Raw genomic sequence first — 72,089 nt, forward strand, 5'->3', positions numbered from 1 at the left:
CTGGTCCGTACCAGACAAGATCGCTTTTTGGGGAGACAGGATCAGAGGCGCTGATTGGAGGGTCGTGCGCCCTCAACCGCTAGAGCGCTCTCATTGGCTCTGACGGTAATGCTCTGATCCCACTGTTTGTCTCCAGACCGTACCTTTTGTCTTGGAGCAAGGAGCGTCACTTGGCGGGCACGAGCCTTCTGCCTGGGCGTTCCGCTCCTAGGGGCGCCAGCGGGCACTGAGCCTGCTGGGCTGGGCCTGGCTGGTGTGCCCGGCTCTAGGGCTTGGACGCGGCTATGTTGTGCTGCCATAGGCACACCATCAGTTACATTACCAATCTTACTTCCTTATTCCGAAGAACCTTGGTCTTCCTATCCAGAATCGCAACGGGATTCTCAATGTAGTTCTGGCTCTCATCCACCTGGATGTCACCTAGCGAGACGACTGTGGCCTCATTAGTGACACACTTTCGAAGTTGAGACACATGGAAGGTGTTGTGAATCTAGCTAAGCTCTTCCGGTAATTCCAGACGGTAGGCTACTTTACCTACTCGGGCCGAAATCCTGAATGGCCCAATATATCAGGGTCCTAGCTTACCCCTCTTTCGAAATCTGATGATTCGCTTCCAAGGTGACACCTTCAATAGTACAAAATCCCCCACCTAAAATTCCAGGTCTGAACGCCGTCAGTCAGTGTAACTCTTCTGACGACTCTATGCAACTCGCATTCGGGCGCGCACTTGCCGAATTAATTCGGTAGTCTTGAGCACTACCTCAGTGCTCCCTATGACCTGGTGTACAACCTCATCCCAACAAACTGGGGTCCTGCACCTTCAACCGTATAACATTTCGAACGGGGCTCGATTGATACTGACATGATAACTGTTATTGTACGAAAACTCTGCCAGTGGGAGATACATATCCCAACTCCCTCCAAAATCCAATACGCATGCCTGCAACATATCCTCCAGTGTCGGTATCGTCCTCTCGCTTTGACCATTGGTCTGGGGGTGATATGTCGTGCTAAAATGTAGTTGAGTGCCTAGCTCATCGTGGAATTTCTTCAAAAATCTGGATGTAAACCGAACATCACGATTAGAGACTACCGACACAGGCGCCCCGTGTCTAGCCACCACCTCACGCACATAAATATCCGCCAACTTCTTTGCGGATATACTTTCGGAAATCGGAATAAAATGGGCACTCTTCGTTAGTTTATCCACAATCACCCATATGGCATCCACACCCCTCGTCGTTCTTCGCAACTTCGTAATGAAGTCCATTGTGATCTCCTCCCACTTCCACATGGGAACAGGTAGTGGCTGGACCTTACCATGAGGCCCCTGATGCTCGGCCATGAACTTCCTGCAGGTCAAGCATCGCTCTACAAACCAAGCAATTTCCCACTTCATGCAGGGCCACCAATAACTCAGCCTCAAGTCCCTATACTTTTTTGTAGCTCTTGGATGTATAGAGAACTTGGAATTATGCGCTTCCTCCAATATCTTTTGTCTCACTCCCCCAGTCACTGGTACCCACACCCGGCCACACTGTGTCAAGAGGCCACGACTATCCTTAATAAACAAAGGATATTGTCCTCGGATTCTCTCTATCTTCCAATTCTCTTTCCTCACTCCCTCAACTTGAGCCTCTTTGATCATCTCCAACAATGGACAAATCACCGTCATTCTCAAACACACACTCCCAATTGGGGAACCTGCCATCTTACGGCTCAAAGCGTCGGCCACTACGTTGGCCTTCCTTGGATGGTATAGAATCTCGCAGTTATAGTCCTTTAGAACGTCCAACCACCTCCTATGTCGAATGTTGAGGTTCTGCTAATCCATCAAATACTTCAAACGCTTGTGGTCAGTGTAAATGGTACACTGCACTCCATACAAGTAATGCCTCCAAATCTTGAGGGAAAGCACCACTGCCCCCAGTTCCAGATCGTGAGTGGGGTAATTTGTCTCATGTGGCTTCAACTGTCACGAGGCGTATGCTATCACGTGCCCCCTCTGCATTAGTACCACACCTAACCTTGAAATCGATGCGTCACAGTACACCACCAGATCGTCTAATCCCTCAGGTAGTACTATGATCGGAGCCTCACATAATCTCCGTATCAAGGTCTCGAAGGCCAACTGTTGATTTGTACCCCATCGAAATGTCACATTCTTCTTGGTCAGACGGGTCAATGGCACAACAATCTTGGAGAAATCCTGGATAAATCTTCGATAATAACCCGCTAAACCCAAGAAGCTACGAATTGCTGATGCATTGTTCGGTACTTCCCACCGCATCACAGCCTCAACCTTGGCTGGATCAACCAAAATACCCTCCTGATTGATGATATGCCCCAAAAATTGTACCTCTCGCATCCAGAAATCACACTTGGAGAACTTGGCGTACAACTTTTCCGCCCTTAGGGTCTCCAGCACCTCCCTCAAATGTTGATCATGCTGCTCGCTGGTCTTAGAATAGACCATGATATCATCAATAAAAACGATAACCGACCGATCCAGCATCGTTCTGCTCACCCTGTTCATGAGATCCATGAACGTTGTTGGGGCATTGGTGAACCCAAACGGCATCACCACAAACTCGTAGAGCCCATATCGAGTCCTGTAAGTTGTCTTCGGTATGTCCTCGTCCCTAATCCTCATCCGATGATACCCCGACCGAAGATCAATCTTGGAAAACCAAGACGCACCCTGTAGCTGATCGAACAAATCATCAATCCTAGGCAACGGATAACGGTTCTTCACTATTAGCTTGTTCAGTTCCCTATAATCAATGCACATCCTGTGGGATCCATCCTTCTTTTTCACGAAAAGCATCGGTACTCCCCACTGGGAACTGCTCGGATAATGAACCCTCAGTCTAACAGCTCCTGAAGCTGTGTAGATAACTCATGCATCTTAGGTGGTGCCAACTGGTATCGTGCCTTCGCAATCGGTGCGACACCCGGCACCAAGTCGATGCGAAACTCCACCTGCCTCTCCGGAGGCACTCCCACTAACTCCTTGGGAAAAACGTCCCGAAAATCCTGTACAACCGGCACACTACCCACTTCCTTCGTGGTCTCTACCCTCATATCTGAGATATAAGCCAGAAATCCTGAACAACCCTGCTGCAGGAACCTCCTTGCCCTCACAGCCAAACAAAGGGTTGGACCCTGTGATGCCCTATCAGCATGTATCACCAGTTCTCCCCGACTTGGGGTTTGAATGCTCACCATCTGATGCTCACAGTCAATCATGGCCCCGTTGTCCCCCAACCAATCCATTCTCATAATCATTTTCATCCCTCGTAACGGTATCAGGACTAGGTCGACACAAAATCTCTTACCAAGCACATTTAGGACATAGTCCCGATACACCCTTGTAGCACTAACGATGCGGTCGTCCGCAAACTCTACCTCAAGCGGGGAACCCAAAGCCCCCGACATGTCCTGGAACTTCTTGCTAAGCGCAAGTGACACAAACGATCGGGTAGCACCCGAATCAAACAAGACATGATCAGGCATACCATTGAGGCATTGACCATAAAGGTCCCTATGCAAGAATATATTACACATAAGTCATACAAGAGTAATAGAAATAGAGAATAATAGAAACGTACCAGCTACAACATTCGACGCAACCCGAGCCTCCTCGGTAGTCAGCTGAAACGCGCGGCTCTTCACCATCGGGGCTTCCACATTAGCTGGGCGAGCATCAGTAATTCTCATTGTGGCAGGTGCAGGTGCTTCCACCACTCCTCCCCCTCCCTGCAACTTCGGAAAGTTGACCTGCTTATGGGAGGTCTGGTTGCCGTGAAAACATATCAAGCCCTTTGTGGGGCAGTCCCTGCTCATATGGCCATGCTGGCCACATGCATAACATCCCGAGCCTGCCAGACGACAAGCTCCACTATGCACCCTACTACACTTGGCACACCGGCCCCAACCCTACTGACCCTTGCTGGAAGTGTCTGAGGTCTTAGGCTTCTTAGCCTGTCCCACTACTGTCTGTACCTGCTCCGGCTTCCGCTTGGTGCGGAAGTCCAACTCTATCTCCCGTTCTCGGGCCTTCTCTACCATTTCATTCAGGGTTTTGCACTCTGTAAAGCTTACAAACTCCCGGATATCATCCCTTAGCATGGAATGATATCTCCTCCTCCCCATATCCTCATCAGTAGCATATTGTGGGATCAACAATGCTCGCTCCCGAAACTTGGCGGTGATCTCCGCCACAGTCTCGGTGGTCTGTTGGAGTTCCTGGAACTCCCTCACCATCCTCTGTAGCTCAATGGCTGGTGCAAACTCCAAATCAAATCACTGCACGAATTTGGCCCATGACATCTCAGCCACACCAGCTGCTCCCACCTAGCTAGTAACTTCACCTCACCAATCTCGGGCTCTATCTCTCAGCATACAGGAACCAAATCCCACCTTTGACGCATCTGGATAAGAACTCGTGCGTTGGGCATTCTTGATATCCGCGATCCAATGTCGGATAACAATGGGGTCCCTAACCCCGAAAAACTCTGGCGCTCCGCACACCTTGAACTCCCGAAACAAGGGAGTTCGGGACCCAACCTGGCCCGCATCAATCTCAACTCTTAATGTCCAGAGCCTCTCCTCCATAATATCCATCATGCCCTCCTTGACCGTCCCAAAGATGACTGGGGTAGTGTCAAGGATGCCCTTCATAACCTCAGCCGCAATCAGCTCGTGCAACCTCTCGTCAATGCCATTTTTAGTGTCACCTGATCCCGCCTTGGATCCAAATCCCGATCCTGATTCCCCTGCTCCAAATTGTGTCATCACCATGCTAAACTGAAATACCATAATTCATAATGATCAAGATTACCATATAAGGGATCTTTCCACACCGGTCCTCCTTGAAGTTACCAGATCTAGCATTGGTTCGGGTACATGTCCTGTGCTTTCAATAGTACGGGCCCAATACTACCTTCCACACCTACCTATACCTTTCCCAAGGCTATATCCGATGACCCCAATTTGTCCCAAACTCAATAATGTCTTCCAGACTACCCATAACTCAAATCCTAGGCGACCCTAAGATTTGCTCTACCTGTACCAATGAGACCAATCATAACCGGTTGCCTTTATGCATGCAAATTATACACATAAAAGGATCAAATAGACTTTCGAATAAAAGATTCTACCCTAGGACCACAACCAAACAAGGAACTGGAAATAAGGCCAAATCAATCATTCTAAGGCTATAAGCTCCTAACCGTATATAATTTTAAAAGCATACACATAGCATGTTCCATATAATCAACAAAGTTCAAATATCAGTATAACATGACTTAACATATTAGGGAACTACTTACTTGGCTCGGCTGATCACACGTGCTGCACTCTCCTCTTTTCATTTCTTTTAAAACCTTTTATGTTACTTTTGAAAACAATTTACCTTTTCCTTAGTTTGAGTCCCGATACACCCGAGAGCATGCCCGAATCCCTCAAACCAAGGCTCTGATACTAACTTGTAACGACCCAAATTTTTCAAAGAAATTTTTTGCTTTTAATTAATCAATCATAATTCATAAAACATGAAAATCCAAATAATTGTTTTCAAATCCACCATCATTACACATTATTTTTTTAAAACATTAGAGTGTCCCCAAATCATATCAGAAAAGAGAGATAGAGTGCACACCGCATCATCACGCCTTGCCTTCGCCCTTGGGCTACGATGTACCTAAAACAAATCCACAAACGGTAAGATGAAAGATTAGTGAGTCCCCCAAGGCATACCCCACACAACTTCCATATGTCATATTAGCTATATAAGCTACCTCTACCACATACCACATATCAATTAGCTATAATAGCTATCTCTACCATCAGCCATAAAGGCTATCTCTACCATTATCCATAAACGCTATCTCTACCATTAGCTACGAAGGCTATATCTACTGCATATCGTTACAATTAAATATATGACACACCTCTCAACACAGCAAGTATACCAAATATCAAAAAATGGGCGGCCTTGGTGCCTTAGACCCATTGGTATGGTGAGAAGACTCACCTCTCAAAGACAGAACTGGCAAACTGTAGTCAGATATATCCCACATTGCTCCTCCCAAACTGCCTATAATCAATAAGTAAATAACTCAGCATAATCCCATACATACCCCAAGGTCAAACCTGGTCAAAATCAAGGTCTATAATCCATGCTGACCCTGACTCGTCGAGTGTGACCTGACACTCGTCGAGTTCCTTGTTTAACTCACTAACTCGTCGAGTCACCCCATTGACTCGTCGAGTTCCTTGATGTTCACGGCCGTGAACTCCCAACCGGAAACCCATGTCTGTGAACCCTTTCCCGTGAACCCTTGACCGTGAACCCTTGACCGTGAATGAGAAAACCCTTCCCGACTCGTCGAGTCACTTTCACGACTCGTTGAGTTCCCCTAGTCCAACATGTTTATGGTCCTTTCTAGTGGGACTTAAGGTCCCAAACTTCATATCTATCTTCTTCTAGGGCAGATGTCACGTAAAGTTGCAAACTTTACGTGCATGCATGGCCTCACATGGCCATGCACTAAAACTAATCCTTTAAATAAGGCTTTCTTGCATGGAGAGAGGATAAGCTTATAAAAAGATGCAACTTTATACTATTTGGGGCTTAAGAAGGTCCAGATCTGGAACCATATCACTATGATAGGTCCAGATCCAAGCTTGATTCCATTTTCCCCCAATAATGACCATAATCATCCAAATGGAGATCTAAGACTTCAAGGCTTAAGATGACAAATTAATACCTCAGTAAAGTGTCCGAAACAAAGTAGATGTTGTATCTGATGTTTCTCCATTGATCCTTCTTCCTTCAACTATGAATACCAAAGCAATAACTCTATGAACTAGCATACACAATTCAAAACTCACATATGATTAAGGTTAGAATCTTTACCTCTCTTGTTATGTAGCAATAACAAGTTTAATCCTTCTTGATCTTGACTTCTGAAAGCCTAGTGCCCTAAGTGTTGCACCAATAATGGAGTCACGGTTGGGTTTTGAGCACTATAACACTCCTGTGATGCACATGCAACCCTAAATGCTTTGGATCTTTGTTTTCTCTAATTATACATGCATTTTCAATTTTCCAAAGCATTCTCCCTATCTAGCATACAATTGAAGCTATAAAATATAAACTTAGTTTGGATGCTTACCTCGTGAGTAAGGTAGAGTTCTTGAACTTTGAAAGCTTGAGCACCTCAAGTGTGATGCCTCTATTGGTTCACAAACACCAAAATGCAAGAAGAGGCTTGAGAGAATAAGTTACTAGCACAAAATCAACTTCACTCTCTTGGAAAGTAAGTGGCAACCGATTTTGGCTCTAGGAGGGGCTTATTTATAGTGTTGCACATGCTAGGATTGCACTTTGTAAACCCTAATGACCCATGACTTTCCACATTCTCATGCTCCATGGATTTAACCTCCATAGACTTGATGGGTTTTAGTATACTAGAACATCCTATGGTGCACATACAACCCTAAATACCTTGGATCTATGTTTTCACTAATTATACATGCAAATGGTTTCCAAGGCATTAACCTATAACTAGCATGCAATTTGTCATAAACAATACAAGATACTAGATATAGTAACATACCTTTTATGTGGCTTGAAGTCTTGATGTATTTGGTGTTTCTAGAATGACTTTGGCCTTTAAGAACTTAGTACCCTAAGTGTTGCACCTCAAATGGAATCACAACTCACCTAGAACAAAGGTGACTCTTGAGAGAGAATTCTATGCACCAAAACAACTCCATATTTCTCTAAGAAAAGAAACACACGTTTTTGGTCATGAAGAATCATATTTATATGGTGGATTCCAAGGGTCATGGGTTTAACCCAAATCCATACCCATGGGTTTTATAATCCATGGTTCATGTGGCCCAACTCTTTATGTGTCCATACATAAACTTGGTCCAACATGAATCATAACCCCAACACATATAAATATAACTAATCAACATAATTAGTCCCCATAGATCTAATTAGTTTCTTTTGATCACTAAATTAATTCCAAATTAATTCTTGATCTATACTAATTAAAACATATGATTTCATATTAATATATTCGAACTTATAGTATATTAATAAATCATATATAACCTTCTCTCAAGAGTCCATCCTAACAAATTGTCCTGGTGTTATGCAACCCAAATGGATCATGCTACTCTCGGATCGAATACATACCAATAATAGTTATGGGCTTAAACATCTATTCCAACAGGACTATCCATGGATTATTTTAGCCCATCTACATAATCATGGTTCATTGGCCCATACTACAAGAATCATTGATTTACATAATCAATCCCCATATTTAATTAGTCTCTTTTGACCACAAAATTAATTCCAAATTAATTCTTGAACAATACTAATTAAATAATATGATTTCATATTAATATATTATACTTGTAATATATTAATAAACCATAAATAACCTTATTCTCAAAATCCATGATATCAAATTGCACTGTTGAAGGCAACCCAAAAAGGACCATGCTACAATCGGGTCAAGTACATCCCAGTTATAGTTATGGGCATAGACACCAAATCCAATAGTCTCCCACTTGGATAAGTCTAATAACTATAGCTGTCAATGTAACTTCAGGATCCGACTTAACAATCGTAAGCTTTCAAAAGCCGTTGTCAACTCTGACCCAGTCATTGACGCATTCTTTAGACAAGGGATCATATAATCCTTTATCCTCAAGATATCAGCTGGACTAAATACATGTAACAATGTCATACTTATTTTCCAACAGTTTGTTTCCCGATTTCCGATTCGTTTAACATAAAACATAATTGAACACATCAATTTAGTTCTGACTGGGCCCGGTACATAAGTCAAAACAGAATCATTGAGGGGCCCAAGATATCACTTTTAATGCTCTTAGGATAAAAGGGAATAGATAAACTTCGACATTATATGCTTGTACTAACTACTCATTAAATCATGCTAAACGATATATTTTATAACATCAAGTTACTGATGCATTTTCGTATCATCAATGCACAACTAATTCATAGTCAACAACTCATATATCTAGGTTTGAAGACTTATATGATATTATCGTCTCACGATCACTCGTGATAAATTCCATGAAGTGATTCAAGTGAGTGCGGGTTGATCCAATACTCAAATCTTATTTCAGAAGTACTCATGAATGGTATAACAAACTGTTGCTATGCCTAACACCTTAGACAATCTACAAGCCAACTCATGACATTCTTCTTTCATACTTACTTCCACCGTATGATCGACTATGGATAATTTGAATAAATCTTATTATTCTGAAAGTCAAAACATGCAAAGTGAAACAATAGTAAATGATTGACACAAGATAGTAAATTTACTTATAAATAAAACTCCTTTTATTTAATCATCAAATGTCAATTACAGTTTAGCTATTACAAGTTTCTATTTATCTAACCACTAAAACTAATATTTTCCATTAGCCCAATGCCCCTTTCATGCTGCAAGTGCTTAACCCAAGTTAGTCCCTTTGTAAGAGGATCTACTAGGTTCTTCTCTGACGATATCCCCTTCACCACGAGGTGTCCTTCTTCTACTTGATGTCTTATGAAGTTGTATTTTCTGCTGATATGTCTAGATCTACTATGATCTCTCGGTTCCTTGGTTAAGGCAACAACCCCTTCATTATCGCAAAAAATCTCCATAGGCTCCTTTATGGATGGAATGACTCCAAGGTCTCTGATAAAGTTTTTCAACCATATCTCCTCATTCGATGCTTCGCTTGCTGCTATGTACTCTGATTCGCACGTTGAATCAGCTACAGTCTCCTGCTTGGAACTTTTCCATGTCACCACTCCTCCATTTAGGGTAAATATCCAGCCCGACTGAGAGCGGAAATTATCTTGGTCGGGTTGAAAGTTGGCATCGCTATACACTGCCACTTGCAAGTCATCACTCCCACCAAGGGCAAGGACCCAGTCCTTAGTCCTCCGCAGGTACTTGAGAATGTTCTTAACCACAATCCAATGAGCTTTACCATGATTCCCTTAATATCTGGTGACCATGCTCAAAGCAAAGGCCACATCAGGGCAAGTACAAGTCATAGCATACATGATCAAGCCAACTACAGAAACATATGGAATACGACTCATCTCTTCTATCTCAGCCTCTATACTCGAACTTTGAGTCTTACTCAGTTTGGTATTGCTTAGGATAGGTAGGTTACCTTTCTTGGATTTCTCCATGCTGAAACGCTTCAAAACCTTATCCAAGTAGGTACTTTGACTAAGTCCTATTAATCTTTTACTCCTGTCTCTCAATATCCTTATCCCTAGGATATAGGCAGCTTCTCCGAGGTCCTTCATAGGGAAACACTTCCCAAGCCAGGACTTAACCTCCTGCAAGGTTGGGATGTCGTTTCCTATGAGTAGTATGTCATCTACATAAAATACCAGAAAGCTCACTATACTCCCACTAGCTTTGACACATATACAGGACTCATCCTCGCTTCTAAAAAATCCAAACTCTTTGCCTTTCTCATCAATACAAAGATTTCATCTACGAGATGCTTGTTTTAATCCATAAAGTGGTTTTGACATCCATTTTCCATATTTCATAGTCATGAAATGCAGCTATGGCTAGCATAACCCTTATAGATTTAATCTTCGCAACTGGTGAGAAGGTCTCATCATAGTCAACTCCTAGAGTTTGAGTGAATCCCTTCACAACCAGTCGCACCTTATATGTGTGTACTTTCCCATCCATGTCGGTCTTCTTCTTGAAGATCCATTTGCACTCGACTATCTTACGACCCGGTACATTGTTTCTGAGGTTCAAGGTCCATAAAGTTAGCACATTTAGAGTTTAAGACCATCTATGTTAGATTTTGAGCCATTTACATGAAAGTAGAATGTCGTCTGGTCTTATTCGGAGCATGCAAAGTCACCAAGTCAGTGACTTTATGGGTTTAGACATTATGTGGGACTCAAATCTGTGGTTTGGACTTATGACTTAAAGCATTAAGTGCTTAATGGCATAAGTGAGGATAGATGGTAGTACGTTGTGCGTACAAGCCAGTACACACAGCGTACAAGCCATTAAGCGTGTACGCGCAATGTACTCAGCCAACTTGGGTTTCAGAATTTGGGCTTCGAGTTTGGGCCATCTGTTTGGGTCTTAGATTCTTGGGCCCTAATGGACCATCAGAGTGATAATGTTCTGGACTAAAAGAAGGATTGGATCTTAGGTTAAGGCCAAATAAGGAGCGTGGGCCCAATTTGGAAAATTAGGCCATTCATGGGCCTTTATGGATCTTATGGTTTTGGACTTTGTGTTTTGGGTCCTGTTGGGCCATCACGTTTTGGGGTTGATATTTATTTATGGAGGCCCATTATGGTTTTGAGCCCAAATTGGAAAATTGGGCCATGGATTGGGTCTTAAGGAATTTTTGGTAATTAGGCCTTGTGGACTATTGGGTTTGGGCCCAATTTGGAAATTGGGCCATTAAAGTACTTATAGACATTATAGTGTCGGCTTTTGTTTTGGGATTGGGCCTTAGTTTTGGATCATACTGGGCCAGGGGTAGAATGACCATTTTACCCCTTGCATGGATTAAGGATTATAGTATGGAACCCAATTTGCTAATTGAGTGTACGGATTGGTATTGATAGCTCGGGAAGTCGGCAGGGCAGCAGCTAAGGATGACATTTGGGAAGCTTCTGCTTTCGAGGTGAGTCTTCTTACCATACCAATGGGTCTAAGGCACCAGGGTTGGCCCATTTTATGATATGTGGTGCACTAGCTATAGTAGAGATATGCGGTATGATAGTTAACTTTATGCTAATTCGTATGCTAGTGAGTATGTTATATTTTCATGGAAGACCCCAGGGGAGCCTGTGGCAGTTGGATATAAGACCATGTGGGGGAGCCTATGGCATTCCTAGGTAAAGACCATGTGGGGGAGCCCATGGCATGATGGTATAAGACCCTGGGGGGAGCCCACAACATCCTTATATGGTTATGTATGTGTTATGTAGTATGATAGATACTTATGTGATATATGATATGTTAGTGATTATGTATGTTATTGCATGGAAGACCCTGGGGGCAGCCCGTGGCAGTTAGATATAAGACCATATGGGGGAGTCCATGGAATTCCTAGGTAAAGACCATGGGGGGATCCCATGGCATGAAGGTATAAGACCCTGGGGGAGCCCACGACATCCTTATATGTTAGTATGCATGGCTTATGTGATATATGTAGCTTTTATAGCTAATATGGTATGTGTTATGTGGATTGTGTGTGGGGTATGATTTGGGGGACTCACTAAGCTTTGTGCTTACAGTTTACAGTTTTGGTTTCAGTTATTATCGGTTTGGAAAAGAAGGACTCGGATTGATCACAGTGCACACACCTATGATTTCCGCAATGAGTGATTTTGGGATGAACTCTGATAAATGCTTTACTTAATGATGATTTGAGATGTTTGAAATAAATGGTATCAATGTTTTAGCTATATTAAAAATGAAATTTTTACCATTGATTTTTGGGTCGTTACATGAAACCCGAAAACGTGACAGGTGAAGCCCTAAGAGGAACGTAAAAGAACTTGGAAGTCAAGGGTGATGGAGTTCGTTATCTCATGAATCAGATCTGGACATCGAAGTTTGGTGGCTACAGGGATGTTGTCATGAATGAAGCCCATAAAACTCAATACTCCGTTCATCTAGGTTTAGACAAGATGTATTTGGACCTTAAGAAACTCTATTGGTGGCTGAACATGAAAGCTGAAATTGCTACCTATGTGGGCAAGTGTCTGACTTGTGCCAAAGTCAAGGTAGATTATCAAAAGCCCTCAGGTCTACTACAATAACCAGAAATACCTTAGTGGAAGTGGTAGCGAATTACAATGGACTTCATAACCAAACTACCCAGGACAACGGGAGGTCATGGCACCATTTGGGTAATTATCGATAGATTAACCAAATCCGCACACTTCCTGCCAATAAAAGAAACTGAAAAAATGGAGAAGCTAACAAGGATGTAGATTAAAGACATAGTACGATTACATGGGGTGCCAATATCTATTATATCTGACCGAGATAGTATATTTACCTCGCGGTTTTGGCAATCACTGCAAAAGTCCTTGGGAACAAATCTTGACATGAGTACAACGTACCATCCTCATACTGATGGGAAAAGTGAGAGAACCATACAAACGTTGGAAGACATGTTAAGGGCTTGTGTGACAGATTTTGGTAAAGATTGGGATACCCATTTACCACTAGTTGAATTCTCATACAACAATAGCTATCACACTAGCATCAAAGTTGCACCCTTTGAAACCCTCTATGGCCGTAAGTGCAGATCTCCTCTGTGTTGAGCTGAAGTGGGTGATACACAACTAGCCAAGAACCAAGTAATCGACAGTACTCTAACCGGTCCCGAGATCATTCGAGAAACCATAGAAAAGATTGTACAAATCCAGGAACGATTGAAAGCTTCTAGAGACAGACAAAAGAGTTATGCGGACAAACGATGAAAACCCTTAGATTTCAGGTTGGTGACCACGTCTTGTTAAAGGTCTCACCCGGGAAAGGAAAGATACGTTTCGGAAAAAGTGGAAAACTAAATCCAAGGTATATCGGGTCATTCGAGATTCTTGCTAGAATTGGTCTGGTTGCTTATGAACTCAGTAACATTCATCCTACTTTTCATGTCTCAAATCTCAAGAAATGTTTATCTGACGAGACTCTTATAATCTCACTCAATGAAATCGAGTTAAACGAGAGTCTACACTTTATAAAAGAACCAGTGGAAGTCATGGACAGGGAAATCAAAAGAACAAAACAAAGCCATATCCCAATAGTGAAGGTTCGCTGGCATGCCAAGAGGGGACCTGAATTCACTTGGGAACGGAAAGATCAGATGAAACAAAAGTATCCACATCTTTTCCCTAGTTCATGAGTACCACTTTAGAAACAATTTCGGGACGAAATTCCCTCTAGCAGGGGGATAATGTAACAACCCGATATTTCAAGTCAATGTAATAGTGTAGGTCAACCATTGTAACTAGTTTTAAAGTAATAAAGAGAAATTATTTGAATATTATGTGCATTTAATTATTTATAAAGATGTAATAAATTAAGATAAAAATGATCGTCAAAAACAAAATGTTAGATAAACTCGATATCTATGAAGAAACTTGTAGTACTCATGACAAGGATTCCAGAGATATAAAGAATGTGGAAATCCGAGTTATAACGAAGAAGTTATGACCCATCGTAGTTTCGCGATAGCATCGACACAACGCTATGTGACGTAAAAAAGTGAACTTACAATAAAATGCTTTTTAGCCTTAGGTGTCTAAATGAAAGCTGATGTATACGATAAACCGAGAGTGTGCAAAAAAAGAACGCCCAAATCTGACTTCGTATGAGGAAGTTATGATTTTTCTAAGATTCGGCACAACTGTATACAACCTGAAATTCGAATTAAAGATTGAGCAATTTTTAGCCGACACAACCTAAACGAGAATTGAATATCTTGTCAATAGTAGTTCAACGGTAAAAATACAGACGGAAACAGACATCGGATGAAGAAGTTATGAATTTTTAATGGACTTTTCCTGTCCCGGCTTCTTAAAAATATAATATTAAAAATAAAGTCAAAATTAGCCAACAGAGTCAAAACGAAAGTTATAAAGTACAGTCTCACCTACACGTGGATATAAAGAACGTCAAAAACGGAGCTCGTATGCGGAAGTTATGAATTTTTGAAGTTCAAGGCCCAAATTCTGAGACTGGTCCGAAGCCGTACGCCCAACGTTCACATGCACTAGGTCTGGAGTCAGCCACGTCGCCCTACACCTTCGCATGATGGACGCGTGTTACTAGCCATGGCATGTTCAAAGCTCAAATACCGATTAGAGACACGTTCCTTCATTACGCCTCGCGTACGAGGGTACGCCCTGCGTACTGAAGTATGCCCAACATACTGAAGTACGCCCATCGTAATGCGAGGCTTCGTTCAGGTATAAAAGGGGTGCAAGATCTCTCGATTTATGTTACAAAATTTGATCTTTCTTTCCCTTTAAACACTCTTTTAAGACACTTTAAACCCCCCTCCCCCCCCCCCCCCCCCCCCCCCAAAGTTTAGGGAACCTCTCTAACACCCGAAGAAAACCCGAAGCAATTGAAATCCTTGAGAAAAGAATCTTTTTCGGTTGAAACTCTACCCGCGCAGAACTCGATTTTCACCAGAAACTCGTGATTTCAAATAGCGAAGCGCTGCCCAAATCACCACATATCAAGTGATTTCATACCCTACATTTTCACTACATATAAGTAAAACACAAGGAAATCTTGTGTTATTAACAAAACTATTCAAATAATTTTCAACTATCGTTTTTACTAGAATAAACATACTACTTTACTAAGTCTGGGATTTCATATAAAAACAACATATAAACTATAATAGGTATAGTTTATGAAACAAATGCACTATTTTACAAGTTCAGGTTACAATACAGAAACAAACATATAAGCTATGATAGGTATAGTTTATGAGACACATATACAATTTTTATTCATTTCAAAATGAGTTTTCATTATTCTACCCATAACCGTCGATATAGCTTTGTGAGACATACTTCAAGCAACAAACAAGTCCTAAAATTATAACCAGAGTCTCCTGGAGGGAGAGCATGACACTTGTATATAGATCTATATGGGATTGACAATCTCGCACCTGAGCTATTTGCAACAGCTAGGCCGGCAGGCCTGAGGTGACAAATGTTGTACCAATTACGACGCCTGAAGAACGTCGCGTTCAGACATTCTGATGTCATCAAGCATGGTTATGATAACTCACAAGTTGGTATTGAATAATACGATTAGTGTATGAATAAGTAATCAGCTTCACTTAGTTTTATTTTAAATAAAACTATAATATAGTATTTCACAGTTGATATGAGCATATTTAGTTATAAAATTCATGCATTATCTTAATACTTTATGTTGATTTTATCTCATTTAATGAACAAAAGGTGCTTAATTAGTTTATAATTTCATTTTTCAGCAACAATTACAGGCTTGGATGGAAAAGGAAGCGGAATTGGCGATTGGACGCTTGGATCTTGGATTTTGAAGAAAGAAGGATGTTGTTGGACAGCTTGACCCCTCGTCAGTGTTTTGGCTATATCTCATGAACCGTAACTCCGATTGACGAGATTCAAAATGTTCTGAAAAGTAGACACAGATTCGGACGACTTTCGTGTTTTGAGAAAATGCTGATTCGAAACGTACTTGGCGAGTAGGGTCGATTACTCACCGAGTTGGTCAGAAGTTTCGCGATTCTGGACGCGCTGACTTGCCGTACACGGGTTTTAAGTGACGGACTCGCCTAGTAGGTCACTGGACTCACCGAGTAGCCTCTGTTTTGTGAAAATCTATATAAAGGGACTTTCAGATCGATACCCTAGGATATAGAGAAACCCTTGGAGGCCAATTGTCGACTAAAGGTGCTGCTGGAGCGTGGGAAGCAAGGGAATCAACCCTACATTCAATTTTAAGGAGAATCAAGGCAAAATCAATTTTACTCTTTACCTAATCTCTTGTTTGAACTATTTTTTTACCAATTGATTTCGTTTTTGAGCTTGTTTCTGTTGTAATCATGAGCTAAAACTCATAACTTCTGTTTAGGTAGATGAATTTGTGAACATGGATTGATTATTTGATTAGGATTAATTTTAATTGGTGATTATGTTTTATTAAGCTTGTTAAAGAACCTTATGTGTTAACAATAACTATTCTTCTGTTAATAAATTAGTAATTAAGTTGTATGAACATCTCTTAGTTATTAATTTCATATGATTTATTGTGACCACATAGTTGTATGTCTAGGAATAACGAATGTGAAACTAGAATTAACTAGAAGATAGGTAAGTTAATGTGTGAGCTTGTTTGATGAACATCAGCAAGAGGTTAATTGAAGGGCCAATTTAATTAACCATTACAAGTCTTATTTAACCCGAATTAATAACTAGGAAATCCGTTAATTTAGACAACTGGCCACTGCTTGAGTTAATTTGTTTCCTAAGGATTAGTAATAGCGAACATGAAACTAATCATCTTAGTCGGTAGCCAATGAAGAATTAATCCGATACATTGAAATCATCCATGGGAACAAATGAGTCGAACTAAACATAAGTCCTCTTTATTATTGAATTTAGTTGATTTTTATTTGCTTAGCTCTTAGTTTCTTAGTTTAAGTTTTAGTTAATTGTTTAAGTTTCTAGTCTTGCAAAACTAGAGAAACCCCTCTTTCTATTACTTGTTTTATTTAGATAATATTAGCATTTATTTTAATTGTTTACCGTTCCCTGTGTTCGATACCCTACTTACCTGAACTAAACTGCTAATCGATAGGTACACTGCCTTTTGTGTGTTCTTCTTTCTGTTTAAGTTAGTAGGATTAAAACTAGTTGGTTTTTTACACACATCAACAGTATAGTTGGTAAATCTAGACACTTATAATTACAGAGTTTTCATACAAGTACAATTACATAATACTATACTAGTACAGAGAAATCATACATTTCAGGGTTTTATGTGAATTAAAACTACATTATATTATTCCACAGTACAATATCAACTATACATTTTGGTCTTAAGGTATTAAAACTACAAACCATTTACAACAGAAAATATAGGATTTTCTGGGAAAACATACTTATGTTTTCAAGAAAAAAATGACAGATTTTCAATTACAAACATGCTTATGAACTCACCAACTTAATTGTTGGCACTCTTTTCAAAACCACTTGTATTCTCAGGAAAACAATAAGCAGGTATCCACAGGTTTTGAGAAGACGGAGCTTCATACACTCATGTCTTTTAAACTTTTGATATACATTTTGTTGTCATGTAAACTATGATTTTGAACACAAATGTAAAACTTATACTTTATCAATACATGGTTGTTGTACTTTGATATGTATTATGCAATTGTTGTGATACTGAACATGAAGTCATCCGCCTCCGAACGTTTCCGCCATTTTGGTTTGGGGGTGTGACATCTGCTACATAAAAAAATTAGTTAACAATTATATTTATAAAAAAATATTAGTAACGGTGTGTAATTATAATCAATAATTATAAAATAGACAAAATTATACTTGTTGAATTCATCAAGGTTGGCTAGCAAAGCGAAATTCTCTTCTGTAACAAGTTGTTTAGCCAATCGCCCATTAAAACCCTTCTTTAATAGGTATAGAAGACACACACGGACTGCATCCTCATTCGATAACTTATGAAGTGATTGTTTAAACACATCTATGACATGTTGTAATTTGATCGAGTCATTCGTCGGGACTATAGGAAAGGCACGGGAACAAAAGGTGACGTCGGACACAGAAGCAAGAAAATAGTCACCAAACTGGAAGTTGGTGATGAGACAAAATTCTTTCTTCTCAAAAGACAGCTCGTAATCCCCAATCTCAAAAACCATTTCCGTTACTTGGCTTCGAGGTCGGTGATAACTTCGTGGCAAAAATGTAATGTAGAAGCAACTGATCCCCATCTACATTAGGAATGTCTAACCACTTTGATTGTTTCATTTCATTCACTTCTTTTTATAGTTTATTTTAGCATATTTCATTCATAATTTAGCTAATCTTCATGCATATTTTCCTTTTTGTTATTTATGACTATTTCGGGTACTTTTAGTTTCGTGAGCATAATTGCAGATTTTAAGGAAACTAGCAGAGTGGGATCTTTGGGAGGCGATTGGACTCGGAGGACAACAAGGATTATAGGCTTAATAACTAGTGGAGATGATGCATATAGTGGGCTATTGATGGATGGATCATTGAAGAAGATGGTCTCTTACTTAAACGAAGTTGGAAGAATTTTTGTGTGTGTGAAGATTATTGATTAAGCGATTACGTGAGCTATGGGTGATTTGGAGAAGCCAAATTGGGCTTAAAATGAAGAAAACTTAAAGAAAAATGGGCTATGAGCTGATTGGACTCAATATGGGCTAGTGGGTTAAAGCTTTGGAGGATCAAAACTCAAAGGAACCCAATTCAAGTCTCACTCGCGCAACCCACCCGCGTACAGCTGTGCGGCTGCACACAAACATGTAGGGGCATTTTCGAAATTCTTTATTGAATGTTGTTTTGAGGAAGGTTGGTGTGAATCTTTTGCACACTACTACACATCCAAAATTTGGTCATTTCTCTAGAGATTTTGAAGGTCTTGGAGCTCTTGAAGAACATCAAAACACCATCTTTTTTCTCTTGATTCTTACTACATGTTGGGTACTTTTAACTTTTCTTTTGTTATCATGAGTTTAGCCATGCTAGGATAAACTAATATTGGTTGATTTTGGTAAAATCGATGGATATTTAGTTGTTTGAAGAATATTATGAACTTGTGATGATTTTTATGAAAGTGTTTTGCATTTGAACATCTTACCATCTATATGTATTTATTCATGAGTTTAGATGTATATTTGGTAATTAGTTTACTAATTTCTTGATTAAGTAGTGGATCCTCATATTAGCAAGTAAAAAGCGGTTCTTGTGTTAGTTTTCACTTCACACAACCACAAAAACATTTTCTCCAACATGGTAGTGAAAAAATTTGACTCCTCTTTGATTTGGTGACTTTTTGGTTCTTAATGCTAGTTATTTTTAACTAATTACATGTTTAATGGAAATTGTGACTTTAACTAAAGAAATATGTTATGAGCTTCTCTAGCTATTTTACTAAAGTTTAGGTGACCTCAAGCTTCTTGGGTTGCTATAGCCACGTTAAAATAAAATCATAAGTCTTGCACCATAATGTCTAATGATAATCAACTAATTGTCCATGTGATGAAAGCCAAGGTCAATCATTTATCTCTCATTGATTTTACATCAAATTCTTTCTTTTGTTTAATTGTGTTATTTAAATCTAAGTTTAGTTTTAGTTTTCTTTCAAATATTTCAAAAGACTGAAACCACCACTTTACTTTTATTGTCATTTTACAAGTATTTGTATAACAAAAATTTTCATAGAAGTAACAAATTGAATCAATCTTAGTGGAGTCGATCCATTTACCACTATACACTATTTTAGTGTACAAGATTTATGGTTATTTATTTTGTTGGCCTCGATAACCACCACACCTCCTGAAACATGTATTCTGGAACATAGTCTCGCATTTAGGTCTGTTTCTGAATGCTGCAAGAATTTCCCCATCGATTTTGGGTTTACACGAGAGTGTAATTGATGCATCAAAAACCATGGCGTGCTGCAAAAATAAGAAAAATGTTATCACTTCATTCTAAAATGAAAATGAAAATGAAAAATATTCCGGACCTGTTTAGAAGCGGTTATTGATATGTTCTTCATGTTCCTCTCGTGTTCTGAAATAGTTTTTCGTGTTCTGGTGGCTTCCGGAATGAAATTTTAAGATCTGGAACACTACTTTTTCGATGTAAATCAACAATACATAAACATCTAAACTACTTTTCAATTGGTGATACAACAATGACATCTTTAATTTAAGCTCCAGAACATTTTCAGTTCATCCCGAAGGTAGTATACGAATTCAGGAATAATAACAGTAGAAAAATAGAAACCTTAAACAAAAAAAAGAGAAAACGAAGAACGTACCAGTAAAATAACGGGGTCATAATGCTCGTCTTCCGTGGCGGAAATGGGTGTCGATGTGTGTCGAAGAATGGAGTTGTGTGTCGGAATCGGAATGCGTCTTTCCAGAATAAAGTTGTTGCCTCAAATTATATTGCGGATTTTAAAATGAAAAAAATTGCAAGAATGGTCCCTGTGGTATGTCAAAACTAGCAACTTTGGTCCAAAATGGGTTTGGCTCGCAAGAATGGTCCAATAGTTTCGTTTTGTTGCGAGTTTAGTCCAATTTCCTATGAACTTTTTTATAATGACATATTTGCCCTTTTTAGTTTTATTTTCTTAATTCTTTTTGGACAAAATTGCAAGAATGATCCCTGTGGTATGTCAAAACTAGCAACTTTTGGTCCAAAATGGGTTTGACTCGCAAGGATGGTCCAATAGTTTCGTTTTGTTGCGAGTTTAGTCCAATTTCCTATGAACTTTTTTAATGACGGATTTGCCCTTATTATTTAATTTTCTATTTGTTTATAATTTCTTTTTATTTTTCTAATTAAAATTTAAACAAAAGAAAAAAGAAAATGTAACCCTACTTTCTTTATTCCCAACAAGACTAGTCTGGTCACCACTGCTACCGGAAACCACCACCACCACCACTCCAGCAAAACAAATTTTTTTTTTCATATTTGAAAAACAAAATAATCATTTTTTTTCACATCTGCAATCTAAATCATGGACAATCCAATTTTCTACAAACTCAATTTTTTCCATATCACTCGAATTGGAATAAGAACACTCATGAACTAGAAATCTGAAAACGTCCAGAAAACAAAAATGAAAACCAAATCGATTATCGATTTCTGAAAACAAAATCGATGGAGAAGAGGGTGGATGTTATTGGTATCTTGATCTAGAAAGTCATCGATCAGACGTTGGAGTCGCTGGAGCCGGAGTCACCACCTCTCACCGGAATAGGTTTCCAACGTGGGTTACTGTTTGGGATCTTTGCAACCTCTGTCTTCATTTGTACGGAGGTGACGCCGACCATTTAACAAACCCTAAATCGTCACCAAGAAAAGTTCAAGATCTCCACCGTCATGCTCCTCCAATTCTTCAGATCTATCTTGGACTCACACTCGAAACACCAAAACCCTCTTTGTTAGCTTCAGATCTTCGCCTCTATGATCCTTCGATTTGAAAACCCTTCGATCTGAAAAACCTCCCATTTGAAAGCCTTCGTCACGTTGAGCTCACCATTGCTACGAGAGAAGAATTGATAGAAAAGAAGAACCGAGATCCGAAAGATTTAGAGTTCATGGCTGACGAGACCTAAACATCTAAGGGGTGGCGCCGACGGTGGTCTAATGAACCACAAATCTGTAAACAAAGAACTGGAGTTAGGGTTTCTCCTGCTAAAAACTGAAGCGGGGGAGGAAGAGAGATGAGCGGGTGGTGACTCCATCTAGATGGTGGCTACTGTGGCAGAGGGTGGCGGTCCGACGAGAAGATTCCAACTGATCTAATTTTTCCGGCAGCGTGTGTTCTTGTAAAATGAAAATGCGTTAGAGAGAGAAAGAGAAAGAGAGGAAGGAGGGATGAGGTGTGTATTTTTATTTCTCTTTTCTATTTCTGATTTATGCAATAAAAAGAATTAAGAAAATAAAACTAAAAATGGCAAATTCGTCATTATAAAAAAGTTCATAGGAAATTGGACTAAATTCGCAACAAAACAAAACTATTGGACCATTCTTGCGAGCCAAACCTATTTTGGACCAAAGTTGCTAGTTTTGACACACCACAGGGACCATTCTTGCAATTTTGTCTTTTGAAATTCAAAATCTCACTCCGAAACATATGAGGCTTATCTAGAAGACCATAATAGGTATTTCGGATCCAATGAAATGGATCGGGTCACCCGAAAAATAATCCGGATTTCGTTCCGGAACAACCCATTCCGGAATATGTGGTTATTTTGCAATAAAAAATTATATTTAGAAAAAAAACCCAAGAAAAGGGTTAGATTACTCAATTATGTTTGTCTTTTTGGATGAATAAAGTTGCTAGAACAAATGACTAATTTATCTATAAAATTTAAAAATATTTATTAAATTTATCAGGAAAGAAATTAAGACAGAAAAAAAAAACAAACGGGGAAAAGATTAATATCTTAATAGATTAAGACAAATATAACTATCCCACTAAGTGATTAACACACATTAAAAATAACATAAGATGAGATCGATCACTCCAATCACCAAATTGCAACCTCCATAAACCCATCTTCAGTAGCCGAAGCCCTAAACATACCCGTCGTATTAAAAGGCATAGCAACCTCACCACCACCAGACACCGCCACCAAGCCGGTGGTTCCCATCGGCGTAACCTCATGTACAACATACGCCGCCGCCTCTTTCAGACCTAAACCTTTATACTCCATAACCGCCGCCACATCCCTCGCCACCGTGTCCCGGATTATAGCTTCACCTCTGCCGGTTGCAGAAACGGCACACAACTTATTCGCGTAGGTCCCTGCACCGATGATGGGCGTATCTCCGATCCTTCCCGCCATTTTGTTGACCAGACCGCCGGTGGAAGTGGCGGCGGCTAGGTTGCCGAGACCGTCCACCGCCACACATCCGACGGTTCCAAGTTTGCTATCCCCGTCGTCAGGAACCTTCTCATCTGGTGTTTTAATAGGTTGTGTATAGTCTTGCTACAAGAATTTGTTTTCAATTTAAAATTAAATAAATGGAGTATCAACATACTTTTATTTGTTTAAACTTAAATCAAATAATTGAAAGTAATTTGTATGTTATTTGAATTTAAATCAAGTGAAGAAGTGAGAGGAAATGAGTATACTTGAACTCTGTTGGATTCTTTTGCTTGCTTTAATCTCTGGATATTTTCAGGGGTGATGAAATGGCTCCTATCTACAGTTTTGAGCCCCTAACAAAAGTAATTTTGTACAAAAGATATAGAATCAGATAAAAACTGTGGGATTCGAATCATTTTGGAGTGTTTCATATGATGATGGTGATTAAAAAAATGAAAGAAAAGAAAGGAAACCTGTTCTCTTGCAAAGGACTCTGCTCCATCAAAAGCAAGATAAATATGAGGAGTTTTTTCCATGACTTTTCTGGCTAAAGAGATGGGATTGACAACTGTTGTGACACCAGAAACTGCACCACATCTTTTTGAAATTCCATCCATGATGCAAGCTTCCATCTCAACTGTTCCATTGGTGGTTAGAACAGATCCTTTACCAGCATTGAAGTCTGGACAGTTTTCCAGTTCACATACCTACAAATTACAATACAAGGGGTTACAGGAATCAGGAGTATGATTGTGTTTCATAAATTCCTCATACAAATCAACACTCAAACAAGTTAAGAAATGAAGAAATCATGAGGATATTTTAATGTGCAAACTTGTCGCAATCAAGTAACACAACAAAACAAGGTATCTGCCAACTATCATTGGAATCAATTACAAAGTATTGTTAAAATAATGAATAATCAGTTAGATGTCTCAGTCGTTCCTAGCATAGAGTTAGAATTTCAATAATTTCTCTTAAACATGCTGAAAATTCATTCGATTGAACTGGACTAGATTCAAGGTAATCATATTCTAAGCACAAGAGCACGGATAAAGGTTGAGAAAAGATCATAGAAATGATATGAACATGGATGGACTTTTTTACAGCCATAATTGTGAAGTTAGAGGCGTGATTGACATGAGAATAGTTCGTATAAACTTCTCAGAATTAAGACAACAAAACAAGCTAATTATTAATTATCATTGCTATAAACAACAGAGTACTGTTAATGAAAAAAATTTATTCAGACGTCTCAGGATCATCTCTCTTCTGCGAAGTGAAAATTAATTAAATCCAACAGAAACGTAGAATTGGCATCATCGAATAGCTAGCGTGAGGAGAAGCTCAGAAGAGATCATAGAGATGATATGAACAGAACATAAACCGCTTAGAGCAACAATTATGCAACTGGAAGAGTAATTTAAATGAAGTGAAGGAGAATACCACAAGTTCAACGACATCTACGGGAGAGCATTTGGCATTAAGAGCGGAGACACCGATCTGAAGGATACGGCGGAGGGCAGCTTCTCGAGGTTCACGGCGTTCAGCTGGTAAATCGACCGGAATATCGCCGGCTCCGCCGTGCAAAGCTATTGCCCATCCCATGATTTACGTTTTCGGTATTCCTTCTACTGCAACTTGATTACTTGAAACCCTCCCGCCGTGCCTCTTCCCTTTTTTATATTATTTTTGGATCGTTAATTCGAGTAATTCATCATTTATTTTTATTTTTTTAGAATTGATTCATTAGTTTTATATTTTAGAACGACTTTGAAGAATACAATTTGTAGTTACACATATTTTTATTAAAAAATAATATAAAATATCAACTACACCCAACTAAAATTTTAGAAAAAATATTAACAAATTAGGTTAATCCCACATACCAATTTTCAAAAAATAGTTTAAATTAGCAAAATGCCAAAAGTTGATATTATCCGGTGTTTTAAAAACCGGTTCGAACTGGCCGGTTGAACCGGTCGAACCGGGAACCGGAGGTGAGGGCGGTTCGATTTGGACCGGTTTTATAATGATTTCCTGACCGGATTGAACCGGCCGGTTTTGGTAAAAAACCGGTTCAACCGGTTAAATTGAATCGGAATGGATCGGGTTGAACTGGACATTTTTTGATTTTTGTGTTTGTTTTAGGCTTCTTTGTTTGATTTTGACTTCTATAATGATTGTTTTTATATGTTGCATTCTATTTACATTTGTAATACTAAAAATATGATAAGTTTTGTAATCAATATATGCAGGATAATTAAAAACATATAAAAATATAACACCGGTTTGACCGTCCGGTTGAACCGGTTAAACCGGTTGAACCGTAAAACGTCACCCGACCGGTTCAATTAAAAAAACGGTTTTTAAAACATTGATATTATCTAAATCCATCATCTGTAAAAATCAGGTTCAACTTTGAACTTTAATATTATCGAAAGCGTTCGTACGAACTCCGTTTAACCCGAATATTTTTTTCATTGTTTTCTTTATAACAAAGATTACGTATCACACATATAACATTTCAAATTTAGATGTCAGAAAATTATATTTTTTTAGTCTCTAAAGTAGACTACTCGGTGAAAAATAAAAGATGTCCCAACTTTAAACATTCATAACTTTCACGCGTGTTATTGGATCGGCAGTTATGAAATTAGTACGTGAAAGTTATTGGATCGACATTGTCGGCTAATGCAATTGTAACACCCATGTTCCAGATTAGCTAAGCTTACTTTTATCAGGGACCAAATATGAAGTTTTGGAGGAAATCATGTACCACAATGTGGCCAAGGAGGGCCATAGAGTGGCAATTGTTTAACGGATCGCGTGTGTTATTGGATCGGCACAGCATGGCAGCTGTTCTGGCCCAAGCTCATGATTCTTTTAGTGTTTGCTTTGTATTTAAATCCCTCTAAGTCATTTTTAGGGTTCCTTATCAACCTCAATCACCCTCAAGTTTCGGAAACCCTAACCCTAACCCTCCTTGTAAGTGTGAGCTTATTTTGGGAGTTTTTGGTTACTTTTAAAGGAAAAAGAAGTTTTGGGAAGGATTGTGGTCCATCTTGGCCAACTTGAGGATCTCTCTTGGACATCTCTGGTTCTTAGTGAGTGTTCAAGATCCTAGCTTTATGCTTCTATGTTTATGAATCTAAGGTTTTGTCCCCTATTCTCCTTGTTAGGATAATTGGAATTGTAGAATTCCATAAAGTTGGAAACTTTATGGATCCTAGAGGTCCCTTTGGTATCATATCTTATAGATCTGGAGTTTCATGGTGTTTTGGAGTCCGTGTTTGAGTTTTGGCCCTTTTCTTCCACTTTTTGACCTAAAGTGAAGAAGACATGCATATGACATGCATGTCCATAAAGAAATTATATTTGTGACCTTCGGAGGGAAGGAAAACCTTCTAGAGAAGTTGATCTTGTGTCCTTAAGGATCTAGGACTTATTGGTTAAGTTTAACACCCTGTTTCGAGTTGTTTCATAATTCGGGGTTGAGACCTGAATATCAAGTATCATAAGGATCTAGGCTTTAGGAAAGAGAGGGTTAGACCCATTCGGATACAGGCAATGTAGATTATGTGATCCAAGAGTTCGGTTTGTGCTTTGGAGTCAAAGGGTAAAATGGGAAAAGTAGTGTTTCAGACTTCTTTTATGAATTATGAATTTTAGTTCGATGTGTTTTAAGTAAAAAGTAATTACATATGGTTGTCGAGCTCCTCAATACCATCCCGTGGATATAAAGATCGTCAAAATTAGAGTTGAAATGAAGAAGTTATGACCGTTTGAAGTTTGGACAGTTTTGGGTTAAGCTGTGTATGTTGGGCGTACGGGGAGTACGATGGGCATACTAGGGCATCTTGAGTACGTTAGGCATACGTGATCAGCGCCCAAACTCTATTTTCATGGTTTGAGCCTTATTTATGCTCCTTAACTTCCCCAAAACCATTACATTTTCAGCCTCTACCTCTCCAACATTCTCCCATGAAAACCCTAACCCTAGTTTGAGCCTTTTGAGCAAAAGAAGGTGTTTTGAGTGCTTTGAAGTGTTCTTAGTGCATCTTGGAGAAGAAGGAGCTCATTGGATAAATGTTGTTTGCATTGGAGCTTGTAGATCCAGACTTTATTCACCTTGATCTCTCTTCTAAAGGTATAAAGTTTGAATCTTGATGACGTGTTTGTTAGATCTAGCTAGTTTTGGATAACCCATAGTTGTTTACTTATGTTGTGTTGTGTGTGGTATTTTGAGGAACTCACTAAGCTTTGTGCTTACGATTTATGGTTTACATGTTTCAGGTTTTCTTATATAAATGAGGGGCACGGCTCGATTGCATCGCATCAATGGGGGACTTGTGCACATGATAACCTTTTATGATACTCTGATAAATGTTTTAAGATCATGTAGTTGTGTATTGAATAAACACTTAAAGTTTTTAATTTGAAAATTTTAGGGTTGAAATTTGGGGCGTTGCACTAAGATATGCTTCTTTTGGACTTTAAGAATCTAGGTTTGGTGATCTTGTCATTTTGGGGTGTCTTATGGGCTAAAGTTGGAAACTTTATCCAATGAGACTCTGATAAGGTGTTGATCTGTGAGTTTGAGCCCTTGGAATGGAGCATAAATAACTAAATTCAATTTAGTCATTCAGACCATCCCCCACGATGTAGAACCAGGTCGCCACACCATGACGATTAGGGAATTCGCGACTGATCAGGTCGAATTTGTGTGTCACGACGTGGCCAAGGGATGGTCACGGCGTGGCAATCGGCTATGAAGGATTATTGGCCTTGGACGTTGATCGTTGACCTTGATGGGTGACTTTTGACCTGGATGAATTTTGATATTTTTGTATGTTGGTAGACTAAGAATTTATCATGCTTGGTTGTTTTGGTGGTGTTTGGCTCTCGGTTCCGGTTTGTGAGAGCGGTTGACTATTGTTTACCATAGCAAGGTGAGTCTCCTCACAGTTATCTGTGTGACTCTTGTGGGTCGAAGGCAACAATGTCGGCCCATTGGTTATGTTTTATAGTATTCTAGTTGTCTGTGTGACTCTTGCATATATGTATGTATGCTAGGCTCAAGTATGTATGTTAGGCCCAAGTTTGTGGGCTAGGACCAAAGGCATGTATGTAGGCTAGGCCTGAACTACTATGGTATGTGATATTTTGAGGGAAATTCACTAAGCTTTGTGCATACAGTTATGTGTTTATGGTTTTAGGTACTTCTGTTTGCAAAGGGAAGGGCCCGACGTGATTGCACATCATCCCCTAGTGTTTTCCACATTGACTATTTATGATTTTACTCTTATGTTTGAATGATTAGATCTCTATAACTAGTTTTGGAACAACTCAATTGTTTGGTTTAAGTGTTTTAAAAATGAAAATTTTACGTTGAATTTTTTGGATATAACAAATTGGTATCAGAGCCTTGGTTTGAGGGATTCAGGCACTCTCCCGAGTGTGACTAAACTCAAACTAAAGAATTGGTAATCTTTTGAAACAAAACAAGTTTCTAAAAAGATTTTTATAAAGAAAAGGGGGTGTGATGCGTGCAATCAACTGAGCTCAAGTAAGGGTTTCCCAAAGTACCTATATAAGAAGGTTTTGTTATGCTTATCGTTTTGATATGAGTATATGAGAATCGCATACTAGAAGTTAGGATAAGGATTTGCTCAGAGTTTCATGCTAGGATGTCTACTTAGGAGAAATGCCTTTATGCCTATTATGAGAATTGGAATCGCTACATGCTATTATGGATATCAGATGTTGGATAGAATGGCCTGATTAGGTGATGCACTAGTTAGATTTTCCGATGCCTGAATATTGCTTGGTTTGTGCTTTGTGTCACACCCCCGAACCAGACGGCTGAAACGTCCGAGGGCTATTGTGACTCAATTGAATACCATCACAATGAATATACATGAAACATAACATCATACATTACCAAGCATTGAAATGTTACAACTGGTAGCGTTTTCATTCAGTACAATGATCCATAATATTACATGCCCAAAAGTAAATTGTTCGATACTAATTAAAACAACAGCAAGACGTTACCGAGTACATTTTTCCTTTTCGATTTACCTGTTACATGAGAATACAAGTATTTTGAAAAACGTCAACATATGAAATGTTGGTGAGTTCATAAGTAATGTTTGAAATATAGTGGTTTGTATTGTTTTGAAAATCACCAGAAAATCTGATATTTTCTGAAAAGAGCATAGTATAAAAAGTGTGAAGATCCGTAAGTATGCTTGTTTGTTTCTATAAATGTAAAAGTACAATTTGTAAAACTCGGTATGTAACTCGTAGGTGTATTAATTGAAAACCCTAGGAAAACCCGATGTTTTCCTAATACTTTGCATCAAATGATTTATATTTTGTTATTTCATTGCGACGGGTGTATTCGTTGAGTCCCGGTGACGTTGGATTAATTATGGATTGTGAATTGTTATAAACACACATTAATGAAAATGACTAGTTTACAACTATACAAACGATCCCTTAGGCATCGCTCGCACTATTCACTTAATCCAATCACCCGGACTTCTCATAGCCCCACAACCGAGGAGGAAAAGAGGGTGCGAAGCCCCCGATATTTTCCATAAGTCGTTCAAGGCTATCGTGAATGCGAAGGGCCCTTAGCCCGACTCGCATTTGGTGAATTCTCGACTTTACTAGCAGCACCAGAGGGCCCTTGGGGTCCAACAACACAAAGCCTATAAAAGTCCTTTTACACGGGATTAGGTCATATAAGACCCAACTACATGTAAGCGAGTTTCCTTCGGGCCTAAAGATCATGTCATTGGGCTAGCTAGGCCCAACAAACACGATTTGAAACTTTCGGGCCCAAAGACGGTGTATCGACGTCTGGTGTATTCCCACGTGTGTATTGACTTCCCGAAATTTCCGCGTGTGTATTGAATTCCTGAGATTTCCGCGTGTGTATTGAAGTATCGTCGTGTTAGTAATTTCGGATTCATTATTGATTCGAGACCGAATCAATTCGTTTGATAACGATTTTTGGTGTTGAAGGTGTATTATATTTCGGCGATAGTCGAGGTACTAGTATTTCATCATGTCGGATTTATTGTTTAAAACATTAGAATTTTACATTTTTGCAGCCCCTTTCTTTTGGATAAATTTACACTTTTGACCCTTTGTATACAAGAATTTCTATTTTAGTCCTTAAACCATTTTTCTTGACACTTTAGTATCAAAACTTGTAGAAAAGGTATTTTTCAGCTCAAAGTTATTTGAAAAACAGTTTTAGTCCCTCAAATGAAATTTTCTCGGCTGAAACCCTTATTTTCGCAATTTTTACACTTTTGGCCCAAAGTAGAAATTTTTTGCATCTTTGGTCCCTTTTAAATATGAAAAGCATTTTTAACCCTTGAAATGGACTTGGAGCACTAGTAGTCCCCTGTTTTACAGAAAAATACAGTTCAGCCCCTCTAATTTGAAAATCTCGCAAATTGGGCTTTATTGGGCCGAAAAATTCATTTTTGGCCCATTATGCTTAAAAATTTCACATTTAATCCTTCAAAGAGAATATTTCCAGAAAAATACATTGTTGAAACTGTTTTGACTCATTTCATCCATCAGAATTTGTATTTTGTCATTTTGGGCCCTTTAACCTTATATTTTTAACATTTTGAGTCCAAAAATGGGATTTTTAGCCCAAGGAGTTTCATACATCCTAATGGAAATCTCGATTTTAAGGACTTTTTGACTAGTTTCAACACCATAATCACATAAGAACATGTAAATAAACATAGAAATTATAGAAAGCATACATATACTCATAGATCTACACATTTGCTTGTATTCCCCCCCCCCCCCCCCCCCCACAAAACTTATAAAAACCGAAGATCTCGAGTTTAAGGAGCTTCTAAGGTGCAAGATCACAAGATTGAATGAATTTAGAAGAGATTTTGATGAAGTGGAGGGAGTTAGATCATAAGTTAGACATTAACTTACCTTAGATGATGGATTTCTTTATGAAGATCCTTAGGCTTCAAGCCAAATTTTCGAGATTTTTGGATGGAAAGAGGGGATGATTCTTGAGTAATTTAGAGAGAGTTTTGTGAGGTGTGTGTGTTCCTTTCTTGCTCTCGGCCAAAGGAAAAAGAGGGAGAAGAGAGTGTGCATGGGAATGTGAGTAAGGCTTGGATGTATGATGAATAATAGCTTAGATACCCACAATATAATATTGAGGTGCCTAGCATAAGTCAACCCTTCCTTTTTCATGGGCTTGGGCCGAAATTTGAAGAGAAGAAAAAGATTTTTGGGCTTTATTGCCCCTAAGCCCATACTAGAGTTAAGTTGAATGGTTGTTGGCCCTATAAAATATAAGTGTGATTTTTATACTTTGTTGGGCTAGTTTAGGTTAATTATGGTTCATAATATTTAATTTATTTCATTCTAGGCCCAATATGGCCCAAAATGTTGAAATAAATGAAAGTAGGTCCAATTAGAGCCTATTTAAAGGTTCTAAGCCCAAGATAGTCAAATTGGAAGCTTATTGGCCCATTGGGCCCCATAAGAAAGTCCTAGTCCAAAGTGGACCTACACAAGAACTTCTAGGGTTTCCAATTACTTGTTGACTATTTGAAGTGCTTGAATGGTGTATTGGATTGAAATTTTTGTTGTCATAGAATAAGCATCATACATGCTCTTAAGTTTTTGACTCTACATTTTACTTGAGTGTAGTGATTACAAGACATAAAATTTCTAGTTGTGACATCATCCCCCCGTTAGAGGGAATTTCGTCCCAAAATTCTGTTTGAAAGCTAGATTTGAGAATGCTAGAATAGGTGAGGGTACTTTTGCTTCATTTGGTCTTCGCGTTCCCACGTGAATTCTGGCCCACGCTTTGCGTTCCACCGTACTTTCACGATCGGGATGCGACTTTGCTTAGTACGTTTCACCTCCCTGTCCATGATTTCAACCAGTTCTTCAACGAACAGGAGATTCTCGTTGATTTCGATCTCGTCAAGGGGAATGACGAGTGTTTCATCCGATAGACACTTCTTTAGATTAGAGACATGGAACACGGGGTGTACATTGTTTTGCTCTGCGGGTAGTTGCAGTTTATACGCCACGGGACCTATTCGGGCGACGATCTCGAAAGGTCCAATGTATCGTGGGTTCAGTTTTCCCCGTTTTCCGAAACGAATAACTCCTTTCCAGGGTGAGACTTTCAATAGTACTCGATCCCCGACCTGAAATTCTAAGGGCTTTCGCCATTTATCGGCGTAGCTCTTTTGTCGGTCGCGCGATGCTTGTAATCGAGCTCTGATTTGAACGATCTTTTCTGTGGTTTCACGAATGATCTCCGGTCCCGTTAGTGCCTTGTCCGACGTATGTGCTTTTGCTAGTTGGGTATCACCCACCTCAGCCCAACATAACGGTGATCTACACTTACGCCCGTATAGTGCTTCGAAAGGAGCGACCTTGATGCTCGAATGGTAACTGTTGTTATACGAGAATTCGACTAAGGGTAAGTGGGTATCCCAAGTCTTCCCAAAGTCTATCACACATGCGCGGAGCATGTCTTCGAGCGTTTGAATGGTTCGTTCACTTTGACCATCCGTTTGTGGATGATAAGCGGTGCTCATGTCGAGATGAGTTCCCAATGCTTTCTGGAGTGATTGCCAAAAACGTGAAGTGAACCTACTGTCCCTATCCGAGATAATAGACACTGGTACTCCGTGGAGTCTCACGATTTCTCGAACTTCTAGGGTTTCCAATTACTTCTTGACTATTTGAAGTGCTTGAATGGTGTATTGGATTGAAATTTTTGTTGTCATAGAGTAAGCATCATACATGCTCTTAAGTTTTTGACTCTACATTTTACTTGAGTGTAGTGATTACAAGACACAAAATTTCTAGTTGTGACACTTTGTGGAACTCATATTTATGTGAGCTAATTATTACATGAAATTGTTAAGTAACATGCAGTAAGGGTTAAATAATCTTAGGGTGATTGACTTGGCCTTATTGTGCAACTCTCGTTTTAGTCTAACCGTTGTAGGTTGAGTCTTTTAGTCGAAGGATTATCTAAGCTTTGTTGAAAGTAATTATATTCATGAAGTAGTTAATTGACATTAGTAGAGGTTCTTCAGCAACTGATGGCAAGGTGAGTGAGGAACCTAGGAGAGCCTTAGAAGTGTTGTAGTAGGTTTGGATGCGCTGTTTAGCAGGGTACTTAGAGTACGAGTTTGAGAAGGTGACTTAGAGGATTCGAAATAATTATTGATGAGAGTATGGATAGGTGTGGAAGGTAGTATATGGCTTGTACTACTAAAAACACATGATTTGTACTCGAATTGAGGAAAGTCTTGAAGATTCTAGGAAGCATGTAAGATGAGGGTTCTTTGAGTATTTTCTAATCAATGTTTGATTGCTTTTCAGTATGCTGATGAGCACACGTGGAGGATGTTCAGTTCTGGTTCAGGCTTAGGTGCTGGTACTGAGCCGTTTGAGGAGCGGATGCGGGAGTTAATTTTGTTGGAGATCACCCGCGGTATTTTGGAGCAGACTCCTGTGATCTTTGGTTCGGTCAAGTAGAGGATTATAGAGAATATGGATGAGCATCTAGGAGCATTTCACACCAAGATTATGGCTATTATGGGAGCGCATACTCTGTCCTTCCGTAAGTTCTATTCTTGTGGGGCTCCTGAGTTCTTTGGGGAGAAGGACCCGATTGCTAGTAGGAAGTGGTTAGCAGACTTGGTGAACACTTTTTGGACGAGCTTCTTCCCCGACGGGTCGAAGGTCAGATTTGCATCTTGTCTTCTGAACGACACAGCTCATGACTGGTGGGAGAAGTTAGATTTTGCTTTAGGGGGCAAGGTCATTGAGACGATTACTTGGGATGAGTTTGTGATTAGGTTTAGGGCTGAGTTTGCACCACCTATCGAGGTGAAAAAGTTGGTGAGGGAGTTTCAGGACCTTCGCCAAACGATTGACACTGTGGTGAGGGTCATTGCCAAATTTAGGGATAAGGCCATATTGGTTCCGCAGTATGCTGCGAATGAGGAGATGAGGAAGAAGAGGTACCATGATGTAACATCCCGACTCCCAGGCATAAATATTTAAAGCTTATAGTCATGTTCTTAGACCTACTCGACGAGTTGGATTCCCCAACTTGTAGTGTAGAAACGATTCAGGCCGCGATTTTATGAGGTCTACTCGACGAGTTGGAGGACCCCAACTCGACGAGTAGGAGATGAAAAATGAAACCCTAATTTCCAGGGTTTTGCACCCTATTTAAAGAGTCATTAGCCTCCCTCAGCCTCCCTTATCGCCCCTCTTGATCTCATAAAACCCTAATCTCACATACTCTCCATTTTTTTGTGTGTTAAGAAGCTTGGAAGGTGGATTTTGTGAAGAAGGCTTGAAGTCTAAGGAGCTTGGAGCAAAAAGAAGCTTGTGGGTCTGACTCTACTTCATCTTGGAATCATTTTGAAGGTAACAAGTCGTTACCTTGACTTATCTTTAGCTAGATCTCTTCATGAAAAGGTTTAGGGCCATTTTCTAGTTGGTTGTGGGTTATTTTGAGTATTGGGCATGATCTGAAGTTGTAACTTCAAATCTGGACCCCTTTAAGTTCCTATAGTCATAAAGGTATTAGATTTAGCAAGCTTGGGCCCTTCTCTTTGGTTTAAACCTTTCTCTTAGCTTGGTCTTGGCATTTAGGACCTTGCATGTACATAAAGTTTGCAACTTTACGTGGAAACCATGCCCTAGGAGGTTAGATATGCAATTTGGAGCTTTGGGGTAGCTTAAAAATGTGTGAATAAGAAATGGAATTAAGGGACTCGACGAGTTGCATGGTCAACTCGACGAGTCAGATGAAGATTGGTCGTTGTTAGTTTCTGCATGGACTTGGCGAGTCAGTGAGACGACTCGACAAGTCAGTTAGGGTTTTTTTGACATTTGGACACCGCATGGACTCGACGAGTCAACTAGGGTTTTCACGATTTCTCAAATTCTGGAGGAACTTGACGATTCATTAAGCTGCACTCGACGAGTTGGGTCAACATGGACTGTTGACCTTGACCATTGACTTTGACTTTGACCAAGGATTGACCAGTTTAACTTCTGGGGGTATTTTAGTAATTTGGGAATTTATTGAAGTGGATCATTGGTGGATGTAGGTGTTGGATTTGGAGCTATATTTAGAGGAGTTTGACATTATCATCCCAAGCTACTTTTGAGGTGAGTTGTCCTCATTATACTAACAGGGTCGAAGGCACTAATGTCGGCCCTTTTCGAATTTGTATCCGGGTTTATTGCATGATATGCTTATTGATTTACATCCTGGTAATTAGGATGGTGATATGCTTAGCGACCTGGTTAGGTCGGTATCCTGGTACATAGGATAATGCTACGTTAGTGACCAGTTAGGTCGGTATCCTGGTTATAGGATGTTGCTATGTTAGTGACCGGTTAGGTTGGTATCCTAGTTATAAGATGTTGCTATGATTAGTGATCTGTTAGATCGGTTTGGCTGTTATATACATGTTAGCGTATGATATTTATGTGCACATGATTGTTTGATTGGGGTTGGGTTGAGGCAGGCCTGCTTTATGCTGAAGGCCAACATACCCTAGGTGGACCGGATGGACTACAGACCTGGGATGGCATATTAGTCAGGCTGAAGGCCCGACGAGTGGTCCAAATAGGCTGATGGCCCTGAGAGGTAGTCCAGATGTGTCGAAGGCTCTGAGAGCAGTCCAGATAGACTGATGGCTTGCGAGGCGGTCTAGTCAGGCTGATGGCTCATTATGCATGTTGTTTGTTTATATGATATGACTATGATTCTATGGCATTGGTATTTTGAGGAAACTCACTAAGCTTCAGGCTTACAGTTGTTGATTTTGTTTCAGGTACTTCTGATGATAGCGGGAAGGCGAATGCATGATCATTCACCTCCTTATGTTTTTATGATTTGATTTTGGGATACTATGACATTAAACCATTTTGAAAACATATTTGTAATAATTATCGGTTTTTGAATGATTTAAAAAGTTTTGAATTGGCTTGATTTTTATGAGTGTTACAAGTTGGTATCAGAGCCTTGGTTTGATTGAATTGGAGGGAACACTCACGTGTCTCCAGTCTCAAACTAAGGACAAGAATTTAAAATGATTTTTCAAATGGTTTTCAAAATACTAAAGGAGGATGCAAGTGTACAATCAGCCGGAGCCACTAAGTAGACCCCAAAATACCTTATGGATTATTTGATTTTGTGATATGTTAGAACAACATGCTAGTATTTGGCTAGGGATCTTCAAGAATTGCATGATATAATTGTCTGATTATATGATGCTTGATAGCCTAGGGTTGTTCCTTATATGAAATTGACATCATTAGTGTAGCTGCTTAGTGTATGCATCACTGCCGTACATAATTAAGATCTTATAGCTTGAGAATGTTTGGTTTGGCCTTATTTCCTGTTGTTGTTTGATGAAGGGCTTAGGGTAGGATCAAGTATTCGAAAGTCTATAGGGTCCAACGTTATGTATGGTTAGCATACACAAGTGCTGCAGGGTTGGTGGAAGTTTCATGGGTGGGTTGTGCGAAGCCGGTAGGCTAGCTATGAGATATCTAGCATTCCTATAACAGTGAGGATTGAGCACTCACCATGTTTATGTATATTGTTAGGGCGTTGTGACGATACTTGAGACAAATATGGGTAGGTGTGGAAGGTAGTATGTGCATGTACTACTAAAAGCGCATGACCCATACGCGTAGCAAGGAAGTCACAACCCCTAGGGTTTAGTTGGGAGTTGGTTCCCCATTATTTATGCGGATTATCTGATATCTTCCTGGTGTATTTTCAGTATGGTGGTTACGAGACGCTTTGTGACTAGATCTGGATCAGGATCAGGAGATGGCGGGTAGGAGGGACCGACAGTGCCTGAGGTCATTGGTCAAATGAGGTCGGATGAGATGTTGTTGCTGTGTTCCGAGCACAGCTACTGGAGATGTTTAGATCTATTAAGACCACCATGGTTGAGTACTTTGATGAGCGCTATGCAGCCATTGCTGAGACGGCTGTCGCAGCAACTACAACAACTGTAACGGTGACAAGGGGAGGAGCTGGTCGGGATTTTCAGTATCGGGACTTCGATAACACAAAGCCCCCGACATTTTATGCGACTCAGGATTCGATCAGAGCCATGAGGTGGTTTTCCAGAAGTGGAGGGGTGTTTCTTCACATGCTCGTGTCCTACTGACCAGAAGGTCAGATGTACCCTAAACCTGCTGAGGTCTAGGGCAAAGGACTGGTGGAGGTTGATGACTGGGTCTTACTCTGATTAAGTTACAACTAATAGAGCAGAGGCAGACCCTGATGTAGTCACAGTCGGCGCCAAAGCGGTCTAAGACTGCTGATTCCAGGTCAGGAGGACTGCAGGGCTGCACTTGTGGCAAGTGCGGGAATGGTCACTCGGGGGTTTGTAGGTCGAGCAGTGCGTGCTGCAAATGCGGCAAGGAGGGGCATTTTGCGAGGGATTGTCTTCAGACAGCCCCGATTCAGGATTTGAGGATCTGTTACTATTGCCATCAGGTTGGTCACGTGAAGACCAACTGTCCACAACTAGCTGCCAGGCCGGCGCAGGCTCCAGCGCCGGCTACACTGAGGATTACTGACGGGAGTCAAGGTAGAGCAGCACCCCGAGGGCTCGGGGACGCGCCTTCTAACTTACAGTAGAGAAGGCCAGGGCAGCACCTGTGACAACCCGAAACTTTTTCCGTTATCCTTACCCACTTTCCGTTAATAAACTTTGAGTTTTTATTAAATTCTATTAAATTTCTTGGTTTGGGAAAGGCTTTACATTTTTAAATAAATAATATGTATTTTATATGATTCGGAATAAACCGGAAATCACGCGAAAAACTTGAACTTCCGTGAAAATCACCGAGCTCATGGCCAGGACGAGTTTACGGTCGTAAACTCGTGTACGACCGTAAACCTATTTACGGTCGGTGCCAGGTGGACCCCACCACTGACCAAACCCCCAACCTATAAATACTGGACCCCCACTCTAATTTGAACCTTCTTGGCCGGAAACACCCACTTTCTCTCTCTAAACCTCATGACCGTAAACACCATAAAGCCCTCCTTTCACCCGAAAGACGTTGGAAATCGTCATTTGGGGCCGTTTTGGAGCATCTGGAACACTTTTTCGGCGAAAACAAGCACATTTGTTCTTGATTTTACGGCCGTAATCCTTCAGATCTTCAAAAGCCGCAAACTCAGTTCACGACCGTAAACCCAGTTCTCGGCCGTAAACTCCATTCACGGCCACAAACCTTGTTCACGGCCATAAACACCATATACAGTTGTAAACAACTCTTTCGTGGGGAAAATCCTGTTTCCTCCATTCAACCAACGCCACCACCACCTCCTCAGTTCAATCCTGCTATGTTTCACGCAGTTGTTACTGCTGCTGTGGCTGCCGCGATGTCACAGATAAATTCTGGCGGCTCTGGTGGATCGGGGAGTGGTATTCATCCCCAGAATCATGAAGGGAGTCAGGGACACCAGAAGGAGTGCTCCTATAAAGACTTCATGAATGTAAAATCCACATCTTTTGACGAAAATGGAGGTATTATTGCCTTGACTCGATGGTTCGAAAAGATCGAATTTATCTTCGGTATTTGTTCCTATTCTGAAGTCAGCAAGGTGAAATTCGCCACTTGCACTTTCACCAACAGAGCACTGGACCTGGTGGAATGGTCGAGTCAAATCCTTAACCCTATAAGTAGCGAATGCTATGGGTTAGGAGAGCTTGAAAGATCTCATGCTTGCTGAGTACTGCCCACGGGGCGAAATGCAGAAACTGGAGCACGAGCTATGGTACTTGAAGATGAAGGGTTCCGACATTGCTGCCTACACTTCTAGGTTTTAAGACGTAGCACTTCTTTGCCTGGGAATGGTCACCCCGGAAAGCAAGAAGATAGAGAGATACATTTGGGGATTGACTCCCCCAACTCAAGGAAATGTCTTAGCTGCCAGGCCAATCACTTTTGATAGCACCAAGTGCCTGGTGTAGAATCTCATAGATCATGGGATTGATCTTGATAAAGTGACAGCCGCTCTCGAACCAACGAAAAGCAGCAACGAGAAAAGAAAGTTTTGGAAGCAGCAAAAGGGCCAATCTTCGTAGGAGCCCTCCAAGAAACAACATACGGTGGCAGTTCACGCTGCTACTACTCCTGCCACTGTGCTCGCAACTCAAGCACCTACCAGTGGATGTACTGGTACCTTCCCTTTGTGTAGCAAGTGTAGTTATCATCATCGCATTCCCGGCCCATGCCGTGAAATGCTCTGCAACAACTGTGGTAAGAAGGGTCACTAGGCTCGAGGTTGCAGAACACCAGCCCAACCAACCAATCAGGCCTCTGGAGCAGGTATTAGTCAAGCCTGTTATGGCTGTGGAGAAGTCGGGCATTATAAGAGAAACTGTCCCAAGGCAACAACAACTGGTAGCACAGGGAGAGTACTATCTATGGGGCAACAGGAGGCAGTTACTGACCCTACCGTTGTTACGGGTACGTTCCTACTTGAGAACTCTTATGCATGCACTCTTTTCGATTATGGTGCGGAGAGAAGTTTTGTTATTCATGCATTCAAGCATCTTCTCAAACATAAACCCCAACCTTTAACCGAAACATTTACCGGCAAGATGGCTAACGGTGAGAAAGAGAGAACTAACGACATATTCGTGGGCTGTACCGTTACCCTAAACGATCATTCCTTTCCCATCGACCTTATGCTAGTTTCCATAAAAAGCTTCGATGTCATCATCGGAATGGATTGGTTGAGCCCCAATCGTGCTGATATCCTTTGTTACGAAAAAGCTATCCGTTTCAATCTTCCCTCTGGTGAGACCCTCATGATCTATGGTGATAAACTCAGCTCAAACCTTCGTATCATTTCGTGCATCAAAGCCCAAAAATTTCTACGAAATGAGTGTCATGCATTCCTAGCTCATGTCGTTAGCGAGAAACAGGAAGTTAAAGACCATGAGAGCATCCCCGAAGTCTGCAACTTTCCTGATGTTTTTTCCGAAGAGCTCCTGGGAATCCCTCCCGAGTGCCAAGTCAAGTTTCAAATCGACTTAATCCCCCAAGCTACCCCCGTAGCTAAGTCCCCATACCGCTTAGCGCCGACAGAAATGCAGGACTTATCCAGTTAGCTCAATGAGTTGCTCAACAAAGGATTCATCAGACCGAGTTCCTCACCCTGGGGAACCCCAGTCTTATTTGTGAAAAAGAAGGATGGATCTTTTCGGATGTGCATTGACTACCGCGAACTGAACAAGCTCACTGTCAAAAACCGTTACCCTCTTCCTCGAATCGACGACCTATTCGATCAACTTCAAGGAGCTAGCTACTTCTCCAAAATAGACCTAAGATCAGGGTACCATCAGCTGCGAGTCCACGAGAGTGATGTTCCTAATACAACATTTCAGACTCGTTATGGTCACTATGAATTTGTAGTAATGCCCTTCGGTCTAACCAACACACCGACAGTATTCATGGACCTGATGAATTGGGTGTGCCGTTCCTTCCTGGACAAGTTCGTAATCGTGTTCATCGATGATATACTTGTCTGTTCTAGAAGTGAGGAAGAACACCGACAACACTTGAGATTGGTGTTGGAAACTCTAAGGGCGGAGAAGCTATACGCGAAATTCTCCAAGTGCGAATTTTGGATTCGAAAAGTAACCTTCCTAGGTCATGTGGTAAGCGAGGAAGGCATACACCTGGACCTCTCTAAAATCAAAGCGAAAGAGAACTGGTCAGCACCAAAGACGCCCACAAAAATCCTTCAATTCTTGGGTCTCGCTGGCTATTATCGCAGATTTATCCATAATTTTTCCAGAATTGTCAAACCCTTAACCACTCTGACTAAGAAAGGCGTACCCTTTTGTTGGAGTGAAAAGCAAGACACTGCGTTCCAATCGTTGAAGCGGGCCCTATGCAGCACACCTATATTGTCTCTATCCGAAAGGACGGAGGACTTCGTTGCCTATTGTGATGCATCCAATCAGGGCCTAGGCTGTGTGCTCATGCAGCGGGGAAAAGTCATTGATTATGCCTCAAGACAGCTGAAAGCACACGAAGTCAACTACACAACGCACGACCTGGAATTGGGAGCAGTGGTCTTCGCATTTAAGACATGGAGACATTATCTCTACGGAACCGAGTGCACTATCTTCATTGACTATAAAAGCCTGCAACACATTTTCGACCAGAAGGACCATTCGAGATCCTTGCTAGGATCGGTATCGTAGCATAGAAACTTCGTCTACCACAAGAGCTTAACAACATTCATCCTGTCTTCCACGTCTTGAACCTTAAAAAGTGTCTATCTGACGAGACCCTTATGATCCCTCTCGATGAGATTGAAATCAACGATAATCTCAACTTCGTGGAAGAACCGGTTGAAATCATGGACAGAGAGATCAAACGAACGAAACAATGTAACATCCGGATTTCCAGGTATTATATTTTATTATTTATTTTTGGAGATTAGAGAGGGACTTGACGAGTGGATGCTTGGACTCGTCGAGTAGGATCGCGATTCGCTGACTATTAAATGAAGGGACTCGACGATTCGGTAAGGGTGGACTCGACGAGTCTGTGCTGACGAATGAAACCCTAAATCCTCGAGCTTGTGCCCTATTTAAAGGACCTTATAGCCTCTTTGTGACAATAGTCAATTTCGGGTCAAGTCAAAGTCGAACAAAGTTATCGAGTCAAACCGGTCAACTCAATTAAACCTTGTATATTAGGGTTGTGTTATGTAATTACTGTATAACTCACTATTTTAATGAGAAAATATCACTTGGAAAATTTGTGTGTTTAATTTTCCTTAGCCTTAGTGCTAGACAATGAACTAAACCAATAAAACAATGTTGCATACTCATCGGGAGTGTGTAAGGTCCTTGAACATGGCTTAACGGGACTTACGGACCTTGCGTTGCGAAGTCGGACACTCACAAATGTCACACACGAAACCTCTCTCAATCGTTTTCACTCTATCTCTCTTTATCGAGAATCTCTCCCAAATCTCTCTCAAAAGTTACCGTAACTTTTTGAAGTCATTCGGGTCATTCCGACCCTTAATCGGGTCAAAAACCACTTAAAACGGGGTAAAAACGGATAAAATAGACTTAAGGATCCGTAACCCCTCTTAAGGAGCCGAAACCCCTCTTAGGAACCGAACTTGTCAGAAGCGAAGACAACAGAAGCGAAATGAACCGAACCCAAAGGGTCCTCTCGGGCCCGAACCTTGCACCAGGGGACCGAAGCCACCTTCACCTTCGCCTCTTACTCCCTGTTCGCTCCATTTCACCTTCGGCTCAACAACAGAAGGGACCGAACCTCGACCTAGGACCGAGAGGTCTCGCAGGAGGCTCATTTTCACCCGGTTTTCGACTAGTTTTGTGTTTTAGGCCCGTTTTTAATTGTTTTAACGTGGGATTTTCACCCAAAACCTTATTTTAACAATTAAAACCCATAAATCATTAATTCCCCACGTTTTTAATATAAATATTATCCAAGAAATGAGTGGGTGAAGTACAAGGTTGAGTGTTGACTTTGCTTTACCTTATGACACAAGCAACCACCCCCACACCCACTCTATGACCAGCCACACCTCCCCACCTTACCTAGGTCACTTCAATGTCATTTCCACTCATTTACCAGCCCTCCCCATGTCCTTAGGGCTGGAACATCTATCCTCTCTCCTCATTTCTCTCATTTCACCAAAGATCCAACTCCACTTTTCTCTCAAATTTTTTCTCTCTAATTCGAGATTCCAAGGCTGATCATCAAGTGTTCTCCCACTCTTGGTAAGTATAATTCATCCTTCTTGTGATTAATACACTTCATTCTACTCCAATCATCGATTCCTTACACAAACATCATCACATTCATGTTAGATCTTCGAATCTCCAAGTGATCTTTCAAGTGTTCTTGAGTTAAACACTTCCATTCTTCAACAATCATCTACTGAAATCACTCAAGATGAGTTCATACCCATATATTTTCATGTTTTCTTAAGTTTTTAGGGGGGGGGGGGGGATACAAGTTAAAACACTAAGAACATAACTAAACTTTTCTAACAGCTTTCATCAGAAAAGTTGGACTCCATTCACGGACTATTTTGGACAACTTAAACATTTTAGTTTTCAAAACTGTTTTAGGTGAAAGTAGTTCCAGTTCTTAGCTTTAAAATTATTACTTGCACATCTCCTTACAATTTTTCTACAATTTATGGTGATTTTTGCAAAACAGCCTATCATTTCAAGAACAAATCTGGACTAGTCTGTGAATATGGACATTTTAACACACGTTAAAGATTTCCAAAAATCATGATAAAAATTATGAGTAAACTAGACAAATTGTAGGAACTCTCAGAATTTACGGATTCAGTTTTCAACTTCGTATGATTTTTCTAAAAACAGCGCATAAAGGTTAAAAACTAGTTAATAGCTTATAACTTTCATAACACTTTGTATTATGTTGAGCAAAGTGTTTAACAATAAGTTCTAAATATTGAATGTATTTCCTTGTTAGTTTAACATCATAAACTGAAACTTAGTCATTCATGATAAGATTATTCATTCATTTAGAACGCACATATTAAACTATAATAAGTATAGTTTATGGATTTATAACACTAAAGTGTTTTCATAAAAGAGTTCTGATACATTACAAATGTTTGGATAAACTATAATAGGTATAGTTTATGGATCATTTACTTTTCAAACCCAAATATCAAAGGTTTTCAGGTTAGTTCACGTAAATCTGTTAATGAATAAATTTGTGAGTCATTCTCTTCGGGTTACTCACTACTAAAAAAACAGCCTTTTACGACGCTCATTGCGCGTCGTAAAAGGCTCAGACGACGCGCAAATGCGCGTCAAGGAAGGCCCTGTCATAAAGAGAGACGATGCGCATTTACGACCCTCATTTACGACGCGCAATTACGACGCGCGTTTACGACATGCAATGCGTATCAAGGAAGGCCCTGTCATAAAGGAAAACGACACGCATTCGCGTGTCGTAACCTTACGACGCGCGTGTTAATGACACGCAATGCGTATCAAGAAAGCCACTGTCAAGAAAGGCCATGTCATAAATGTATACGCACACATTTTTGCGTATCATAATTTTAAATGTTTTAAAAAAATATTATTTATAGATTTACTTATTTTCAAATTAAATTTGTATTTAATGTTTCATAATAGAAAATAAAATATCATATACAAAAAATAGAATCCATTGCATAAATTTAATGTCATACAAATAATCGTTCCATGGAAAGATAAAACAAATCAATAGAAGTTGTAACAAAAATTTCACCTTTTTTAGTACTCCTTGAGCTAATTTCTTATTGTTTTCGCGCATTAAGCTTAGGAATACGTTTATTTGCTAATATGATGGCCGGTCATAGTTTAGTAAAGATTTTAAGTGGGTTCGCTTGGACTATGCTATGTATGAATGATATTTTGTTTTTTATAGGGGATCTTGGTCCTTTATTTATAGTTCTTGCATTAACCGGTCTGGAATTAGGTGTAGCTATATTACAAGCTAATGTAAACGAATTAGATACAAAAAATACAATTCATTGCCCCTTTGCTTATTTAAGATCAACCTGCAAGTAGCTAATTAATCTGTACAAATTCACCCTTGTTTCTAATCATTTTCTTAAATACTTTTCAAACATAATTCATCCATAGTACCTGAACTATAGTTGCAGCCTTATTTCTTCTTCTTCTGAACTCATCTCTTGGAACCATTGCTCTAAGCTTAGTCTGAATAGATACAACAACTACCTGTTTCTAGAAGAAATCAGATATAAAATATGGAGCCAAACAAACCATACCTTTGGTTACACTATAAACAGACCCAACAGAAACGTGAACAAGACCAGCAACAGATGAAATCAAAACAATGTTTTCAGCTCCAGAAGCTTTTAAAAGAGGATGTGTATGTTGACACATATGGTAACAAGACTCCAAATTGGTAGCCATGATCATGGAGTACTTGGTAGCCATGATCATGGAGTACGTAAACATTTAAATTCTCTTGCAACAGGGATCAATATTATTAAATAAGAACGAGTTTGAGATTGACAACCATAACAATGGTCTGATTTTTTTATGAAAAAAAAACATCAATGAATATACCTCAAACATTTCTATTGCAGACACCCTAAGGTTGCAAATGCAATAAATGCCCAACCTTCGATCCAAGATAGCTTCAAAGTTTGAAGAGGCGACTCAGCTTCGGTTAACCATATGTGGTTTATTCTTTTCTGACTGATGATGCTTTAAGATTACCCAATCAAATACGTAATCAAAATCAAATCCTGAAATAAGTAGAACATCATATTAATCAAAAAATAATATCAAGAGTTAAACATCAGATACAATGTTATACAAATTTTACAGCATAAATGTCGTTAAATTTCTATAATATTGTATTATATGAATAAAGGATATACCTTCTCCCGTAAGTAAGTCACGAAAAAGGAGCTTCAAGAATCCATAATTAGGTTTTTGATCAAATGTTAAAGATCTGCAATATTTGAAGTAAGTGGCAATAAAACATGATAAACAAATTGAAAATGATTTTCATACTCCACTAAAACAATTTAAATATGACTGTTATTTTAGCAGTAGCCAACTATCCCTATAAAAAAGTTATATCTTGTATATTGTTTCACAAATACCTCAATAGGAGTCGATACTTTCTTTTCACATATTTTGTCATATTTTTGCTTCTTTGTTGCACTTTTTAGACCCTGCCATGGGAGACTGCAAAAAAAAAAAAACAAAAAAACAAAAAGCTCATTTTTTTTAGATTTCACAACATACTCAATTAAAATATTTAAGCACATACCTTTCAAAAAGTACAAGAAAACATAGCCCAGAGACTCCAAGTCATCACGCCGACTTTGTTCTGAATTTATATATAAAAAAAAGAAAATATTGTATAAGAGAAAATGCAAATAAAAATATCAAATTGTAAAAAGAATTATGCAGAAATAATTGCATGCCAATTCCCAAATGGGTATTACAGCTAGCATAAGGTGATTTTTGCAATTTTTGTTCCAAAAACTTATTTTCAAGTTTCCTTATGATTTTGGTCCACTTGTCATCTATGTTAACCGTCTGGCTGTTGAACTTTTCATTATGACGAAAATTGAATATATATATATATATATATATATATATATATATATATATATATATATATATATATATATATATATATATATATATATATATAGAGGGAGAGAGAGCTAGGTTCAAATGTTTTTAGCAACTATTGTGTGCCTAAATGCACCAATGAGAATTCAAGAAATAATAAATAATTAAATAAATCATTAAAGGGTATTTTGGACCTTTTGTACTTTTGTTTAAGGAAATTATTTAATTGAAATCATTCAATTAAGGAATTAAACTAAATATATTTGACCTAGATATGTTTGCGGCCGAACACTTCATCATCGACATCAACACCATCACCATCACTGATTCTACTTCTTCTTCTACAATCGACGGATCCAAAAGGGAGCACATACTCTCGTCTCGCAATCGATGATGGATTCTGGGGTCGATGAGGCTGAAGAAGGGGATGCGGAGGAGCGGTGGCGCTGTTGTGGGGTCTATGAACACGAATGAGAAGTGAGGAGCAAACGGTCAGGAAATCTCGACGATTGCAGGTACTTGGATGGAGGTATCCTCCGGCATCCTCCTGTTCTTCTTTCTTTGGTCCGGTAATCCAACAACTAGGGGATATAACTGGAAATTATTTACCTCAATCGAGATTGATTTTATCTCAATTTTTTTTCAAGATCGAGATTGTGTTCATCATCTTATTAAATTCGATTTCTTCAATGGTTTATTTCTGTTCGATTGAAGAAATATTCTGATACAACTTGCACTTCACAGTCATAAGTTGGATTTTGTTTCGAAAAAGTCAAAATTGGTGTTCATATTTCTAAATCGATAATGTAAATGTGTGTTTGTTTCTTGAATTCATGACTGGGAATGAATGTATATGTGTGTTGATGATTCGATCACAGCTATTGAATTTTGTATACAATCACAGCTCTTGAATTATGTAATGTATTATATTAGAATTTATTTTATATAAATGTATTCTATTAGAATGTTTGAGAATAATTGTCAACAACAAGTACATTCTGTCAGAATTTATAGTTTTTATTCTCTTAGAATGCATTGAATTTTTTAATTTTTGAATCTTGATTATGTTTTCTTTGTGGATTTAGGTTTTGAAGAGGCTAACATTGATGTGGAGAAGGAAGAAAACATAGAGAATGAGAGTGTATTATACCAGAACGTGTTATGCTACAATGTATAAAATGTTGCTAAAAAAATAATATTCTATCAGAATAGATTAGTGTTTTTGTTAGATTGTGATGTTTTTTTTCTTTTTTCTTTCAGAATGTTGTTATTATTCAATGAATCACAATCATACAATGTAATTATTTGGTATATTATTAGTTCAAGAATTGATTTTGTGTATTCTTTTTAGAATGTATTTACTAGTTTATGGTTGGCATTCTGTCATTTTGACAGAATAAAATTGAAAAATATATTTACTAGTTTATGGTTAACATTCTAACATTCTGACAGAATAAAATCGAATTTTTAATTTTGAATTAATTTAAAATATTCAAATTTTTAAAAATAAAGGAATTAATTATCCCTAAAAATCCGAAAATTTCCTTTTTTAATATAGGTTAATTGACTAAAATGCCCTTATGCTGAAATTTGTGTGATTATATGGTATATGTTATCCTATTCTACTATCATAGACCCTCAGATCATGACCTTTGATTATATTCCATCCGATGGTCCAAATCTGTGCATTCTGGCACACAATAGTTACTAGAAACAATATAACCTAACCCTATATATATATATATATATATATATATATATATATATATATATATATATATATATATATATATATATATATATATATATATAGACACACACACATACACACACCTTAGGGACCAAATAAGAGAAATTTACAAATTTTGCCCATGTGAAATATTGTTTATTTTCAGTTTTGGTCCAAGGGTAAAACGACCATTTTGAAAAATCTATCAGCTACGCTGTTTACTTATAGGTCACATGGACCAAAATCTTTATGAAACTTCAACTACACTCACTACTCAGAGACCAAAGCTATAATTTATTTAAAACCAGAGACAAAATGTGCCGACATCTTGCCCCTGTAATTATATCAAAAAGTCAAACCAAAAATTTGACCACTCTTACTATCTTTAGTAAGATAAACAAGAAAATATCCAAGTTGTTCAAAAGTTACCTTGACTCTGTAGATTCACAAAAAAAAAAAAAAAAAAAAACAGAAAACGAAAATCAGTTTTGGTCATGATATATGATTTTAAGTTTTTAACAATAAGATCATCAGTTTCAAATTTGAATGAAAACCAACCTTCCATAGAACTCTTCAACAAGCTCAACTGCAAATGACAACCGAGATATATCAGCTTCACGTATCTGAAAAGATTTTTAAAAAAATAGCAGCAGACTTACATTTCTTGTTTGAAAAAACTAATAAATAAATAAATCAAGCAGTTTTTAAAGATGAAACCAACTGTTTCAGGAAAATTATAGATAAGCACTGAACTTAAAACCGTTGCCAGAGCAAATATCCTGAAGAAATGTGGATCAGAAAAGAAAATCCATTGATTATAAATTTATAATTTATAATTTATAATTTATAAACAATAAGAAAAAGACAAACATCTGTCATCATAAACGTTTGATTTCCCTATACTTTCAAATCCTTCCGTATCCAGATAAAAGACTGAGGTTTTAAATCCATCAATGTCCATTTCAACTGGTGTTCTCCATACCCATATTCCTAAAAAACCATAAATGAAAGATTACATTTATACTTGGACCAAAAAATTATAAATACTACACTTGAATCAATAATATTAAAATGATTTTCTGTAGGGTGGCATCTGTGGCTGAATCGATGGATACAGTGGCTTCATCCAGCACTAGGATTTTGTTTCTTCTGAGTAAAACTCCTCCAAGACAGAAGAGTTGTCTTTGCCCAGCACTCCAGCTAGCCAATAACTTGTTGTTGCCTAGAAGTGTTCTTAATGATTAATCCTCTTAATGTTACTGGTTTTAGTAGTTCATTTTTATTTTCAGATAGAGAAGGCTCTAAACCTATAATGACATCTTTATGAGCATTCACAAGCTCTTCAAATGCAGCTCCTCATACTTTTCTGATTGTGTAACTTGACCGCCTTTCATAACCTTAAAAGGGAAAAAAGAATTAAATGCAAATGGTAAAATAGACTTAAAACCAATATATAAAGCCATCATGTGTAACTAAATTTATAGATTTTTTATTCTGATTACATGAATATTGTCAACAAATGAGAGAAACTCCACTTAATGAGTGACAAGAATGACAATTGTCTTCTTTAATATCCAAAGATTAAGGGAGTAGCTAAAAAGGACAAACTAATAACATCCATTTGATTTCAACAAGTTGAAAACTTACATTAAAGAGAGTTGTTGTTGTATGTGCATCTAAATCATTGAAAGGGTCATCAAGAAGATATATGTCAGCATCATTGTAAATTGTCCCACTTTGAAACCAAGATGTTTGACATATGCAATTGACCCAAATACACCCACCTAAAAAATCAAAACAATAGTCATATAAATTATAATGATGCTATAAAGAAAACAAAAAAATTAATGAGTTTGTGAACTTACTGTTCCTGAAGTTTTGGATATTTTAATTAGTCCAACTTGGTTGCTGAGTTGACTCAGCCACATTCTGGTTCTGATTATCTTCTTCATCGCCAAGGTCAACATCATAATCATCTTCATCATCGTATTGTTGTGATTGCAACACCTCTACTCTTTCTAAAAACCATGATTATCTAATTAAAATTGAGAATTGAGATTATGATTATGTACTTCTGATTATTATAATAAATGGAGAATGAGAATGGAGGGAAGCCTAATATAGGTCAAAATAGTGCGTAATGTTCATTCGATTATAGAGGGTCGTCAATTAATTTTCTTACCTTTAGTAGAATCTTGACTTTATAACTTCCGGTACGATGTTCCCAATTGACTCCAGAACACGTATCATAATCATCAAATTCATGATCCAAACAGAAATAGGTACGATTCAATTGCATTTTGGGAACGTCAATTTCAGAATTGGAAACGCAATCCCGAGCGTACCCGGAACGCAAACATAACGCGTTTTGGTACGAGTGAATTGGTACGAGATTCGTGGCACTTCCAGCGAATTATGTAACTATGGACCTAACCTTTTACAAATTTTCTTTATTTGACTCAACCATACGTCATTCTTATGTAACCTAAGAAGACGAAGTGTATATAAACTGGGAAAATTATACAATCGGAAGATTCAGCAACAAAAAGCGTACCTCATCAACCTTCACGATGATCTTATCAACATTTTGCCCTAATTCCTCCGCAACAGCTGGTTCGCCTTCGGTTCGAACTTCCAGAACGGTAGATATATTTTCTGATGCAAATAAAGCTCTGGTGACTAGTCGTAGGTGTGTCGCCGGTGATGTACGTCGTTGGAGAGAGAAGAAGGGTTTGGAAACAGGTGGGGGCTTTTGTCATGTGAGATAATTATAGAAAAAGGTAAAGGAAAATATAAGTTACAAAATTTCCCAGCGTAAAAGAAACCTCGTGGAGAATGAGAGACGAGAAGGTGGAGGTGTCGATTAGGGGCTGTTCAACTGGTAGCTTCGATTGATGGTCGTAGTTGTCGATCCGCGCTATAATTGAAAGGAGATGCAATCATCGAACCATTTAGTGTGAGGATCGATTTGGAAGGCGGGGGTTTAAAAAATTTAGGGATTTCATTTTCCCTCTAAGGAGACGCGCGTTACTTAAAACAAAAATATATAACGACATTCACAGAGGATGCACAAGTGCCCTCCGTGTTTTTAATTTTTTACATAAGACACTAATTTAAGGGCACACAATAATGCGCGACCTAAATCCTTAAATTTTTTGAAGAGATGACACATTTTTAATGTCTCTCTCTTTTGCATAACATAAATCAATGAGTGTCGTGGTTTGCACGTCGTAAAAGGGTCTTTTTCTTGTAGTGACTTCCAAAGTAACCAAGTCAAAAAGTCCTGTAAATTGTAACCAGAGTCTCTTGTAGGGAGAACGTGATAGTTGTGTATAGATCTATATTGGGTTTGACAAACCCACACCTGAGCTGTTTGCAACAGCTAGACCGGTAGGTCTGGGGTGACAAGTGTCATTTAACGGCGACGCCTGAAGAACGTCGTATTACGAGGCCGTCTATGTCAAGTATGGTTATGATAGCTCACATGTGGTATTAACAAATCATAAGGTTTACGGGTTCTAACTTTAAATTAACGAGTTATGTCGATTTAGCTCACATAAATTACTTTAAGTATGGAAAAATACTTGTACGCCTTCATATCAAAAAAGGGTTTTATGTCGATTTAAAATCACTTTTTACATCAATAATTACAAATTTTATTGCATACTTTCGGTCTTGGTATTTAAGACTACACATCATTCGTTATGGGATTCTTCTCAAATTAAAAAGGGTTTTATGCCAATTTAAAACCACTTTTATATCTTTAAGTACGACAAATACTTGTTCATTTTCCGTTCTAGGATTTAGGACCACATAACTTTTTAAAGGAAAATATTGGATTTTTCTTGGTGACACACAACACATTACAAAGAACGGTTCCCAAACTCTTTATCTCAAAAACTTATGAACTCACCAACCTTTGTGTTGACACTTTTTTTCAAACAACTTGTATTCTCAGGAAATCACTAAGCAGGAAATCAAGTGCATTTTGAGGATGGGACGTTAAGGCATCAAATATTTCATATTTTGTCAACATATTGTAATTGATTTTGAAACATGTAATTCCTACAATGATGTAACTCTTTCAATTATCTATATGTTGATTGTGTTTACTTTCATCACTATTGCCATTGTTGTTATGATACTATACATGAAGTCCTCCACCCTCGGACGTTTCCGCCATCCTTGGTTTGGGGGTGTGACAGATTGGTATCAGAGCACGGTTTATAGTGAATTAAGTATATCAAACAACATAGGATATACAAACTATAAACACATTTGGGACTAAAAGTCTCTAATTTTAAAACATTTTAACGGGTTATACTTCTAGAAAATAAATAGTTTCTTGTTTAAAAGTATGCCTACATACATTAAATACTCGTGTAGTGTCATAACTAGAAGAACATAAAGTAAAAGAAGAGGAGTTGAACGCTACGAGTATGCCTTGGTATGAGTAATCAGTTCTGGGAAGGATATAGCCTGATCAACTATATTTGTCCGAGAAGTGACTTACTCATACCGGGGGATAGTTGTAGGGGGCGACAAATCTAATAACCTAACTTTACCCTACAAAGAATGCTCTGAGAACCAAATCTAAACATTTAAAATACTATAGGAGTATTTGTATGTTGCTATAGCGCAATATTATTATTATTAATCGTTACCTGCTTCTTACACCCCTATTCTCGCGCAGACGACATGGCAGGATTCCACTTACCAAGAGACCCATACTTTCCAAATCAGGGAAATGCCGGCTGGATTGAAGAAGAGCCCGAAAAGCTGATTGAAGAGGACCCCGAAGAGGATCCCGAAGAAGAACCCAAAAAGGAAGAAGAGGAGGTAGACGAAGAAGAAGAAGAGGAAGACGATGAGGTAGACATGGATGAGGAAGAAAGTGAAGAAGAACCAGAAGAGGAAGTCTTCAACCCTCCTTACATCGCCAGGGTGCCTGCGAACCGCTTTGGCCACAACAGGCCTGAACCCCGTTGGGAAACCATGATCGAGAGGTGGAGCCGGAAACAACGCCAATGATCACCATATGGCGACCAACGAGGTTAGTATGCCCTCAACCACGGGGTACCGGCTGACAGAGCCCTCCCCGTCATGGTCTAACACATCACGAACTTGGGGAAGCAGAGTAGGGAAATGGCAAACCAGGTTCGAAATCTCAGCGCTATTACGACAGCCACCGATGCACGCACCAGGGATTTGGAGAGGGACTTCTATCTAGTGGACCAACTCATCGAGGACCTTACCATGGCTTGAGCGGAGGTAAGGGAGTACCAGGAGAGGCACGCAGATCTCGAGGAGAGAGTGATCGAGGCCGAATGCCGGATTGCGGAGCTTCAGGGAGCCTCGACGTCATCCCAGGGCCACCATGGACCATATGCCACCCGCCGTGAGTAGTGTTCACACTGCTCATGTTTTGTTATAAATCTAGGATTTCGAGTATGCGTCGGTGCTACTCATTATTGCGAATAGGTTGACCCCGCGACTAAGTGATCACACTAGTCAAAAGGGACTTTTGTACTGCCAAAACTTTGTCTTTTATTATGATGTAATGTAGACCCTTGTGAGGTCAAATTCTCTCAAAACAATATGTACTAACAAGTTATCAATGAATTTGGCTTGTATTTTACTTCCTTGGATGTTAACATGAACCAAGCACATAACTCTGCTTGGGTCAACACTATTTAATTCATACGTTTAATTGCATGAAATTTTAGATGAATTACCTGCTAATGTAATAAACTCTGGAAATAATACAAATGAGATAAAACCAGTAACACTCGACTCGTTATTACTATCGAAGTTTTACCGACTTGTCATTTTAAAATTATGACAGAATCATGCCACCAAGCAAAAGACCAAGACCTTCCAGTAGCGCAGCACCACCACCTCTGCCACCGCCACCACAATTTGACCCAGCAATGTTCCAGGCTGCAGTAACAGGAGTTGTGGTAGCAACTATGTCACAAATCGGCACTAATGGCAATGGTGGTTCTGGATCTGGTGCTACACCCTCTAATCAGAGTGACAGTTTGGTGCGCACAAGGGAATACACTTACAAGGACTTCACAAATGGCAAACCCGATTCTTTCAATGGAAGCGGGGGCGTCATCGCACTAATGCAATGGTTCGAGAGAACCGAAGCAGTCTTCAAAAATTGTGCTTGCCCCGAAGCGAGCAAAGTCAAGTACGCGACATTCACTTGCATCGGAAGAGCTCTCACTTGGTGGAACGGCAGAGTTAAGTCACTTACTCCTGCAGTGGCTAACTCTATAAGCTGGGAGGATTTAAAAGCTTTGATGTTGAAGGAATATTGCCCAAGAGGCGAAGTGCAAAAACGGGAAGAGGAACTCTGGAACCTCAAGATGTCGGGGACGGATCTTGAAGCTTATACCGCCCGATTCAATGACCTAGCACTCCTCTGTCCCGCAATGGTCACTCCAAAGGCGAAAAAGGTAGAACGATACCTTTGGGGGCTATCATCTCAGATTCATGATAGTGTTTTGGCATCGAAACCCACTACTTTTGAGAGTGCCAAGGAATTGGCGCAACAACTTATCGACCATAAGGCCAGCCATGGTACCGTGATCACCACCTCCGGTCAAACAAAAGGAGGTAACAATAAAAGAAAGTTCTGGAGTAACAAAAAGAAACAGTCGGCACCAGAATCTGCCAAGAAACAGCAAACTGTCACCATTCATGCTGCCACTACTCCACCCACTCCGGCCCCACGGAAGCAATACGCACGAACTCTTCCCAAGTGCAACTTCCACCACACCGGCGCTTGTTGGGAAATGCACTGTAGTAATTGCAACAGGAAGGGGCACACTGCTCAATTATATAAAATACCCGCCCAATCTGCCCCTCAAGTCGCCCCGGCCGCCAACACCGGAGCGAGTCAAACCTGTTACGGCTATGGAGAGGCAGGGCACTTCAAAAGAAACTGCCCAAAAGCACGAAACACTAATGTTGGGGGTACCGGAAGAGTCCTAACCTTAGGGCATGGAGAAGCAGTCAAGGACCCCACGGTGGTTATTGGTACGTTCCTCCTCAATAACTCTTATGCATGCGTACTTTTCGATAGTGGGGCAGAAAGAAGTTTCGTAAGTCACCAATTCAAACAAATACTTAAACAAAATCCCCAGTCATTAAAAGATTCATACGTTGTAGAAATTGCAAACGGAAAGGTTGAGCGCACTAATGATATTTACTCAGGGTGTACCCTCACTCTAGACAACCATTCGTTCAAAATCGATCTAATGCCGGTCACAATAAAAAGTTTCGACGTCATCATTGGTATGGACTAGTTGGGTTCTAATCGTGCTGACATTTTGTGTTATGAAAGGGCTGTCCACCTCAATCTGCCAAATGGCAACACTCTCGTCGTTTATGGAGACAAACCTAGTGCGAACCTACAAATCATCTCTTGTGTCAAAGCCCGAAAGTACCTCCGAAATGAATACCATGCCTTCTTAGCCCACGTCGTAGATAAGAATCAAGGGGTAAAGGACATCAAAGACATACCGGAAGTGTGCAACTTCCCCGACATATTCCTAGAAGATCTTCCAGGTGTACCGCTCGCACGACAAGTCGAATTCCAAATCGACTTGGTTCCCGGTGCTACCCCCTTAGCCAAAGCACCATATCGCCTCGCACTGGCAGAAATGCAAGAGCTGTCTAGTCAATTGAGCGAGCTATTAAGCAAGGGATTTGTCAGACCGAGCTTTTCACCCTGGGGAGCACCAGTTCTATTCGTGAAAAAGAAGGATGGATCAATTCACACATGCATCGATTATAGAGAGTTGAACAAACTTACCATCAAGAATCGATACCCCCTACCCCGAATCGACGACCTTTTCGACCAACTTCAAGGAGCAAGCTACTTTTCAAAAATCGAATTGAGGTCGGGTTACCATCAATTGCGAGTTCAAGAAGAAGATATCCCCAAGGCGGCATTCAGAACACGCTATGGAGACTACGAATTTGTAGTGATGCCATTCGGATTAACAAACGCGCCTGCGGTGTTCATGGATCTGATGAACCGAGTGTGTCGACCCTTCCTAGATAAATTTGTGATCGTGTTCATCGATGATATCTTGGTCTATTCAAGGAGGGAAGAAGAGCACAGGCAACACCTGCGACAAATACTGGAGACTCTAAGAGCCGAGAAGCTTTATGCTAAGTTTTCAAAGTGCGAATTCTGGCTCCGAGACGTGGGATTCCTTGGCCACATAATTAGCGAGAAAGGGATACATGTGGATCCCTCAAAATCAAAGCAATCAAAAACTGGTCAGCACCTGCAACGCCGACAGAAATCCGATAATTCCTAGGGATTGCCGGCTACTACCGAAGGTTCATACAGAACTCCTCCAAAATTGCCAAACCCCTCACCACCTTGACTCAGAAAGGCGTGGTGTTCAAGTGGGAAGATAAACAAGAAGTTGCTTTCCAAACGTTAAAACAAGCCCTATGCAGCGCGCCGGTTTTGTCTCTCCCAGAAGGAACCGAAGACTTCGTTGTGTACTGCGATGCTTCGAATCAAGGTCTCGGATGTGTACTCATGCAAAGAGGGAAGGTCATTGCTTACGTGTTAAGGAAACTTAAGATACACGAAGTCAATTATACTACCCACGACTTTGAGCTGGGAGCAGTAGTGTTCGCCTTAAAGATCTGGAGGCACTACCTCTACAGCACAAAGTGCACTATCTTCACCGATCACAAAATTCTTCAGCATATTCTCAATCAAAAAGAGCTCAACATGCGACAAAGAAGATGGGTAGAGCTTCTGAACGACTACGAGTGCGAAATTCGCTATCATCCAGGCAAGGCCAATGTAGTGGCCGATGCTCTGAGCAGAAAGGAATATTCAGGCCGCCGAGTAAAATCCTTAACCATGACCATCCATTCCCACCTGGCCACACAAATCAAGGAACCCCAACTAGAAGCCTTGAAACCAGAAAATGTGACAGGTGAGGCATTAAGAGGGATGGATAAAAACTTACAAGTCAGGGATGATGGAGCACGTTATCACATGAATCGGATCTGGACGCCAAAGTTTGGTGGGTTCCGAGACGTCGTCATGAATGAAGCACACAAGACTCGATATTCCATTCATCCAGGTTCAGACAAGATGTATCTAGACCTCAAAAAGTTATACTGGTGGCCGAACATGAAAGCCGAGATTGCGACTTATGTGGGCAAGTGTCTGACTTGCGCCAAGGTCAAGGTGGTATGCCAGAAACCCTCAAGACTACTACAACAGCCTGATATACCAGAATGGAAGTGGGAATGGATAACCATGGACTTCATAACCAAGCTACCTAAGACTTCAGGTGGGCTTGATACCATATGGGTAATCGTAGGCAGATTGACCAAGTCTGCGCACTTCCTGCCGATAAAGGAAACCGACAAGATGGAGAAGCTAACGAGGATGTACATCAAGGAGATTGTGCGACTGCATGGTTTACCAATATCCATTATCTCAGACCGAGATAGTAGATTCACTTCGCGATTTTGGCAGTCCCTACAGAAATCTTTGGGAACTAGGCTAGACATGAGTACGGCCTACCATCCACAAACTGACGGGCAAAGCGAGCGCACCATACAGACATTAGAAGACATGTTGAGAGCCTATGTGATAGACTTTGGTAAGGCATGGGATACCCATTTACCGCTGATTGAATTCTCCTACAATAACAACTATCGCACTAGCATTAAAGTTGCTCCCTTGGAAGCTCTTTATGGACGCAAGTGTCGATCACCCCTGTGTTGGGCAGAAGTAGGGGACACTCAACTAGCTAGGGGGAAAGTCCCTAATAGCACCCTTACTGGTCCTGAAATCATAAAGGAGACCACAGAAAAGATTGTTCAAATTCAGGAAAGACTAAAGGCATCTCGTGATCGACAAAAGAGTTACGCAAACAAGCGACGCAAACCCTTGGAATTCCAGGTCGGAGATCGGGTACTACTGAAAGTTTCCCCTTGGAAAAGAATGATACGTTTCGGTAAACGTGGGAAACTAAACTCGAGGTACATCGGACCGTTTGAAATCCTTGCCAGGATTGGTCCTGTGGCGTACAAACTCCGATTACCACAAGAACTTAGTAACGTACACCCCACATTTCACGTATCCAACTTAAAGAAGTGTCTTTCTGACGAGACACTTGTAATACCCCTTGACGAGATCGAAGTTAATGAAAATCTACACTTCGTGGAGGAACCAGTCGAGATCATGGATCGGGAGATCAAAAAAACAAAACGAAGTCGTATTCCCATCGTGAAGGTCCGATGGAACGCAAAACGAGGACCTGAGTTCACCTGGGAACGCGAACACCAAATGAAACAAAAATACCCACATCTTTTCCCAAACTCTTGAAGTCCCAGCGAAAACGTAAATTTCGGGACGAAATTCCCTCTAACGGGAGGATGATGTGACAATAGTCAATTTCGGGTCAAGTCAAAGTCGAACAAAGTCATCGAGTCAAACCGGTAAACTCAATTATACCTTGTATATTAGGGTTGTGTTATGTAATTACTGTATAACTCACTATTTTAATGAGAAAATATCACTTGGAAAATTTTTGTGTTTAATTTTCCTTAGCCTTAGTGCTAGACAATGAACCAAACCAATAAAACAATGTTGCATACTCATCGGGAGTGTGTAAGGTCCTTGAACATGGTTTAACGGGACTTACGGACCTTGCGTTGCGAAGCCGGACACTCACAAATGTCACACAAGAAACCTTTCTCAATCGTTTTCACTCTATCTCTCTTTATCGAGAATCTCTCCCAAATCTCTCCAAGTATGTGAAATCTCTCCCAAATCTCTCTCAAAAGTTCCCGCAACTTTTTGAAGTCATTCGGGTCATTCCGACCCTTAACTGGGTCAAAAACCGCTTAAAACGGGGTAAAAACGGATAAAATAGACTTAAGGATCCGTAACCCCTCTTAAGGAGCCGAACCCTCTTAAGGACCCGAAACCCCTCTTAGGAACCGAACTTGTCAGAAGCGAAGGCATCAGAAGCGAAATGAACCGAACCCAAAGGGTCCTCTCAGGCCCGAACCTCGCACCAGGGGACTGAAGCCACCTTCGCCTTCGCCTCTTACTCCCTGTTCGCTCCATTTCACCTTCGGCTCAGCAATAGAAGGGACCGAACCTCGGCCTAGGACCGAGAGGTCTCGCAGGAGGCTCATTTTCACCCGGTTTTCGACTAGTTTTGCGTTTTAGGCCTGTTTTTAATTGTTTTAACGTGGGATTTTCACCCAAAACCTTATTTTAACAATTAAAACCCATAAATCATTAATTCCCCACGTTTTTAATATAAATATTATCCAAGAAATGAGTGGGTGAAGTACAAGGTTGAGTGTTGACTTTGCTTTACCTTATGACACAAGCAACCACCCCCACACCCACTCTATGACCAGCCACACCTCCCCACCTTACCTAGGTCACTTCAATGTCATTTCCACTCATTTACCAGCCCTCCCCATGTCCTTAGGGCTGGAACATCTATCCTCTCTCCTCATTTCTCTCATTTCACCAAAGATCCAACTCCACTTTTCTCTCAAATTTTTTCTCTCTAATTCGAGATTCCAAGGCTGATCATCAAGTGTTCTCCCACTCTTGGTAAGTATAATTCATCCTTCTTGTGATTAATACACTTCATTCTACTCCAATCATCGATTCCTTACACAAACATCATCACATTCATGTTAGATCTTCGAATCTCCAAGTGATCTTTCAAGTGTTCTTGAGTTAAACACTTCCATTCTTCAACAATCATCTACTGAAATCACTCAAGATGAGTTCATACCCATATATTTTCATGTTTTCTTAAGTTTTTAGGGGGGGGGGGGATACAAGTTAAAACACTAAGAACATAACTAAACTTTTCTAACAGCTTTCATCAGAAAAGTTGGACTCCATTCACGGACTATTTTGGACAACTTAAACATTTTAGTTTTCAAAACTGTTTTAGGTGAAAGTAGTTCCAGTTCTTAGCTTTAAAATTATTACTTGCACATCTCCATACAATTTTTCTACAATTTATGGTGATTTTTGCAAAACAGCCTATCATTTCAAGAACAAATCTGGACTAGTCTCTGAATATGGACATTTTAACACACGTTAAAGATTTCCAAAAATCATGATAAAAATTATGAGTAAACTAGACACATTTTAGGAACTCTCAGAATTTACAGATTCTGTTTTCAACTCCGTATGATTTTTTCTAAAAACAGCGCAGAAAGGTTAAAAACTAGTTAACAACTTATAACTTTCATAACACTTTGTATTATGTTGAGCAAAGTGTATAACAATAAGTTCTAAATATTGAATGTATTTCCTTGTTAGTTTAACATCATAAACTGAGACTTAGTCATTCATGATAAGATTATTCATTCATTTAGAACGCACATATTAAACTATAATAAGTATAGTTTATGGATTTATAACACTAAAGTGTTTTCATAAAAGAGTTCTTATACATTACAAACGTTTGGATAAACTATAATAGGTATAGTTTATGGATCATTTACTTTTCAAACCCAGATATCAAAGGTTTTCAGCTTAGTTCACGTAAATCTGTTAATGAATAAATTTGTGAGTCATTCTCTTCGGGTTACTTCCAAAGTAACCAAGTCAAAAAGTCCTGTAAATTTTAACCATTGTCTCTTGTAGGGATAACGTGATAGTTGTGTATAGATCTATATTGGGTTTGACAAACCCACACCTGAGCTGTTTGCAACAGCTAGACCGGCAGGTCTGGGGTGACAAGTGTCATTTAACAGCGACGCCTGAAGAACGTCGTATTACGAGGCCGTCTATGTCAAGTATGGTTATGATAGCTCACATGTGGTATTAACAAATCATAAGGTTTATGGGTTCTAACTTTAAATTAACGAGTTATGTCGATTTAGCTCAAGTATGGAAAAATACTTGTGCGCCTTCATATCAAAAAAGGGTTTTATGTCGATTTAAAATCACTTTTTACATCATTAATTACAGATTTTATTGCACACTTTCGGTCTTGGTATTTAAGATTGCACATCATTCGTTATGGGATTCTTCTCAAATTAAAAAGGGTTTTACGCCAATTTAAAACCACTTTTATATCTTTAAGTACGACAAATATTGTTCATTTTCGGTTCTGGGATTTAGGACCACATAACTTTTTAAAGGAAAATATTCGATTTTTCTTGGTGACACACAACACATTACAAAGAACGGTTCCCAAACTCTTTATCTCAAAAACTTATGAACTCACCAACCTTTGTGTTGACACTTTTTTTCAAACAACTTGTATTCTCAGGAAATCACTAAGCAGGAAATCAAGTGCATTTTGAGGATGGGACGTTAAGGCGTCAAATATTTCATATTTTGTCAACATATTGTAATTGATTTTGAAACATGTAATTCCTACAATGATGTAACTCTTTCAATTATATATATGTTGATTGTGTTTACTTTCATCACTATTGCCATTGTTGTTATGATACTATACATGAAGTCCTCCACCCCCGGACATTTCCGCCATCCTTGGTTTGGGGGTGTGACACTCTTGTGCAACTACCTGTCCAGAGAGAGTACCCCTTGAGAGCTTGAGCGAGTGATAAGGCTATAATGATCAATTTTGGTGTGATTTAGCAAAGGAGAAGTTGTTTCCAGCAAGAGGAGGTCAAAGGAGCTGTGGATCCAAGGTTTTCAAGTTCAGATCTACACTTTTGAGGTATCAAATCGAACTTCCTTTCTGTTTTGGGTTAAGATCCATGATCTAGGGTTTTCCATAGCCTTTTAGGGTTTGATAAGTGGATTTTATGGTCCCTTGCTATGTTAGAACTCAAATCTGGACCCATAGAGGTCCATAGAGCCTTCCCCATTCTGCTTTATGTTGGTTTATGGAGGAAAGGAGACTAGGTTGCCATGTTAGAAGAAATTTCTCCAAAATAAGACTTGGGGTGCAATGCATGTGTAGCAAGATTCGACCTTTACGTAGTTATTGGTTATGGGGAAGTCATATCTATAGATTAGGGAAGCAGATCTGACTTCAGAAGGTCAGATGAGTGTTCTCAAGGTAGCAACTCGCCGAGTTCATAAGTGGATTCCACGAGTTGAGTCGGGTTGCCCCGCGATTTGTTGCTAAATAACCCGATGAGTGGAGAGGGAACTCGCCGTGCCAAGTGAGGCTTAGAAGGATTCAGAGGACCAATGTGGACTCGCCGAGTCGCCCGAATGCACTCGTCGAGTTTGGTCAAAGTTTGACCGTTGACTTCGTTGACTTTTTGGGATTAGTCAATGCTTGGACTTTTGAGCCATTATAGGGGTATAATGGTCTTTTACCCTTCTTAGAGAACTTAGAGGGGATTAGTCTAGCCTTTGAAATTCATATTGATTAGCGTGATTATTTATATGATTAGGCAGGAGACTAGTTTAGTATTTTCGAGTTCGAGATTCTTCGAGATTTCCTGAGGTGAGTCTTCTCACTATACATTACCTTGAGTGGTAATTAGAGTTATGTGATAGAATATCTTGTATGCTATTTATGTGATGTGTTGCACAACATTATTTCTATGTGATTTATGTTGTGAGTATATCAAAGTTTACAGAGTTAGGACCGGAAGGTCCATAGGGTTAGGACCAGAGGGTCCGTAGAGTTAGGGCCAGAGGGTTCACAGAGTTATAGCCTCAAGTGGCTATTATTTGTTATATGTGGTATTTTGGGAACTCACTAAGCATTTGTGCTTACAGTGTTTTGTGTTATGTGTTTCAGGTACCGGTGAGGATCGTGGGAAGGCGTCGGCATGATCAGTACACACTATTGGAGTCTTTATACATTTTGATCTTGGGATGTGTTTTTATGGATTTGATATGTGATACATTGGGATTTGTGAAGAATTATTAATGAAACTATAAATTTTTAAAGTGAAAAATTGTTTTGAAATTTACGTTGTTACAAGTTGGTATCAGAGCCTTGGTTTGGGGGATTCGGATGCACCTTCGAGCGCATTTGAACTCAAACTGAGGATTTGAGGAATTTTTTTTAGAATAAAACAAAATTTTTCTAAAAGAGTAAAAAGGTTTTGAAAAGAGTAGAGCAGAGCAGTGTGTACGATCATCCAGCGCCCGAACGGTGATTTCCGAAAATACCCTTATATTATGTGTTATGAGATCTGAGATAATATGTCATGCATGCTAGAGTAGGGTAGGTATTCCTATTAGGACTAGAGTGGCCTGATTTGTGATGCCTTAGCCTAGGGGTTTCACTGCTAGGAGATGCTTGAGAGTGAGTAGATAGCAGCGAGGAGCTTATGAGAGACCTGCTAGAGAGTAAACTATGCATAGTGAGAGTAGAGTACTTGGCATTTGGTATCTTAGGAGGAGGACTTGGGGTGAATACTGATGCGGTGTGGACGGTAGTATTGGGCCCGTACTACTAAAGACACCGGAGCAGTGCGCAGCCCAAGAAAAAATCATTGGGGTACCAGGTAACGAGTAGGGTTAAGTTATCGAGTGCGAGTATGCTCGAGCGAGTCTCTGATATTTTTATGTTGTATTTCAGAGGCATCATGGTTGGGACACGCCACAGACCAGAGACCAGTGGGGTGAGTGATGAGGAGCTCTGCTAGATGATCCATGAGGAGGTGGCTGCGGCTATCCACGTAGAGATTCCAGAGATGTTCGGGTCTATTAAGACCACGCTGATTGAGACTTTTAATGAGAGATATGCAACGGTTACTGAGGCTGCAGCCGCTGCCGCTACCACATCTGTTGTTGCTGCTAGACCTCAGGGTGGTGATTCGTTGCTATTCCGGGAGTTCAGCAACATGAAGCTACCAGAGTTTGATGGGACGCAGGATCTGATTGTTGCGATGAGATGGGTTTCTGATATTGAGGGATGCTTCTATACGTGTTCATGTCTAGAGCATTTGAGGGTCCGGTTCACGCTGAACCAGCTTCGCTTGGAAGCAAAGGACTGGTGGAAGTTTGTGACGGCGCACTTTTCGTCTGCTGAGCTTGCCGCGGTGACCTGGGAGAGGTTCTCCGCTATCTTTCGTGATGAGTACGTTCCCCTGGTGGAGAGGGAACGTTTGGCCTAGGAGTTTCTGACCCTCAAGCAGGGTACTGAGTCTGTTACTATGATCACCAGGCTGTTCCATGAGAGGGAGATGTTCTGCACTGAGCACTTGTCTACCGAGCAGGCACGTATGAGTCGGTATTTGAGTATTTTGAGGAGATACATACGAGAGTTCCTGGCGAACTCATCGTACCGGACATTTGCCGAGCTCCAGGAAAATACTCGAAAGAGGGAAATAGAGCTGGAGACTCAGGCTAGGGAGGATGCGAAGTCTCAGGGGAGGGATCGGCGACCGACTCAATCCCAGCCGACAGCCAAGCCGACCAAGCCCGCCGATTCGAGATCAGGGAACCAGAAGGGCCACATTTGTGGCAAGTGCGGCAAGGGTCATGAGGGAGTGTGTAGAGCAGGGTCTTGCTACAAGTGTGGCAAGGAGGGGCATATGGCCAAGGACTGCCCCAAGGGATTTGCAGTCTGTTTTTTACTGCAACCAGACCGGACACCGGAAGGCTGAGTGTCCGTAGCTGCGGGGATCAGCACAGTGAGCACCATAGGGATCTGCCCCTGCTGTTTTTCGAGCTACCGAGAGTAGGTCGGTGAAGGCCAAGGCACCGAAGGAACGAGGGAGAGCCTTCCAGTTGACCACAGAGGAGGTCCGCACGGCGTCCGATGTTGTGGCTGGTATGTATTCTTTTATGTATTTATTATGATGTTTGAGATATTGGGCTTATATTATGATATGTGTAGGTACTTTTCTTGTGAGTTTTGTTCCTGCCTTGGTGTTATTTGACTCGGGTGCAAGTCGATCTTTTGTGTCATTATCCTTTAGCCATCACATTAGTATTCATCGAGAGCCGTTGAGTCTGTTGGGTTTTAGCCATAAGAACTTTCCTATGTGCGCATGCAAAACCCTAATGCTTGGATCTAGGCTTTCTAATTAAACATGCTTTGAATCCAAGACTTCTAATGACTAATTAGGTATAAGAACAGTACAAAATCAGATCTAAAGGTTTACCTTTGAATCTCTTGTTTGATCTTGTTGTCTTGGAGCTCTAGAGTCACAATTGTCACTCCTCTAATGGCTTACAAACACCAACTAGCAAGGAGGATGATTTGAGAGAGAGGTTAGGAGGAAATTTGGCCAGGGGTACTCTACTTCAGATGAGATGCTGATTTCCCTTGGTCAAGGGATCTATTTATACTTGTAGACTCCTTAGGGTTTCACCTTTAAACCCTAGTTGGATAATCTTTCCTTAAAGCAATCCAAATCCTTACCTTAGATAAGCCTTGGACGATTTTGAGCTATCCTAAGCCCTAGAATCCGTCCATCCCTTATCCCTTAAGGATTTACAATCTAAAGTGTAACTATCAAACAATTGACAGTTTATACCCTCTTATTTAATTAATCTCTTTAAGTCACCAAATTAATACTAATTAATTTATGACGTATATTAATCAAATAACAATATCATTATTCCTTATATTATTCTCATAATATATTAATAATATTTATTCTCTCATAATAAATCATCCTGTCAAGTTGCTATGGTGAAGGAAACCCAAAAGGACCATGCACAATCGGATCAAATACTTGCCTAATATAACTGCAGCCTTAGACACTATTCCAACAGTCTCCCACTTGGATAAGTCTAGCAATTATATGCACAAGTACAATTCGATTTGCAATCGTAGCTCTCAAAGACGCTGTCAAACTCTGATCTAATCAATCTTGTCCTTTAGATAAGGGATCGTACAGTCCTCTGTTAGATATCATGTTGAAAATTTCTATGGAATGATTAGTCAAGCATTTAGGTTTCTCGATCTCCGATTTATTTGACATAGAACTTAATTGAACACATCAATTCAGTTCTGACCGGGCCTGGCGCATAGGTCAAATCAAATCATCGAGCGGCCGAGATATCGCTTTTACCTTCTTAGGATAAAAGTTACAGATAAACTTCGACTTATATGCATTTACTTATTCATTAATCAACTATACACAACAATGCGTTTTATAACACCGAGTTACTGATGCGTTTTCGCATTATCAATGTACAATCAATCAAAAAATAACAAACCATATATCTAGGTTTTAAGACTATATGATATTATCGTCTTGCGATCACCCTTTTATATATCATATTCCATAAGGTGATACCAGCAAGCACGGGTTTGTTCCAATGCTCAAAACCAGTTCATAAGCACTCATGAATGTCGCAGCAACCCTTTGCTATGTCTAATACCATTTAGACAATCTACGCACCAATTCATGACAATCTTCATTCATATCTACTTCCAACATATGAACGATTGTGGACAATTTGAATAATTCGATTATTCTTAATAAATTCAATTATTCTGGAAGTCAAAACATGCAAAATGAAACAATAGTTAAACAATTAACATAAGATAGTAACATTACTCATAAATAAAACTCCTTTATTTAATCATCAAATGTTAATTACATTTATCTATTACACGTTTCTACTACCATCTAATCTATGCTAATATCATCCTTTAGCCCAATACTCCTAGCATGCTGCAAGTGCTTAACCCTACTCAGTCCCTTCGTAAGCGGATCTGCTGGGTTATCTTCTGATGATATCCTCTTCACTACGAGTTGTCCTTCTTCTACACGATGTCTAATAAAGTGATATTTTCTGTCGACATGTCTAGATCTACCATGATCCCTCGGTTCCTTGGTCAAGGCAACCGCTCCTTCATTATCACAGAAAATCTCCATGGGATCCTTTATGGCAGGTACAACTCCAAGATCACCGATGAAGTTCTTCAATCATATTGCCTCCTTCGACGCTTCGCTCGCTACAATGTACTCTGATTCGCACGTTGAATAAGCTACGGTTTCCTACTTGGAACTTTTCCAAGTCACTGCTCCTCCATTTAGGGTAAAGACCCAGCCTGACTGCGAATGGTAGTTGTCCCTGTCGGTCTGAAAGCTGGCGTCACTATACCCTCGCACCTTCAAGTCATCACTCCCTCCGAGGACTAAGAACCATTCCTTCGTCCTCCGAAGGTACTTAAGGATATTCTTCACCGCAATCCAATGGGCTCTGCCAGGATTTCCTTCATATCTGCTAACCATGCTCAAAGCAAAGGCTACATCAGGGCGAGTACAAGTCATAGCGTACATGATTGAGCCAACTGCGGAAGCGTATGGTACTCGGCTCATTTCTGCTATTTCAGCTTCGGTACTCGGACTTTGAGTCTTACTCAACTTGGCATTACTTTGTATCGGTAATTCTCCCTTCTTTGAGTTTTCCATACTAAAACGTTTCAGTACCTTCTCTAAGTAAGTGTTCTGACTAAGTCCTATTAGTCTCTTACTTCTTTCTCTCACTATCCTTATTCCCAAAATGTAAGAAGTCTCCCCGAGGTCCTTCATAGCGAAGCACTTCCCGAGCCAGGACTTAACTTCCTACAGAGTCGGGATGTCGTTTCCTATGAGTAATATGCCAACGACATATAGAACGAGGAAGCTTACTATACTCCCACTGGCTTTGACATATACACACGATTCATCTTCGCTTCGTACAAATCCAAACTCTTTGACTTTCTCATCGAAGCAAAGATTCCATCTGCAAGACGCTTGCTTAAGTCCATAAATGGACTTCTCAAGCTTACACACTCTATTCAGATGCTTCGGATCCACAAACCCCTCTGGCTGAGCCATGTAAACATCCTCAGCCAACTTTCCGTTAAGGAAAGCGGTCTTGACATCCATTTGCCAAATCTCATAATCATGAGATGCGGCAATAGCTAGCATCACTCTAATAGACTTTATCTTCGCAACTGGTGAGAAGGTCTCATCATAGTCAACTCCGGGAGTTTGAGTAAAGCCCTTCGCGACCAATCGCGCCTTATATGTGTGTATGTTTCCATCCACGTCGGTCTTCTTCTTGAAGATCCATTTGCACCCAACGGTCTTACGTCCGGGCACATTATCAACCAAATTCCAAACTTGGTTATCATACATGGATTGGATCTCGCTATCCATTGCCTCTTTCCATTTCGCAGACTTCGGGCCTGCCATGGCTTCCTTATAGCTATTAGGTTCATCAAGATTTATTAGTGTACCATTACTAATATACGTATCCCCTCCGGTAGTAATATGAAAACCATAAAACTGGGGTTGAACTCTAACTCTATCGGAACGTCTAAGAGGTAAGGACTCGTCAATCGGTTCAACCGGAGTTTCCTCCTCGGGTTGAGTGCCAGCGGTAGAGGTTCCTTCATCTATCGACTCTTGAATCTCTTCAAGTTCGATTTGCCTCCCACTGTCTCCTTGGCCTATGAGTTCTCGCTCTCAGAAAACCCCTCTCCTTGCAACAAAGACAACATTGTCCTTCGGTCTATAGAAGAGATATCCAAAGGATTTCTGCGGGTAGCCGATGAAAATACATCGCTCACTTCGAGGTTCGAGCTTGTCATGAGTATCTCGTCTTACGAAAGCCTCGCAACCCCAAACCTTGATATGTGCCAACGAGGGAGCTTTCCCTATCCACATCTCGTGAGGTGTTTTGGCAACCTTCTTAGTGGGGACTCGGTTAAGGATATGGGCGGCAGTCTCTAAGGCATACCCCCAAAAAGAGATAGGTAGTGAAGCACGACTCATCATAGAGCGAACCATGTCTAACAAGGTTCGATTACGCCTTTCTGCCACACCATTCAATTGTGGTGTCCTAGGTGGCATCAATTGTGAAACTTTTCCACTCTCCTTGAGATAATCGTGGAATTCAAGACTTAGGTACTCTCCTCCTCGATCGGATCGAAGCATCTTGATTTTCTTGCCCAATTGATTCTCCACTTCATTCTTGAACTCTTTGAACTTTTCAAAAGTTTCTGACTTTTGCTTGATTAAATAGATATACCCATATCTACTATAGTCATCAGTGAAAGTCACGTAGAAGCGGTGCCCATCCTTCGTGGTTGATCTAAACGCTCCACATACATCGGTATGTATTAGGTCCAATAGACCCTCACCCCTTTCACATGTACTCGTGAAGGGTGACTTAGTCATCTTTCCAAGTAAACAAGATTCGCATGTGTCGTCTTCCCTAAGGTCGAATGACTCCAACACTCCATCCTTTTTGAGTTGGGCTATGCGCTTCTTGTTGACATGTCCAAGACGACAATGCCACAAGGATGCTCTATCCATACTATTGGAAGAATCTATGTTCAAAACATCATTTCCTAAGTTATCAACAATCATAACAGTTTCATATATTCCATTACATGGTATAGCTTCAAAATAAAAGACACCATTTAGATAAGCCAAAATAGAACCATTCTCATTATTAAAAGAAAATCTAAAACCTTGTATAAACAAACCATGAAATGAAATGATGTTTTTAGCCATTTCTAGTGAATAGCAACAATTGTTCAAATCTAAACTTAAACCATTCCTAAGCACTAAAGAATACACTCCAATCTTGGTCACAGGCGACGATCTTCTGTTCCCCAAGATTAGATTGATCCTTCCTTGCTCCACATCCCTACTTCTTCTTAGTCCCTACACATTAGAGCAAATGTGGTAACCACAACCGGTATCAAGAACCCAAGAAATAGCATGATTAGAATCGTTAGAATTAATTGTGTATATACCTGCAAAAGATGGGTTGATCTTTCCCTCCTTGATGGCTTGCAGGTACTCTGGGCAGCTTCTCTTCCAATGTCCTATCTTGTGGCAGTGGTGACATTCTGCCTCCTTTGGGTTAGGGCAGGGCTTAGCAGGATCAACTTTGGTCCCACTAGAAGAGGCACCATCTCGGGCTTTAACCTTACGATAGTTCTTAGACGAAGCCTTCCTTTTCTTTCCCTTTCCTTGTCCAAATGCCAAGACAGGAGCAGCGGGCGGATTGGGAGTTGGTGCAACAGACTTGTCCTTGAAGTTGCTCTCAGCGACCCTCAAGAGACCTTGGAGTTTTCTTAGTGTGACCTCCTCTTTGTTCATATGGTAGGTCATCCTAAATTGATTTTAGCTTGGAGGCAAAGAGTGAAGCACCATGTCGATCGCCAAGTCTTCCCCAAAGTCAACATTTAACTTGCGAAGGCGGCCGACATACCTTTGCATCTTTTGCAGGTGCACGGTAAGAGACTCTCCATGACCCATCTTAGCGGAAATCATGTTAGTGAAAATCTCATAACGCTCTTGTCTCGTGTTTTAGTGGTATCTCTCCAATAAGTCTTGATTCATCTTGTACGGGTACATGTCCTCATAGGACTTTTGGAATTCGGAGTTCATGGTGGCTATCATGATGCAATGTACCTTCGTTGCATCGTGCTCATGAGTTTCAAAAGCGGTCATTTCAGCCGGAGTAGCGATTTCAGGGTTGATCTTCTCGAGCTTCTCATCGAGGACATACCCCTTATCCACATAGCGAGCAATGGTGCGAATGTATCTTATCCATTCGCTAAAGTTCGTCCCATCGAAAGTGACCTTTTGACAAAGGCTCATCAATGTGAAAGAACTAGCAGCAGCGTTGTTTGCGTTCGACATCTACAAATAGAAAGGACAAAGATAGATTAGAATATGAATCCCTAATTATCACCCAATAAGAAAAATTAGGGCTAGGATCCAACAACAATATTTACATATTAGAAAAGGGATGCCGTAATCTAACATGCAAATAATATGAAGGTAAATGAATGACGATTCCCTAATTCTCCACCATAAAAACATAACTTTAAGTCCTAAATGTATTGAGAATTCCTTGGTTCGGATGAGATTCATTGAAACTATTCAATGGCATGTTTAAATCTCGATATGCCCCTCTTGTTTGTGACTGGGATACCGAGGATCACAAAGCGAGTGTGAATTACCATGCAAATTCTCATGGTGCCTTCATTGTAACGATCACCTATTCGATGTGCCGGTAAAACACACACGCTCCATCGAACTATGATAAACAATGAATCACCCTTTGCCACCTTTGCTTAGAACCAATTAGTGTGCCGGTAAACCACACACGCTCCACTAACTTCTTGGCAAGGGTGCAAAGTGTAATTTCATGGGATTGCATCAATTCACTTTTCCTAAAGTAACTAAGATTGGAAAATTTTAAAAACATGTAGTTACTTTGTATTTCATATTATACTTTTAATGAGAGGATGAGGTTGCCCTATCCTACCCGTTCGGCTAACGACCCTCCACCGATCAAGCAAGCGGTGGGTGTGAGTGTACACCCATTTAGCGCCATTTTATAGACCGCAACCTTATACCCACCTTATAGATCGGCTTCGTGAATGAGGCCTACTAACGGTAAGACTAGCATTTTAGTTATATATATATATATATATATATATATATATATATATATATATATTAATCTTGTAATATTATATTAGTATAGGGTTGTATTTTAAACTTTTAAAAATCTAGGGTTTGAAATTTAAATTGTCTAAATTAAAACTTTTAATCACAAAACATAAATTTCAAAACTTGAGGACAAGTTTTAAACATTTAAAACATGGAGGATCAAATAACAAATAATTTTAATTAACAATTAATTCCATAATTATCAATATTTGATTTATTCAAGATTTCTTGCAAGATAATTACCAATTTAATCAAAATAATTAATTAATTATCACATAAGGAAATTAAATATTTTATTAGTTGATAAATATCTTTAATTAGATCAAGATTATAGTCATATATATCATAAAATTGGATTAAGGTTGATCTAATATGATAAAGGAAAGTTTCCATAAGATAAATATGAAAAAATCCTGAATATGGCCCTTCCTGACGCTCGAACTCGTCGAGTTCCTAACTGGACT

General features: G+C 39.8%; 1 protein-coding gene and 1 long non-coding RNA gene across 2 annotated transcripts; one reads left to right on the top strand and one right to left on the bottom strand.

Annotated features, from left to right (window-relative positions):
- Positions 1-22,776: 22,776 nt before the first annotated feature.
- LOC111902363 (isoaspartyl peptidase/L-asparaginase 1) lies at positions 22,777-24,898 on the bottom strand. Its single transcript, XM_052764170.1, has 4 exons — positions 24,676-24,898; positions 23,703-23,936; positions 23,496-23,582; positions 22,777-23,349 (listed from the first exon to the last, which is right to left on the bottom strand). The coding sequence occupies exons 1-4, from the start codon at positions 24,835-24,837 to the stop codon at positions 22,888-22,890; spliced, it is 945 nt and encodes a 314-aa protein (XP_052620130.1). The 5' UTR covers positions 24,838-24,898; the 3' UTR covers positions 22,777-22,887.
- Positions 23,936-24,942, top strand: LOC128126374 (uncharacterized). The gene is made up of 2 exons (XR_008224239.1): positions 23,936-24,095; positions 24,480-24,942. It is a non-coding gene; the product is annotated as an uncharacterized LOC128126374 (long non-coding RNA).
- Positions 24,943-72,089: the final 47,147 nt, after the last annotated feature.

The sequence above is a fragment of the Lactuca sativa genome, chromosome 5 (genome assembly GCF_002870075.4).
Source record: "Lactuca sativa cultivar Salinas chromosome 5, Lsat_Salinas_v11, whole genome shotgun sequence".
NCBI classification, from domain to species: Eukaryota; Viridiplantae; Streptophyta; class Magnoliopsida; order Asterales; family Asteraceae; genus Lactuca; species Lactuca sativa.

Coding starts and splice junctions, on each gene's coding strand:
- LOC111902363 (XM_052764170.1), bottom strand. CDS start 24,837: ATGGGATGGGCAATAGCTTTGCACGGCGGAGCCGGCGATATTCCGGTC. Junction 23,937..24,675: donor TAGATGTCGTTGAACTTGTG/GTATTCTCCTTC, acceptor TGTAATTTGTAG/GTATGTGAACTGGAAAACTG. Junction 23,350..23,495: donor AAGAATCCAACAGAGTTCAA/GTATACTCATTT, acceptor AAATTCTTGTAG/CAAGACTATACACAACCTAT.